The sequence below is a fragment of the Manihot esculenta genome, chromosome 14 (assembly GCF_001659605.2).
Source record: "Manihot esculenta cultivar AM560-2 chromosome 14, M.esculenta_v8, whole genome shotgun sequence".
NCBI classification, from domain to species: Eukaryota; Viridiplantae; Streptophyta; class Magnoliopsida; order Malpighiales; family Euphorbiaceae; genus Manihot; species Manihot esculenta.
In genome coordinates, this window is record NC_035174.2 from 17,889,495 (window position 1) to 17,961,583 (window position 72,089).

General features: G+C 39.2%; 2 protein-coding genes across 2 annotated transcripts; both read left to right on the plus strand.

The window, feature by feature from the left end:
• The first annotated feature begins 17,324 nt into the window (after positions 1–17,324).
• On the plus strand, positions 17,325–17,912 carry LOC110600555 (secreted RxLR effector protein 161-like). Its single transcript, XM_021737421.1, has one exon. The coding sequence runs from the start codon at positions 17,325–17,327 to the stop codon at positions 17,910–17,912; it is 588 nt and encodes a 195-aa protein (XP_021593113.1).
• A 20,354-nt stretch (positions 17,913–38,266) lies between these two features.
• Positions 38,267–39,238, plus strand: LOC110630649. Its single transcript, XM_021778161.2, has one exon. The coding sequence runs from the start codon at positions 38,318–38,320 to the stop codon at positions 39,101–39,103; it is 786 nt and encodes a 261-aa protein (XP_021633853.1). The 5' UTR covers positions 38,267–38,317; the 3' UTR covers positions 39,104–39,238.
• The last annotated feature ends 32,851 nt before the right edge of the window (positions 39,239–72,089 follow it).

The following is a 72,089-nucleotide window of genomic DNA, read 5'->3' on the forward strand; positions in this document are numbered from 1 at the left end:
GACATTGTTGGATTAATGTGATAAGCATAAGAATAATCTCCTTCATTAAATGTCAAGCATATCTGCTTGAGAGAGCTGCATCTTATTCTAAGATATCCCTTTCATTTTTATCCAATATTTCATCTACACTTTTAGTCAGATTTTTTATATAACCAAAGTAATTTTCTCTTTTTTTACCATAAAGTAAATATTTTCTCTTTCACTGCTGGCCACTAACATCGTTAGAGTAGAAACGGAGACCATGTCCAACCAACGACGCTGTTTAAATATGGAAGCCAAAAGAAATCTAGAACAGCACATAAGCGGCAAAAGAAAATTTAAAAATTAACCCTAACGTCGGACAATAAACACAGACAAATAGAAAAATCAGTATACCAATCATATAAAGGAGACCGTTATGACTCACTATTGACCAGCATTAAAGAGGAAAGGCCAATCCATAATATTTTCAGTTTATATATTCATGGAACCACTGAATTTATTATTATTTTGGTATTAAAATTCCATTGACTCCCAATACATTCAGCAAAAATCGACTAACAAAGAATCAAATGCTCTCCTAACATTCTGTATACACAAAAAATAAGAACAAAACCAAATTCCAAATTTCAAACTAAAAAAAATAAAAATACAAAACTACAAATAGAGAGCCGTCGAAATGAAACCCATTGCCGGTCAAGGACGGACTTCCTCGGTCTCCTGGCAGAGAAATAGCAACCCTGCAAAACGAAACTAAAGCCCTATACGAGCGCCCTTTTTCTTAAGTTTTACTAATATACAACATATCAAACTCTGCAAAAATAATAATATTTTAATAATAAAATTTTAAATTATATATTAGAAGTGATTTAAATTTGTATTGAAATCTAAAATATATAATTGTCTCATTTAAATTTTATATTTTTTTAAAACTGAAATTGTATTAAATTTTCATAAATATAGCAGCACAAATTTAAATCCTTTTTATTCAATATTATTTGATAATTTTCAAAGTTAACTAATTATGCATCTACTTAAATTTGAATTTCAAATTGAAATATTTTGGTTTGTTTTAGATTTTTGTGAAAAAAAAAATTACATTATTAGTGAGAAAAACTTGTTATTATGACACTTGTTAGTTTGTTTTATTTAAATTTCCTCTATCAGTATCTTTGAAATGTTTAAGAGCTGTAAATTTTAGAGAATGGTCGAGTTAGAAATAAGAAAAAATATTTATAATTCAACTTAAATTATATTGACTAATAATCTTGTATAATTAAAAAAATACATATTTATACGAGATAAATTCATATAATTGAGATAATTTTTATAATTAGGAGTAAGCAGAAATATCTGAACGAATCAAATTAATTTAAAAATTCGATTTGATTTTTTATACATTTCGATTCGATTTTTAATTTTAAAAATTTTGATTATTTTCATGGATTTGATTTTGATAAAAAAAAATTAAAAAAATCGAACCGAACTGATTAATAATAATAATATATTATTTTCAATACCTGAGATCATATTAAAATAAAATTATTTTAATTAAATTTTAAAATATTAAAAATAAAGGATAAAAAATAAAAAATTTATTAAAAATTTAAATTGATTAAACCGAATCAAACTGAATCAGATTGGTTTGAATCAATTTAATTTCTGATTAAAATCGATTCGGTTCAGTTTTATATAAATATCAAAATTTTGATTTTCAGTTTATTCGATTCGGTTTGATTTTAAACTGAACCAACTGAATGGTCACTCTTATTTATAATTCAAAAAAAATAATAAAAAATTTATAAAATTATATAAAATTATAAAAATTATATGGGATGACTCCGTTGCGAATTAAACTACTCGATATAAATTTACAAAGAGGAAAATAATTTACACGGTAACAAAGCTAAAATCTTATTTCTATCTAATACTCATATTTTATATTTTTTTCAATAAAATAAAAACAAAGACATATTAATTATAAAAATTTGGGACCTATTTTAAAGGATTCTACTCATTCTTAATTAATAGGCATGCTTAACAAATACTTTTTTTCATTTCTTTTAGTGTATGAAGCAAAGGATTAGAAATGTGTGCCCATTCCTCATATCATTACATAAATAATAATGTTGCCTGAATTATTACTTTCTAATGTAATAAACAACACAAAACAAATATCCTAATAAATATTCTTTAAGAAATATTAGAAAATATGAGAAAAAAATGGACTACTATCATGACAACAAAAAAATTGTTTTACAATTATATATTCTATTAAGATTTCAATAATTTTTATTTTTATTTTTATTTTATTAATTTTAATTGTCCAAAGGTTAAAATTGACTTTTTAGCTATAAAAAAATAAAGGTTCCATCCAAATTTGACAATTGATATCCCTTATTTATGTGGATTGATTTAAGACTTAAAAGTGAGATTTTGGGAACAAATTCCTGTAGGTGCTTTTGATGAACCATTCAATTTCTTTTCTTTTTCTTTTTTTTTTTACGTCTTTCCATTAATATAACTCAATAGATTCTTTTTTTTTTTTTTAAGAATGAAGTGGTGAGTATTATGTTAGCAATATACCATACACTTAGTTAGCAATATACTATACGGTCAATTGGTCAGCTGTAATTGGATATTATATTTTATATATTTTAAAATATTTAATATATTTTAATAAAAATATTTATTTATTTTTAATGTAATGATAAATTTTATAAGATTATATTATTATGTAAAATAAATTATAATTGTTAGATTTCTATTACATATATATGTCTAAATGTTTTTAGTCGATATTTTTATAATTATTAGACAACGATTAGAACTATTGAAACGGGTACATCTTATGTTCTTTATTTTTAAAGAAAACAATCGATTTCATAAGTTGAGATATTTAGAACTAATATGTAGATACTTATTTTATAAATAAAAATATTGCTTATTTTATAAATAAGTATACTAAATTGACCCACTTGAAAAATCTATATAAAGAATAATATATGTATGTAGATTACTCAAGTGATAGTTATGTAAGTGGTCCTTTATCTTGAAATCAATAAATTATTTTCAAATCAATAAATTATTTTATATAGGGACTACTGTGTTTTGATTCATCTTACACATTACTTAGTTCATGAGTAATAAATGGTGCTGAATCGGATATAGTAGAAATTGTATGAATGTGTTTATGTAATTAAAATAGAATTCATCACCCTAGATTTCTTAGGTAATATTCCATTTGTTGTTTGCTAGTATTTCTTGAAATTATAGGAAGAAAACTATTTTTATTTTCTTACTATTTCTGTAGTAGGTTACAGAGTTTATATAGCAATAATATGAACAATTAAGCCTTTGATTGTGCTCTTGATTATGTCCTAGAATCATGCTATGCTAAAAATGGTAAGACTTGATCACTGATTTATTTACAATTATGACAAAGGATTCTTTCCAACACTCCCCCTCAAGTTGATTCATGTGGATCTAGCATGCCCAACTTGCCCAAGACATCATGGAATATTCGTCCAGCTACTGTTTTGGTTAGGATGTCTGCCCACTGATCCTTTGATCGAACAAACGGTAAAGACATCAGACCACTCTCCAACTTTTCCTTGATGAAATGTCGGTCTATTTCAACATGTTTTGTTCGATCATGCTGAACCGGATTTTCAGAAATGTTGATTGCCGCCTTGTTGTCACAACGGAGTTCAGCTACGTCCTTTGATGGGAATTCAAGCTCAAACATCAACTTTCTAATCCATAAAATTTCTGCAAGTCCTTTTGCTATTCCCTTGAATTCTGCTTCAGCACTTGACAGTGCCACCACCTTTTGTTTCTTACTTTTTTATGTTACTAAATTTCCTCCGATAAAGGTAAAGTATCTTGAAGTAGATTGTCTGTCGAAAAGATCTCTTGCTTCGGCGGCCGAACCTGGGTTCACCAGAATGGCAGAACCCGATTCTGCCTTATGCATTTCAATCCCAAAACTCTCAAATCCTCACACCCAACTTCCTACAACATGCATACTCACTCCAACATACATAAGGGGTATAAAAACTAGCCTAAACCCCAACAAAGAACAACAAAAATATCACATAAGCATACATTGAACAAAAACCCAACTCAAACCCTATTGCTCTAGATCCAACCATCACATGCATCTCTACCCCTTAATCCTTCATAAAACTTAATTAAAAACATAAGAGAGGCAATGATCTAGGCTTACCTCTTGGAGATCTAGGAGTGACAGCAACCCCAATGTGGAGATGAGTCAAACGGTCTCCAAGGCTTCAAAACTCGAGTTTAAGCTTAGATCTTCAAAGACAAGAGAAAAATCGTGAAAACATTGAAGGATTGGAAAGAAAAATCATAAAATCATCAAAGGGAGGGCAAGAACTCATATTTGCCCGAAAATGGGGAGAAAAACTCGCCCATTTTCGGACAGGGGCCTCTTATAGGTGGCTAGCCAGACTACCTTCGGGGGTTGAAAGAGCTCCCATGGCAGCACCATGTTCGGCCGCCGAACCTCACCATGTTCGGCAGCCGAACATGAGGTTCGGCGGCCGAACCTAGACTTATATATCCCTCAAAATAATTTTCTTCATTTAAAACTTTAATTCAAAAAACCAAACAATAAATTCATGAAAATCATTTTGTAAAAACATATTTTACCCTTCTAGAGGTTCCGGTACCCGAGATTCTGAATTTCAACGGAGATTCCATCGGAAAGTTGGAATTCCGACGCCGGAGTCTAGCCGGGTATTACATGGGTCGAGATCCGATTGTACTCCGGCCAGAAATAGGTAAAGGCATTCCTCTTGGATTTCCTGATTCCGGATAAGAATATTGTTGTCTCCTTCTTTTGATCGGTTGTCTTTCATCGATCTCGGCCCAGATGGCCTGAAGATCGTTGTATAAATCCTCCAGAGTGCTTCCTTGTTGTGTTAATTTGTATGCTTTAGACTGTAACTTGTAAATGATAAGCTTGTTGCTACCTGCATTGAATCTGATCTTGGGAGCATCCCAGAGCCCTTTGCTTGTCTTGTGTTGCAATAAATTTGGATGGAGCTTCTAATCTACCGTTTGGATTAGCCATCCTCGGACAATGCTGTCATTAGTTTGCCACAGGTAAGTTGTGGGGTCTGTTTCTGCCGGAGGGGGAGGGATCTCAGTCAAATGGTTTGATTTCCCTCGCCCTGTGATAAACATCTCCATCATCTTTGCCTAAACAACATAATTGGAGTCGTTCAGTTTTATGTCGGATGGTGGCTGCACTGAATCAAGAGTAAATTGGTTTGCTGATTTCTGATTTCCATTTTGGCTATTCTGAATTAATTGGAAGAGTTTTTGTGACAGGTCAGCTATTGGATCAATGATTGTCTAGGATTGGTCAGCCGGGCTGGGGAGGTTGGCCATTGTTATTTTGGTAAGGAAAGAGTCAGGAAAGGTATTTGTTAAGTTGGTTTGGTGAGGGAAGGTTGGGAAAGGTATCTGGTAAAGGATGATTGCAGGACGACTATATTTTTAGACCGAAACCTGCCCTAATACCATCTTGAAATTATAGGAAGAAGTCTTGAAATTATAGGAAGAAAAATGTTTTTATTTTCTTACTCTTTGTGTAGTAGGTTACAAAGTTTATATAGTACATAATATGAATAATTAAGCCTTTGATTGTGCTCTCAATTATGTCCTAGAATCATGTTATGCTAAAAATGGTAAGACTTATCATTGATTTATTTATAATTATGACAGAGGATTCTTTCCAACAATATTCATCATGAAATTTTTGAGTAAGGTGGAATGAAATTAGCAAATTAAATTTAAAATTTCATTCAATAGACCGCTAATAAATAAGATAGTGGACACACTCTATACCTTAAATGTTAAATTGGGATGTTTATGATGAAGTGATATTAATTACACTAAGGAATCATATACTGAAAGGTTAAATCAACTACTTTTGATATTTCAAATATTTCAACCACTTTTGATATTTCAAATATTTGGATAGTATTGACATATTGCTAGATAATATTTTTGACTTTCAAATTAATTAATTAATTAATTATATTTGTTGTCAACCTATTTAAAATTTATTGGGTCACACATATAAAGAATAACATGAGAAAATAAAATGAGAAATTAAATCAAGCAGGACTTGATTGCATATAAATTTTATGGCATTGGGATAAAATTATAATTTGAAAAGATTATAATTTTGATCTAATTAATTAAGTAGAGCTTTAATTAAAATTGTCTAAGATTTATATGACTTGTTTATTAAAGTCATGGGTATAATTATGATTTATTTATTTAATTAGTTAAATAAATAAATAAATATTATTATACTAAAACGCTAGAGTTTTAGTACAAAAAGATTTCTTATAAGATTCTGCAAAAAGATTTTAGTGAGCCTCTAAAATTTATAGGAAACAGGAGAGAGTTGTCATTCAAAACTTTTTATCTTTCTCAAGCCTTAAAATTGTTTCAAGAATTTTTTATTTTTATTCTGTATGGACATCGTTAAAAACCGTATACTTAGACGATTTGTGGTTTGTAACAATTCAATCGAGACGAGTAATTTCACGTTTTACCGTAAAAAAATAAAATGTGTTTATTTTATCTACCTTTATTACTTTATTTATTTAAACGTGATTCGTGTGGATTTTTCCGCTGCGTTCAATCTAATTAAAAAGCCAACATATTCGAACCTAAATTTACTAAGCCTTCTTTGGCATGCTTGATTTCATAACAAAAAATTCAAATGAATTTCAGTAAAAAATATATGATTAATTTCATTTTCTTTAAAAATGAAAAGTTTATAAGTTAAAAAATACATAAATTCTATCATTCAAAATAAAAAATTTAATAGAAAAGAAATAAATTGAATTTTTGTGAAAATTTTAATTCTAAAAACGAGTAAATGAATGATATACATTTAGCAGCTCAACAAAGCTAAATTAAACATAATCTATTTTATAGTTTACAACTTATTACTTCCTCCACTTGAGGAAAATAAATGTACTTCTATTATGAATTAATAAAATGTACTTAATATAGTTAGAATAATAATTTTTATTGATTTTTTCTAATAAATCCCCATTTGATTCATTAAAAATTTAATACCTTAGACTACTAAATTATTCTCAGTACTAATAAATTTTTACTTTTCAAACATATCAAATAGAGGCATGTTAAAAATCTAGAACATAAAATGTTAGTTTTATAATTTAAAGTGGATGAAAAAGGAAGTAAATTTGGCAGAAGGTTCATATTCTAATTAATACTCCATTGGTTTCCAAATAATTAATAGAGTTAAAATAATATTAATAGAGTTAAAATAATATATTTTAAGGAGATTTATAATTCCATTTTTAGATATTACTATTATTCATAAGTTAGTTCCCGCATTTTTTTAATCCATTAAAACATTCCTATTTTTATTTCTTTTAATCATATATTCCTTCCGTCTATTAATTTTTATTATTAATTCATGGAGAAAAGACTAAATTACCCTTCTCAGCAACTCTTTTAACCTTTTTATTCTCTCCCAATTCTGCTTTAAGGATAAGCATCCTGTTTTTCTCCTTTCCACGTTCTCTTTGTCACTCTTTCAATCACCCTCTTCTTTTTTTCTCTCTTATCCGGCGACCCTCTTTCGCAAGCCATTGCAATTGTTGGCATCCCTTCTACGGTGAGAGCCACATCAATGGCATCTCCTTCAGTCTTCGATTGTTGTTTGAGATTTAGTAAGAGACCAAATCGTCTACCATCGACATTCAATAGGAGCCATGAGAATAACAATAGCGTACCTCTGACCGGAGAATCGAGATTATAGAGAAAGGAAAGACAGAATAGCAAAGATGAAGCTGGAATGAAGGTAATGAGTGGAGAGCAAAATTCGAAATTGGGAGAAAACAAAGAAATGACACTCCCTTTCTCAAGCGAGCGAAATTAAATAGAATCTCGAAATTTACTCCCCACTAATCATGAAATAATTATTAAGGAAGTAAAAGGGTACTTGATGATTAATGGGCCCAGATCGCCAGGCACGCAGCAGCCCATACTAAAGAGGCCCAGACCAACATAACATAGGCCCCATAATGTGTTGCATAGGACGAAACTCGAACCAACTAAGATCTAGTTCTATGGGCCGGATTGGGCTCGAAGGAGCCCAGAGGTAGTCAGACTCGACTGATCAACAACGTCCGTATGAGAGCAAAGCCTGCAATAATATGGATGGTGTCCCGAAAGGGTAAAAAAAAATTAAATAGCCGCTTGACGAAAATCAAAACCTTGTACTCACAAACAGGCTATTCGCGTGGTGGCAAACAAGTAAAGGCGTAGAACGGTGGAGAACCTTGTACTCACAAACAGGCTATTCGCGGGAAGGTGGCAGACAAGTAAAGGCGTAGAACGGTGGAGGTACGCTCGAACAAGAAGAAATAGAAATAAAAGGAAGGGAATAATCAAACTAAAATCAAGTTTACAAAACACACATAATCATAGACTCATATTAGATCTTGAGCCATCAAACGTATCATATATTTTAAAATTTTAAATGGATGCAAATGAATGTTTAATTTGTTTATAAAATTAAACGGATATAAACAATCGTTTATAAAATTAAATAGATACAAATTGATTCGCAAACCAACATTAATCTGTTTGTAAAATTAAATTGAAATAAATAGATTCGCAAATAAACATAATCAGTTTGTAAAAAAAAATATTTTTTCTACATTCATTTATAAAATTGTTACATTTATAAATATATTTATATTATTTATAAATTCTGTTAAATTTTTGGAGTGAAAATTTGTATTTATTAATATAATATATAATGTTTGAATAGTTATAAATATTGACATGAGTTTGTTGGGTAATAAATGACATAGTGGACTCAAAGATGATAAAGTGATAAAGAAATTAGTATGCATTCAATTCAATTAACAATGACAAGCTGGAAAGATTATTTCCAAATGTAATTAGATAATGGCTACATAAAAAATCAAATGGATTCTCAAAATACTTAAAAACTAATGGCCTAATCAACTCTTAGTTAAAGAATTTTTATAATATAATTATTATATATATTATCTTATTTTATGATGAGTCGATAAATAAATTAGACCCTACTTGATGATTAATATAAATTATTGTATATATAACTATTGCATAAAATAATTTTTTCTATAATTTCTTAATTTCTTCCCATTTCATACATGCTTAATCATTCTCTCTAAACTTCAACTACAAGTGAGAGTTTATAGTAAAAAGGAACCCTTGATTGCTCTTTAGTGCTTCAATTGTGTTATTATTATTTCTCTCTTTACTTTTAATTCATTCATTTTACTTTACTATGATAAATAGATTTATCGACAAAAATATAAATAAAGATGCAATCTTCTGTCTTCTTAAACGAGCAAATTCTACACTTTGTTAATTTTTCAATTTGTATTGATTTATTTCTTATTAGCTTCCCTTCACCTCTCAATTTTTTGGTTTATATGTTTTAATTGGTTTTTAAAATAAGAAATAAGTAAATAAATAATTTTTTTAATAAATAAACACAAGATAATATCATTTTAACTTGAATATATAACTTATGTAAATTCTTAATTTTGCTAGAAATTATTATTATTATTATTATTATATTCTGAAGCCGCCTGCGGCCTGTGGGGATGGATTTGAAATTTTAGTTTATAAAACAAAAATTACTTTGAGACGTAAAGATCCCATTATTATTTTTTTTTTCGGAAGCCAGTAATAGTCCAATTTAGAAAAAAATATATATATATATTTTTTTATTACATATATCACTTTTTGTATTTCCTTGGACTTCTTAATTTAGAAAACAAATTCAAACTTCTCCTCTTTATCTTTGCGCTCTTCTTTGTCTCTTTCATCTCAATCAATGGGAGAATACATAGATCTCCACCGCCACCGAGAAGAAGAAGAACCCGAAGAAGAAGAAGAGCCTTCTCTTTGTGACCTTCCACTTGAAGATGACAGTAAAAAGATGATGTCCACCTACAGTCGAAGATCATACTCAGAGCCTCCTGAATTCTTCGGGTTCTTCAACGACCTCAGCTCTGAGATGTGCTCAGCTGAAGACATCATCTTCTGCAGCAAGCTCGTACCCTTAAATAAAGAATTCTCCCCTCCAATCCAAACCCTCATACCTCACTTCGAACAAGACCAATGTCGGAGTTCTTTTTGCCGCCGATCTGAGTCTCTTTCTAGCTTACATAGCTCTGTGTCTCGTTCAAATAGTATCCGTACTTCTAAACTTATGATGAGGAGTAGTCGCTCTCTAGATTATCGTAAACTTGGGAGGTTTCCCACCTTTGGAACTTCACTGGAATGTAATAAGACAATTGACCGGAACTCTTCTGTGAGAAGTATTGGAAAAGTTGACGGAATAGTTAAAAAGACGGCCAAGCCAAGGTGGTATGTGCTTATGTTTGGGGTGATGAAGCCTCCTATAGAGATGGAGCTAAGAGATATAAAAAGTCGGCAGATTCACCAGAATTCTTTGACTACGATGTTCCCGCCACCACTTTCCGATGGCGTAAAAAAGCCTCCGGTTGGCAAGGGCTCTTGTAAGCTTCTCAAAGTATTGAGTTGCAGGGATTACACAAGCGTGGCTGTAACGACGCCGTTTTATATACCCCCCCGGCATGAGTGACCGTTGGTAGTCGTCAAGTTCCATGGACAATCTTGTCCTTGAAAGAGGTTGACAATGGCATGAAATTTCAGGGGTAAATAGGTCAGAAAATAGATATTTTACAGATGGAAGGATAAAAAAGACGTATCATGCCTTTGACGTAGAGAGGACGGTGATAGAATACACCGACATAACATTGCTCATAATGTTACCCTTTAGTAACTGATGGAAATTTTTGAAGTTTTTAAAATTTTTTTTTTTTTAATATTTGTGTGTGGTTGGGTGGCTATAGCAATGAATGATGATCACGAGGATCCCCATATCGACATAAAATTCCATGTTTATTTCATTATTATTAATATTATTTTTTTTAAGAATTATGATTTTTTAATAAAAATATAATATTTATTATAATTCATCAGTGTTTTGTGTCTATTTTTTGAGAGTTATATTAGACTCTATGGAAAACATTATTAGAAAATATATTTTTATACTTTTTCTTTTTAAGATATTTATAAAATTTAGTTAAAAAAATACTTTTTAATTAAAGAAAAAAAATAAGTAATTTTAAAGAAAATACTTTAAAAAAAAATTATTTTCACATATTAAAATTTTTATTAAGACTTTTATATATAAATTTGTTAATAAATTTTATTTTTTAAATTAAAATTAAATACTAAAAATAAATTATTTTATTAAAAAAATTTTCACAATAAATATTTTTTAAATATAAATTATTTTTCATAAACAAACCGTATTTTATTATGTCTTTACCATAAAATTGGTTTTTACTTTTTATAAAAATAATTGTACAATTGTAAATGATATTAAAGATATGTGTTTTGTTTTAGATTTGGATTTTACACTATTTAGGTAGATGATTAGACACAACACCTTGTAAAAATTTTAATAAATGTAATAAAAGGTAAATATTTTATCTTTTTAATTGTTGTAGATAATTTATTTAATATAACCATTAATCATTAATCATAATATACGTGTGATAGTTAGTATTTTAAAATGTTTCGTAGTTATAAAATGAATTTTTTTTTAACATGTAAATAAGATGCATTAAAAGTCTAAGGACAAAAATACAAGTAGGCCAAATAACGTCATAAAAAGTCCAACCTCCTAAATACATACTCCAACCGAAAGAAATCAAGTGAGAAAGCAAACTCTATCACCACCCTATGCCGACAATTTCAAGGCAGTAGTTTTATAGCAAATAGGATGGCATCGACTCTTTGCTAGCATAGAACATCAAAATAAGAAAAGAAAATATAGGATTACTTAAACTGCAAGCACTGGTCTTGATATTTCAGAGGTAGGGTTCATCCACCAAACGCAAAAGAATAGATCTCCCATGCCAAAGCTAAACCAAGAAATCCGCCTCCATCAACAACACAGAAAGCAAAAGACTAAATCCTCAGCTCCAACACCCGAAGCCATGGAAGGGAAGCAACATGGCCATGGTGTTGTAGTATTTAATCTTATTGCTGGTTGTTGGTTTGTTTACTATTATTTATTTTTTTCATATTGCATTAGTTGGCTATTTTTTGTACAGCACATTGTTTAGTATATTATGTGTTGATTAGTTATTGGTTAGTCATGGATTTGCTAGAGTAAATTTTTAGGAACATGGATTATTACATGACATTTTATTCTGTATTTATTTTTCAAGTTTTTTTGAATAAAATTGAGCTAAGAGAAAAACGGTGTTGCTGTTACAACACCAGAAAAATTAATTAGAGTGTCCTGTTTATCGTCTTCTTCACCTGATTTCTTGTGTTTGATTTTACTGAGTTTTGCGTGGGTTATAGATCTGAAATTTGGTATCAGAACTTTGCTCTTGTATGCCTAAGTACATGCCGAGAAGAAGAAGCAATTCGCCATCAAGCTCTGTCAGGTCCAACAGCGACAATTTGATCGACATGACAGCATCGCGGATGACGTCGCTAGAAGGGAGTGTTACTCTCAGTACCCATTGCTCACTAAGAGCAACTATCCGGCATGGGCAATTAAAATGGAGGTGTACATGGAGACCCAGGGCGTATGGAAGGCTATTGCATCTAATGATCCTATAGAACCACACAAAGATAAGATAGTGTTGGCAGCCATCTATCAAGGAATCACTGAGGAAACGCTGCTGCAACTTGGTGCAAAGAAGACCGCGAAGGAAGCGTGGAATTCCTTGAAAACCATGCACCTCAGTGCAGCTCATGTGATGGAGGTGAAAGCACTAACTCTAAGATGGGAGTTTGAGAGTGTTCGCATGGATGATGACGAAGCCGTCGATAATTTCGCCAGCAGGGTGTCTACTGTCGTGAACAAGCTGTGCGGCCTTAGTGAAAAATTAGATGAGGAGTACATAGTGAAGAAGATACTGCATGTGGTGTCACTGAAATTCATCCAAATTGCCTCTACAGTTGAGGAGTTCAGTGATCTGAAGAGCAATACAATGGAGGAAGTGATTGGTTCACTTAAGGCTAATGAAGAACACCTACACAATTGTGACATGAAAGGAGGTGAGCATGTGCTCCTGACACACAGGGAGTGGAAGGTGCATGAAAAGACGGTGAGCTTGAGAGTTGGTTCACTTGAAGAACATGCCAGAGGGCGTGATAATGGCAGTGCTCGTGGATGCGGTTGTGGTGGCTCAAAGTGCGGCCATGGACGAGGATGCAAAAACGATGAGAATTGGCGATCTCAGAAATTTGATATAAAAAAGTTATGGTGTTTCAATTGTAATGAGTGTGGGCACTTTGCATCTAACTGCAATGCAAAAAAGAAGGAAGAGAAAGTTCATCTTGCAGGAAAAAAAGATGATAGTGAACTTGCACTACAAATGGATGAGGCATGTGACTTGGTGCATTCTGATGACCCGACATTGATTGGCATTCTATTGAATAAAGAGAAGATGAAACCTGAGTTTGGGAGTGATGAGTACAAAAGCAGTGTATGGTACCTTGACACTAGAGTTAGCAACCATATGACGGGCTGTAAGAAAAACTTTGCTGATCTTGATGAAGCTGTCCATAGCAAGGTGAGGTTCGGTGATGGATCAGTTGTGACATTTGTGGCTGCGGAACCATGTTGTTTCAATGTAAAAATGGAGAACACATGGCACTCACAAATGTTTATTACATACCAAAATTAAAAAGTAATATTGTAAGTATTGGGCAACTGGATGAATATGGAGAAAAAACAGTGATTGAGGGAGGCTTTCTACGTCTCTTTGACAAGCAGAGAAGATTGGTTGCAAAAGTGAGGAGATCCAAGAACAGATTGTATGTAGTGAACATTATACATGTGCAGCCAGTGAGTTCTAATGATTAGCTATAAGGAGGATGTGTGGCTCGGGCACGCCCATTTCGGTCACTTAATTTTTCAAGCTCTAAAAAATCTCACTAATGCAAAAATGGTGGATGGAATGCCACACTTTGAACAGGTGAACCAGTTGTGCAGCAGGTGTGTACTTGCTAAGCAGCACAGTGTCCCGTTTCCTTAGACAGCTAATTATCAAGCTAGCAGACCACTAGAGCTCGTACATGGCAACTTGTGTGGGCCCATCACACCAATAAAACCGGGAGGTAACAAGTACTTTTTGTTATTGGTTGATTATTTCAGCTGGTACATGTGGATTGACATGCTTAAGAGCAAAGATGAAGTGTTTGGCGCATTCAAGAAGGTAATGGCATTTGTAGAGAGGGACGTAGAGCACAAGCTGAAAGTATTTTATAACAATCGTGGTGGTGAGTTCATGTCAAAAGCTTGCATTGAACACTATGAGAAGCTTAGGATCAAACGACATTTGACGGCATCATACTCTCCTCAACAAAATGGCGTTGCTGAGCGTCGAAATTAAACGATCATTGCGATGACAATGAGTCTCTTGAAGAGAAAAGAGATGCTTGCCATGTTCTGGGCAAAAGCAGCACGAACAACAGTCTACCTTTTGATCAGATCCCCAATGAAGAATGTAGAGGGGATGATGCCGTATCAAGCTTGGTCGAGCCAGAAGCCCAATGTACAGCACCTGCATGTGTTTGGATGCTTGGAATACATGAAAGATATTTCTCCACATCTCAGAAAACTGGAAGACAAAAGTAATAAAATGGTTGATCAAGCCAAATTTAGACCCATTTTTCATGTTGTTATTAATGTTAATTTACACATTTTCTACCTAATTTTGTGGTTTTGATCTTATTTTGCAGAAAATGGTGTAAAAGGGTAATTTCGTAAAAATGGCCTTAAAACTACCCAAAAGAGAACAAATGAGATCAAGCCTGGTTTGCCCAAGACCGTTTGCCCAAACAAAGCTAAAGCAGAGGCGTGGAAAATTCAAATTTCGAACTTTCAAAGAAGTTTTTCCCTCCCCAAACATGTGAAGACAACTCAGCACTCTATCCCACCTATTTAGGAAGCCAAATCTCAAGAAGATTCAATTGCCTTCAAGAAAATCCAACTCTAAATAGGAAAAGAACTCCATCCAAATCAAGAAACTTAGAGTAGCCTATTCAGCTATAAAAAGGGGATCAAATCAGCAACAAACAAGCTTCAATCTGGGGGATACTGCACCTGCAGCCGCGCACCACACGAACCGGCTGATCAGCTCCTTCCTCTCCTTCTTTCTGGTTTTCTTTCTTTTATTTTTATGTTAGTTTCAGTCATGAGTGGCTGAAACCTCTTTTTCTAGTTGAAAATTAGGTGAAACTTCAGTTTGTTTATGGATTGTGAGATTTGAATATATGTTGTTTATCTTTTATTTATCAATATTTATGCAACTTCAAACTTAATTCTATTGTTGCTTTGTAGTTTAGATTAATAGGGCCCGTTGATTCTTGATTGCAAAGTGATAATTTGTTAGTTTGAGTGGTTTAAGTCTGTAATTGCTTGAATTATTTAAACACGAGAACACTTGGTGTAAAAACCAAGGAGATTGCATAATCTAGCAAGATCACCATACGTTTGGGTAGCTAGAATTAGGTCTCTCTATCTCTTAATGCCATTGACAGTTGTTAGATACTAAAAACCCCAAGGACGTTCCTTGGCAACTTATTGGTTAGTAATTAATTAGAGGACGTTCCCTAGTTAATCTATAATTAAGGAGGGATATGGTGGTGAGAAGCGTCTTCCACCCCCATAACTAATTTATTGAGTCAAATAAAAGAACCTAAGTATCAATGATCAATCCTAACAACTGAAGTGGATCCGAAGCTTCAACTAGGCTTTTCTCATTATTGAATTCTCTTTACTTGATTATTTGCTTTACTTTATTGCTTTTAATTCTAGTTTAGCTCAATAATCTCAAACCCCCCCATTTTACTTTATTTTCAGTTTATTTACTTGGTCTTGATAAGAAAAATAGGTGAGTATCAATTCCCTAAAATAGGTGAGTATCAATTCCCTGTGGATTCGATCCTTTTACCACTATCTACAGTTGTAAAATTGTGGATAACCAAAAAGGTTATTTTTGACCGGTTTCGACAACTGTACAGTCAATTGTCTTTATCGATTATGAACCCGGGTCTAAGGTCTATAGAGTTTATAATCCAAAGATAGGAAGGGTGCATGTGAGCAGAGATATCCTATTTGAGGAAGACAACCAATAGTGTTGAGAGTCCACTCCAAGTGAAATTGTATCCAATTTAGGTGAAAAACTGACTATATATAATGAGTTTAGAGAAGGTGCAGGGACTGGAGCTAAACGCATCGCTCATTCTGATAGACGATCTAAAGAAGATGCGAGCTCAGCAAGGAGTGTGCTGCGAACGCCAATGAGCCACGATCCAATGTATGCAGCACAAGCCGCTGAAACAACAACACCTTCCTCGGCAATGTTGTCTTCCTTAAGTGAATTCGATTCCAATTTAGAAGATGCCCGACGATACTGCTCATTGCAAAAAATTTGTGATGAAACAAAGGAGGTAGAAGATGAGGTTGGGCTCTATTTCTTGTCACTGGAAGAACCTACAACATATGAGGAAGCAGCTTGCAATGAAAATTGAAGATAAGCTATGATAGAGGAAGTGTCAGCCATTAAGAAGAATGAGACCTGAGAGCTCACAAAATTGCTGAAGGGACACAACGCCATAGGTCTGAAGTGGATTTTCAAAATTAAGAAAAATCCATTTAGAGACATTGTCAGGCACAAGGCTCGGTTGGTCGTAAAAGGCTACGTACAGAAGCAAGGCATAGACTTCAATGAATTTTTTGCCTCAGTCATGAGATTGGAAATGGTAAAAATATTTTTGGCACTTGCAACGCATAAGGGGTGGCAGGTACATCACATGGATGTCAAGTCGGCATTCTTAAACGATAAAGTATTAAAGCTGAACAAGGCTTTGTATGGTTTGCGTCAAGCTCCCTAACCGTGGAATGTAAAGCTTGATAAGAGCTTACACGAGTTTGGATTTGTGAGATATCCAATTGAATAAGCTGTGTATACAAGCTCTATAGAGAGTGCAATCACTCTGGTGGGAGTCTATGTGGATGATCTCATCATCACAGGTGAAGAATAGATGATATTGTATACTTCAAGCAATAAATAAAGAGTCCATTTGAAATGAGTGATCTCGGGTTGCCGAGCTATTATCTGGGGATCAAAGTGTCATAAGAACGATAAGGTATTACTCTTTGTCAAGCTGGATATGCGGTGAAGATCCTTGAGAAGATGGGTTTAGCCGATTGCAAACCTTGCCAGGTTCTAATGGAAGCTAGACTGAAACTGAGCAAAATTAATAACAGTCCACCTATAGATGCAACTCTGTATAGGAGTATAATAGGCAGCTTGAGATATTTGGTAAACACAAGACCTGACTTGGCATATTCAGTTGGTTTTGTTAGCAACTACATGAAAGCACCAATTACAGCACACATGGCTGCAGTTAAACAGATTCTGAGATATGTGAAGGATACAATCAATTATGGATGCTACTATACACATAAAAAAGATTCAGGTTTGAAGCTGATAGGATATAGTGACAGTGATTTTGCATGTGATATTAATGATAGAAAGAGCATTACAGGAGTGAGCTATTTCCTTAGGGATAATCCAATTACATGGGTGTCACAAAAGCAAAAAGTGGTAGCTTTATCGTCTTGTGAAGCTGAATATATGGCTAGGACTGCTGGTGTGTGTCAAGGAGTATGGCTAGCAAGACTATTGAGTGAGATGCAATGGAAGAAGCAAGACAGCGTGGTGTTAAAAATTGACAACAAGTTTGCCATTGCAATCACCAACAAACCCAATTCATCATGAGAGAAATAAGTACATTGACGCAAAACTTCATTTTATACGTGACTGTGTGCAATGATGAGATATAGAGGTGAAATATGTGAAGACACAGGAACAGTTGGCGAAGATGGAAGAATTATGACTCAAGATCGGAATCAATAACGTCAAGCAACCACAACAAGATTAGGAGGGTGAATGTAGTGTTTAATCTTATAGCCAGTTGTTGGTTTGTTTACTGTTGTTTATTTTTTCATACTGCATTAGTTGGTTATTTTTTGTATAGCACGTAGTTTAGTATGTTATGTGTTGGTTAGTTATTGGTTAGTTATGGATTTGTTGGAGCAAATCTTTAGGAACTTGGAGTATTAAATAACATTTTATTATGTATTTATTCTTCAAGTTTGTTGAATAAAATTGAGCTGAGAGAAAAACAATGTTGCTATTAAAGCATCAGAAAAATTAATCAGAGTGTCATGCTCATCGTTTTCTTCACCTAATTTGTTGTGTTTGATTTTACTGAGTTTTATATGGGCTGTAGATCTGACAAATGTCTCGGTTTCTGGTAGCCATGGGGTTCAACTTACACTCTTTAGAGCTTCCACTACCACATGCTTTGATAACCTCCCACACCCAATACAGACGACAATCACCAATGCACCGTCAGATCTCATTAGATATCCTCACCATGCAATACATCGATATGGATGAAGCGTATAAATTTTTTTGTAGCATAATAGATAACAAAAATAGAATTTAGTCTATAGTTTTGATAACATATAAAGTGTAGACTCCATTTTGATTAAGACACGTATCCGCAGTCTAACTGGCCTTTAACTGGATAGATCCAACAATAAAATGAATTGAGAAAGCCAGACACGACAATGAGCTACCTGACACGCCTGCAAAAGACATTCCTATCCAATCCAATGGGACGTGTTACAAAGACAGTCAGAATGACTAGGGGTATATATATACTTCGACAAACTCAAATTGGGAATGAATTTGCTCATGGACCATACATAAAACGCCACTTTGCATTCCTAAAAATCCCTAACCTCTCAAAACTCAACACAGACTTGATTCCTCATATTCATCACCCTCATTTATTTCTCTTTGGGCTAATCTCAATTTCTTGATTTCTTTCATAAAAAATTCAATTTTAGGTATTTTGATATGATTTTTTGCAGATATCTTTAGAAAAATGTATTCTAATTTTACAAAAATTTAAAATTTTTTTTATGAAGTCTAGATATTTTTTTTATTTTTTAAGTGATTCAACATCGAAAAAAATTCTCAAGCATGGTGGACCCGGTGGGGCCCGTTCCAGGGCCATTGGTGATAGTTCAAGAAAATGATCCAGTGGTTTATCCCAATGTTGGACGTGTCCAGATGTCAAAATCCTGTTATTCTGAATCTCAAAACTATCAAGTTTAATTTTTTTTATTAGTTTGATAATTTATTATTCAAAATATTAAATTATATGTTGGTTTGAGGTAGAGGTAAAGCTCCTCTTATAAAGTCTTGAATAATATTTTTTTTAATGATTATTTTATGCTATCATGTTTAACAAAATATATATATTTTTGGTTTTCAAAATAGTTCAACGCTTGCAATTTAAACATTAATGACATTTTTATTATAATTAGTGAGTGCAAACCTTTTCAAGCAAGTGGGAAACACACACGTATATTCAAAAATACATTTTTTTAATGTTTGCTCCTTGAATTGAAAACCCTAATCAATAAAGTGATGAATAACAAAATTTTTCTTCATATTTGATGAACATTTTTAATGTGACCCCTGAAATAATAATTAATTTTAATTAAGGACTCAAACTATGAGATAATGAAATACTATTTGATTATGTATGAGCAGATCTTTGATAGTATCATTAGAAAAAACCAGAAATATGATCAAACTTCCCCATGCAAACAAAAAGTGTAATAATTTATTTTATAATTTTATTATTTGAACATATTTCTATTTAGAATAAAATTAATTGTATATAATATGAATATGTTAATTTTATTTTAATAAATTAAATATTTGTTTAGCATTGTTAGTTAGAATAACAAAACTGCTTTTCTTGTTTTTAGAGAAAGCATTTTTGAAAAAAACAATTATTATTTTAATGTTTATGTAATTAAAATTTTAAATAATTTTCTATCTTCTATAGTTAATATATAAACTTTAAAAAAATTGTTAATTTATATAATCTTTATTTTATAATTTTCAATGAACCGTTTGTTTTTTTTTTCTAATTTAAGTATTCCTTAAAAATATTTAAATTACTATTTTCATTAATAAACAGAACAAATGAAGCAGTACGTGTAATTTTCAATTCTAAATATTTTTTTATTTATTTAGAAATATTTATTATAAATAAGAGACTAAATAAGCTCAATTTTAATTTTTTACCACAAAAATCCACTTCGTTATATTAAGAGTTAAATAAGTCTAAGTATATTAAAATATTAATTTTTTAATAATAAAATAATATTTATATAATTTTTAAATATTAAAATATTATTTCTATAATTTATAATAAAATATATTATTTTAGAAAAATTTTAATTCTGAAATAATATTTAACATTTAAAAATTATTGATTATTGTTTTATTGTTAAAAAATTAATATTTTAATATATTAGAACTCATTTGACTCTTCATATAAAAGTTGTGGATTTATTTAATTAAAATATTAATTAAATTAAATTAATTTGACCTTGAATAAAAAAAATACAAAGTCAAATTTAAACTCATTTCCTATTAGCTTTGATGATAAGAAAGGAAAAAATTACGTCAACTTATAGAAATTTTCGATTTGTAATTAATTTTTATGTCTTTTTCAAATAAATTAATAAATAAAATTAAACCATATTAATCATGATAGTTTGGGACATTTTCTAGGGTTCTACTCATTTTTATTAGAAATACGTTTTTATTGTTTAGTGTATATGAAGCAAAGGATTAGAAGTGTGTGGTCATTCCTCCTATCATTATACTAAATATAATGTTTCCACAATTATAATACCTGAATTATTACATTGCTTGTGGAGTAAAACACAAAACAATATATATATATATATTCTAATAAATATTCATTAAGAAATATTAGGAAATATAATGAAAAAAAGATTATTTTTCATTATATAAAAATCTTGTAACAATTATGTTATAATAAAATTTTAATATTTTTTAATGTGGTTGAAAATAGAGATAAATTGCTATTAGTCAATTTGTAAAAGAGAAGATGTGAGATTATTGGAGTCTATGAGCAGTCACTCTAATGCTCAAGTCAGTCAACTGATAGAATGGACTAATACAATGAACTGCTTAGAACTCAGAATGAGTGTGTAAGAATGTGTACCTTAATTTTTGTGTATATTAGCTTTTATACTGTAAGAAGGTGGAGTTCATTATCAAATTTCCTAAAAATTCGACTAGTACCAGCTAGTGGATAAAAAATCTCGCGATTATAGGTGTAACGACCCCAAAACGGACTGTCACCGGCGCTAGGATTCAGGTCGGCTTAAGGCCGCCAGAACCCGTATGTAATACCCGGCTAGACTCCGGTATCGGAATTCCTACCATCCGGTGGAATCTCGGATGTCGGAAGTCTCTAGTAGGGTAGAAACATGTTTTCGTAAAATGTTTTAAGGTATTTCATGGTTTTAAGTATGAAAATTAAATGAGTTTTTGCATGAAAAGTCTTTGGAGGAAAACCCAGGTTCGGCCGCCGAAAGTCAAGTTCGGCCGCCGAACATGCATGCGTTTTGGAGGCACGTTAGGCCCCCGAAAGCATGAGTGAGGGAAGTCCAGGTTCGGCCGCCGAAAGTCAAGTTCGGCCGCCGAACGTCAAGTTCGGCCGCCGAACATGGCATGCATGCGGAGGCACTTTTGGCCCTCGAACGTGGCCTGGCCAGCCACCTATAAAAGGGTCCCTTAGGTCCGCACGGGCGAGCTTTTTCTCCCCCGTTGTCGGCCAAGGTGAGTCTCCGCCACCCCTCCCTCGATCTTGAGTGTTTTCCTTAGATCTTCCATGATTTTCACGGGTTTTAACTTCTGTTTTGAAGATCTGTGAGTAAAGAGCAAGTTTTGGGTACTTGGAGGTTCAAAGAGCTCAATCTCTCCATCTCCAAGCTAGGATCGCCTTTCCTCTCGTTTCTTCAAAAGGTAAGCTCGGATCCACCCTTGTTATGTGTTTTTAAATAAGCATTAAGTTGTTTTATGGGTAGAGATGCATGTTTAGGCTTGTTGATGAGTTTATGGGTTTTGATGTTTTGATGAACAATGTATGTTGATTTTTGTGTGTTTGAAGTGTTGTAGTTGGGGTATATGCTAGTTTGAGACCCCTAGGTGTAATGTATGATATGTATGCATGTTTTAGAACAAGTTTATGCATGATTGGTGAGTTTGGAGGCAAAAATGCATAAGGGAGCCAAGTTTCTGCCCTATGGCAGAAACCAGGTTCGGCAGCCGAAGGAGCTTTCGGCCGCCGAACATGGCTGGGGAGGCAGGCCTTTCGGCTGCCGAAGTTGCCCCCGAAAAGAGACTTTCATCTCTGTCTGGGACTTTCGGCCGCCGAAGGTGCCGCCGAACATGCATGAGTTTCGCCTCTGTCTGGGAGTTTCGGCCGCCGAAGGTGCCGCCGAACCTGCCTGACTTTCGGCTCTGGAGGGACTTTCGGCCGCCGAACCTGCCGCCGAAAGTGCCCTGTTCAGCCATTTCTTGCATGTTTTTATGAGATGATTTCTTGATGTTTTAGGGGGTTTTTGGGGAGTATATTAGAGTTATGTTTATGTATGTTTGGTCCCTCATTGGAGTCCACCTGTGTAGGCTCGGACCCGATGAACCGAGGACCCCAGCAGTGAGCCAGCTGCTACAGAGTTTGTCAGAGCTAGCCAGAGGTGAGTGGAATAAACCTTAAGTTTTAAAATGAATGAAATATAAATTTTGAGCATGATCCATGCATCATGAATGCCATGAGATATAGTAGGTTGTTTGCATTAGTATTCACGAATATGTTGCATTGCATTTATGATGTTGATGTGGATTGGTCATTGGATGATCCTTAGTCCTCATATGATATGATGATGTTATGGCATGATATGGTATGGAAGTCCAGGTTGTACCCATTCTACGTCCCTGGCACGATGTAAGAGGAAGTCCAGGTTGTACCCATTCTACGTCCCTGGCACAGTTGGACTGTATGATATGTTATGTTAAGAGAAAGACCGGTTGTACCCATTCTACGTCCCGGCACAGTTGGACTATGTAGAGGACTATAGGTGACAATACCATCCGAGATGTGATTTGTTGTGATGTGCTGCATTTCATGAAAGCATGAAATTTTAATATATGATTTCACTATTCTGCTCACTGGGCTTTGTAGCTCACCCCTCTCCCCTAACCCCAGATGTGCAGGTACAGGGTAGACCATGAGGTTAGCCAGAGTTTTGAAGCATGTCTTATGTTGTAATAGTTAGAAAGTGGACATGATAAATTGTAAAATGATGTATAACTGAATAGTTATGTTATGTGTAATGATATTGAGGCTATAGATGTGCTTGACCCTATGGGTATTGTAATCCCTTGTTGATGCATGATCTTAGATATTTGATGATACAGATGTTAGCCAACTCATCTCATGTTGTATCGCCCGTTGGGGCATAGATGAGATCCCACAGAGGGATCATGATTACGTTTATGACTATGTACATGTATGTTCAGGTTGAGTTGGATGAATGAAAGAAAAGTTTAAATTTTTATGCATGTTGTTGATCATGTATGGGATTGAACAGGTTTACAGGTTATATGTCAGGCTTGCTACGGGTCTCGGCGGCCTTAAGCCGATCTGGATCCTAGCGCCGGTAGCGGTCCGATTTTCGGGTCGTTACAGAATGGTATCAAAGCCCTAGGTTCATAGGATCGGACCTAGAGTGTCGGGCTCATAGATGTTCTAGAAGGTCAAGCACAATAGGAAGATCATGTCCACTAGGATAGGATGTGGAGTCCTGTCTTGTATGATGATGTGAAATGCCATGATTATATACATGTGCATTGATGCTATGATATGAATGTGATGTGTATGTGATGAGGGTTCATGTGTGCCCACATGAACCATATGATGCTAATGCTTGCTTGATGTGTACTGTTTTTCAGAAAACAGGATGAGAGGAACTCGTCGATCTGCACGATTGACTGGAGTGCCACCTGAGGATGAGGGCACGAGCGCCCGTCCTCCTACATTGCCTAGGGCAATGTCTTGTAGAGCCAACAGAGAAAGGGTGTCAAGGGACCCTAGAAGGTCTTTTGATGTTAGCAGAAGGGGGACAGATAGAGGAGGAAGTTCTTCAGGAGTGAGGGAGGTTATGGAAGAGGATCAGAGGAGGGATGGGAACCTGGATGTGAGCATGGAGGAAGAAGGGACAGGGGAGTCTCAGGGAGGCGTTCAGGCCTCGGGGTATGGTTTTCCACCCCATTATCCACCCTTCCCACAGGGTTCAGGGTATCCGATGGGAGGTACATCGGATTACTCCAGCTTTAACCCCTACCCTACCTACATGCCTTATCCACCTTTCTATCCGCCCTACACCCAGTACCCAGCTTATCCACCCTCACCTTTCTATCCTAACCCGGCAAACCCCACCTCGGGGAATGCTGCACCCCCACCTCCACCACCTACAGAACCAGCAGCCCCAGTTACTCAACCTCCTAGACCTAGCTCAGTCGATGGGAGCAAAGTGAAAATGACAGATTACCTCAAGCTGGATGCTCCCAAATACAAGTCAGGGGATGACCCCTTTGAGTATCTGAGAGTGGTGAAGACCATAACTGATGAGCTAGGGGCAAGTGACAGCAAGGCCATTCAGATGGCAGGGTTCACTTTAAAGTGCAAGAAGGCACGAGAGTGGTTCAAGTGTTATGTGGACCCGAGACTAGACGGTATGACATGGGAAGAATTTGCGAATGAGTTCGCTGGATGGGCTTTTCCAGACAGTTCCAGAGAACTGAAGATGATTGAGTTTGAGCAACTGAGGCAGTCAGAGCACATGGGTGTAGAGGAGTTCACGGATAAGTTCTTGGAGCTATTGCCTTTTTCAGGGCAAGCTCTAGATACAGATACGAAGAAAGCCAAGAGGTATGTTATGAAGCTGCATTCCAGGTACTCCTCACTGATTCAGTCAGCTGAGAGAGAAAGTTTCCACACTGTGGTGGATATGGCTCGAAGAATGGAGGCAAGTGCTATAGTTGAGGGGTCAGTGAAGCAGTCAGTGACCCAGTCTTCAGGGGTTAAGACCCCAGGCAGAGGAGGACCAGGTTTCTCTTCTCAGAGCTCAGGTAAGAAGAGGTGGGATAACACCACCAGGAAGCCGAAGAAGAATAAGTTTTGGAACAAGTTGAAATCCGGTCTGGGATTTGGCGGTGGCTCGAGCTCAGGCTCAGATGGTACAGAATGTCAAAGATGTGGAAGACCGCACAAGGGAGTGTGTCGAGCCGGGACCAATACATGTTTCAGATGTGGACAGGAGGGACACATGGCTCGGGATTGTCCTAGAGCGCCTTTCATGGGCCAGCCCCAGCAGACAGCTTCTGGTAGTGTGGCACAGCCAGCAGTTCCAGCCACAACTCAGGGCAGTGGCGGAGGTAGAGGGAGAGGGGCAGCCTCTTCTTCTGGTTCCCGAGGTGAAGGTCCATCAGCTCCAGCCAGGGTCTTCACCATGACGCAGCAGGAGGCTAACACATCCAACACCGTGGTGTCAGGTAATCTCGTCATTGGGTGTTCTGATGTGTATGCGTTAATGGACCCGGGTGCATCTCATTCATTTATTGCTCCGAGAGCCGTTGAGAGGTTGGGTCTGATAGTCTCTGGGTTAGAGTGTCCCCTATGGGTCAGTGGACCCAAGTGTGACCCGTCAGTGGCAGTGTCAGTCTGCCAGTTCAGTCCAGTTTTTGTTGAGGGAAGATGCCTCTTCGCCGACCTTGTGGTTCTAGATTTGACTGACTTTGACGTCATTCTAGGGATGGATTGGCTATCTACCCATGGTGCTACCTTGGACTGCAGGGACAAGGTAGTCAGGTTCAGAGATCAGAACGGGTCAGAGGTCGTCTTCAGAGGAGACAAGAGGGGCACACCTAGAGGTCTGATATCAGCTCTTCAGGCTCGTAGGTTGCTTAGGAAGGGATGTCAGGGGTACTTAGCTCATGTGAGAGAGCTAGACAGTCAGGTCAGGGAGCCGGCCTCGGTGCCAGTTGTCAGAGAGTTTCAGGATGTCTTTCCAGATGAGCTTCCAGGTTTACCACCTGCTAGGGAGATAGAGTTCGAGATAGAGTTGGTGCCTGGAACAAGACCGATCTCTATCCCTCCCTACAGGATGGCCCCAGCAGAGTTAAAGGAGTTGAAAGAGCAGTTGCAAGAGCTGGTAGAAAAGGGTTTCATCCGACAGAGTACCTCACCTTGGGGTGCTCCGGTCTTGTTTGTAAGAAAGAAGGATGGATCCCTTCGACTTTGTATCGACTACAGGCAGTTGAACAAAGTCACTACCAAAAATAGGTACCCTCTGCCCAGGATCGATGATCTATTCGACCAGCTAGCAGGAGCGGGTTGTTTCTCCAAAATAGATCTGAGATCGGGGTACCATCAGCTAAGGATAAGAGATGAAGATGTGCCAAAGACAGCTTTCAGGACCAGATATGGGCATTTTGAGTTCCTTGTAATGCCGTTTGGGTTAACCAACGCCCCTGCAGCATTCATGGATCTCATGAACAGAGTGTTTAGCCAGTACCTGGATCACTTCGTTATTGTCTTCATAGATGATATCTTGGTGTATTCCAGGAATGCAGAGGAGCATGCCCATCATCTGCGGTTGGTCTTGCAGACCTTGAGGGAACATGGCTTGTATGCCAAGTTCTCTAAATGTGAGTTCTGGCTGAGGAGCATTTCGTTCTTGGGGCATGTAGTGTCAGAGAATGGGATAGAGGTAGACCCCAAGAAGACAGAAATTGTGGCTAACTGGCCTAGACCCACTTCAGTGACGGAGATCAGAAGTTTCTTGGGTTTGGCGGGTTACTACAGGAGGTTCGTTCAGGACTTCTCAAAGATTGCAGCCCCTCTGACCAGACTAACCAGGAAGAATCAGAAATTTCTATGGACCGACCAGTGCGAAGAGAGTTTTGAAGAGCTTAAGAAGAGGTTGACTTCAGCACCAGTTTTAGCTCTGCCATCTAGTGATGAGGACTTTACGGTCTTTTGTGATGCGTCCCGTGTGGGACTGGGTTGTGTACTAATGCAGAAGGAGAGGGTGATCGCTTATGCTTCTAGGCAGCTGAAGAAGCACGAGTTGAATTACCCCACACATGACCTGGAGATGGCAGCAGTAATCTTTGCACTCAAGATGTGGAGGCACTACCTCTATGGGGTAAAATGTGAGATCTTTACAGATCATAAGAGCCTGCAGTACATCTTGAGTCAAAGAGATTTGAACTTGAGACAGAGGAGATGGGTGGAGCTGCTGAGTGACTATGATTGCAAGATTCAGTATCATCCGGGTAAGGCGAATGTCGTGGCAGACGCCCTAAGCCGGAAGTCACTAGGCAGTTTATCCCATATATCGGCAGAGAGGAGGCCAGTGGTGAAGGAGTTCTACAAGCTTATTGAGGAAGGTCTACAGATGGAGTTGTCTGGTACAGGTGCCTTGGTGGCCCAGATGAGAGTAGCACCCGTGTTTCTGGAGCAGGTGGCGCAGAAACAGCATGAGGACCCGGAGTTAGTGAAGATTGCCAGGACTGTTCAGTCAGGCAATGGTAGTGAGTTCAGATTCGACAGCAAGGGGATCCTCCGCTATGGGAGCAGACTATGTGTACCAGATGACATAGGGCTGAAAGGAGACATTATGAGGGAGGCTCATAATGCAAGATACAGCATTCACCCCGGAGCCACCAAGATGTATCAAGATTTGAAGAAGGTTTATTGGTGGCCAGCTATGAAGAAAGAAGTGGCACAGTTCGTGTCAGCCTGCGAAGTGTGTCAAAGGGTGAAGCTGGAACATCAGAAGCCGGCTGGAATGCTTAACCCGCTACCTATTCCAGAGTGGAAATGGGAAAATATAGCTATGGACTTCGTAGTGGGGTTACCGGCGGCGTCCAATAGAGTGGACTCCATATGGGTGATTGTGGACAGACTCACCAAATCTGCTCACTTCATTCCTGTCAGGAGTGGCTACTCTGTAGACAAGTTGGCGCAGGTATATGTGGATGAGATCGTCAGGCTGCATGGGGTTCCTGTTTCGATAGTGTCAGATAGAGGGCCCCAGTTCACCTCCAGGTTTTGGCGGAGTCTGCAGAATGCCATGGGTACTAGGTTGGATTTCAGTACTGCCTTCCACCCCCAGACTGACGGACAGTCAGAGAGGACCATCCAGACCATAGAGGATATGCTTAGAATGTGTGTGCTGGACTTTGGCGGTTCTTGGAGGCAGCATCTACCTTTGGTGGAGTTTGCCTACAATAACAGCCATCATGCTAGCATCAGGATGGCTCCATATGAAGCTTTATACGGAAGGAAGTGCAGATCACCTGTTTGCTGGGAGGAAGTTGGAGAAAAGGCCTTGGCAGGGCCTGAGCTAGTAGAGATCACCAGCAGGGTCGTACCCATAATCAGAGAGAGAATCAAGACTGCTGCAAGCAGACAGAAGAGCTATGCAGACGTCCGTAGGAGACAGTTAGAGTTTCAGGAGGGGGATCTGGTATTGCTCAAGGTGTCTCCAATGAAGGGAGTGGTTCGTTTCGGGAAGAAAGGTAAACTAGCCCCACGATACATCGGACCCTTTGAGATCTTGCAAAAGATTGGGAATGTGTCGTACAAGCTGGATTTACCTGCTTCAATGCAAAGAATCCATCCGGTTTTCCATGTTTCAATGTTGAGGAAGTTTGTGTCAGATCCGAGCAAGGTTCTTAGTGAGCCTGATGTGGAGGTCCAAGAGGATCTCACCTATGTTGAACAGCCAGTACGGATCCTAGACACCCAGATCAGAAAGTTAAGGAACAAGGAAATCCCGATGGTGAAAGTCCTATGGAACCACCACAATTTGGAGGAATGCACTTGGGAGACACGGGAGTCTATGCTCCAGCAGTACCCTCATCTCTTTTAAGGTTAGATCTCTATGTGTTTATGTGCTATGTATGTATGTTATGTTTTATGCCATGCTATGTGTGCTAGTTGAGGTACATTCGGGGACGAATGTTCTTAAGGGGGGAGAATGTAATACCTGGCTAGACTCCGGTATCGGAATTCCTACCGTCCGGTGGAATCTCGAATGTCGGAAGCCTCTAGTAGGGTAGAAACATGTTTTCGTAAAATGTTTTAAGGTATTTCATGGTTTTAAGTATGAAAAATAAATGAGTTTTTGCATGAAAAGTCTTTGGAGGAAAACCCAGGTTCGGCCGCCGAAAGTCAAGTTCGGCCGCCGAACATGCATGCGTTTTGGAGGCACGTTAGGCCCCCGAAAGCATGAGTGAGGGAAGTCCAGGTTCGGCCGCCGAAAGTCAAGTTCGGCCGCTGAACATGGCATGCATGCGGAGGCACTTTCGGCCCCCGAACGTGGCCTGGCCAGCCACCTATAAAAGGGTCCCTTAGGTCCGCACGGGCGAGCTTTTTCTCCCCCGTTGTCGGCCAAGGTGAGTCTCCACCACCCCTCCCTCGATCTTGAGTGTTTTCCTTAGATCTTCCATGATTTTCACGGGTTTTAACTTCTGTTTTGAAGATCTGTGAGTAAAGAGCAAGTTTTGGGTACTTGGAGGTTCAAAGAGCTCAATCTCTCCATCTCCAAGCTAGGATCGCCTTTCCTCTCGTTTCTTCAAGAGGTAAGCTCGGATCCACCCTTGTTATGTGTTTTTAAATAAGCATTAAGTTGTTTTATGGGTAGAGATGCATGTTTAGGCTTGTTGATGAGTTTATGGATTTTGATGTTTTGATGAACAATGTATGTTGATTTTTGTGTGTTTGAAGTGTTGTAGTTGGGGTATATGCTAGTTTGAGACCCCTAGGTGTAATGTATGATATGTATGCATGTTTTAGAACAAGTTTATGCATGATTGGTGAGTTTGGAGGCAAAAATGCATAAGGGAGCCAAGTTTCTGCCCTTTGGCAGAAACCAGGTTCGGCAGTTGAAGGAGCTTTCGGCCGCCGAACATGGCTGGGGAGGTAGGCCTTTCGGCTGCCGAAGTTGCCCCGAAAAGAGACTTTCGTCTCTGTCTGGGACTTTCGGCCGCCGAAGGTGCCGCCGAACATGCATGAGTTTCGCCTCTGTCTGGGAGTTTCGGCCGCCGAAGGTGCCGCCGAACCTGCCTGACTTTCGGCTCTGGAGGGACTTTCGGCCGCCGAACCTGCCGCCGAAAGTGCCCTGTTCAGCCATTTCTTGCATGTTTTTATGAGATGATTTCTTGATGTTTTAGGGGGTTTTTGGGGAGTATATTAGAGTTATGTTTATGTATGTTTGGTCCCTCATTGGAGTCCACCTGTGTAGGTTCGGATCCGAGGAACCGAGGACCCCAGCAGTGAGCCAGCTGCTACAGAGTTTGTCAGAGCTAGCCAGAGGTGAGTGGAATAAACCTTAAGTTTTAAAATGAATGAAATATAAATTTTGAGCATGATCCATGCATCATGAATGCCATGAGATATAGTAGGTTGTTTGCATTAGTATTCACGAATATGTTGCATTGCATTTATGATGTTGATGTGGATTGGTCATTGGATGATCCTTAGTCCTCATATGATATGATGATGTTATGGCATGATATGGTATGGAAGTCCAGGTTGTACCCATTCTACGTCCCTGGCACGATGTAAGAGGAAGTCCAGGTTGTACCCATTCTACGTCCCTGGCACAGTTGGACTGTATGATATGTTATGTTAAGAGAAAGACCGGTTGTACCCATTCTACGTCCCGGCACAGTTGGACTATGTAGAGGACTATAGGTGACAATACCATCCGAGATGTGATTTGTTGTGATGTGCTGCATTTCATGAAAGTATGAAATTTTAATATATGATTTCACTATTCTGCTCACTGGGCTTTGTAGCTCACCCCTCTCCCCTAACCCCAGATGTGCAGGTACAGGGTAGACCAGGAGGTTAGCCAGAGTTTTGAAGCATGTCTTATGTTGTAATAGTTAGAAAGTGGACATGATAAATTGTAAAATGATGTATAACTGAATAGTTATGTTATGTGTAATGATATTGAGGTTATAGATGTGCTTGACCCTATGAGTATTGTAATCCCTTGTTGATGCATGATCTTAGATATTTGATGATACAGATGTTAGCCAACTCATCTCATGTTGTATCGCCCGTTGGGGCATAGATGAGATCCCACAGAGGGATCATGATTACGTTTATGACTATGTACATGTATGTTCAGGTTGAGTTGGATGAATGAAAGAAAAGTTTAAATTTTTATGCATGTTGTTGATCATCTATGGGATTGAATAGGTTTACAGGTTATATGTCAGGCTTGCTACGGGTCTCGGCGGCCTTAAGCCGATCTGGATCCTAGCGCCGGTAGCGGTCCGATTTTTGGGTCGTTACACCGTAGCAAGCCTGCTATACTCTCTGTATACCTGTAAATCTCATACATGATCATACATTTTCTGTGAAAATAAAAACTCTTTTTCTATACCAAGGCTTAACCTGTGCATGCACTATCTCTGTACTCTGTACTCTGTACTCTGTACCCCTGACTAGAGCTTGCTCTAGATGGGTTAATTCATACCTGTGAAGCCTGGTTTTTCACATACTCTGTAAAACATATATACATATATAGATCATGGACATAACAAAAGATTTACAACACAACATAACTAAGTCAAGCACAATTCTAACTTTATACACAACTATGACATCTCTTTAATATTACATGTCCACTCTAAGCTATTACAAATCTCTTTACTCTTTCTGTACTCTGCTGATCTCCTCTGTACACTGTACACTGACCTGCAAGACTGGGGTTAAGGGAGTGGGATGAGCTCTATAGCCCAGTGAGTAGAATAGTAAAACATATTATTAAAATATGATCTTATGTAATGCATCATATCACAGACAATCCACATCAAGGGTAAACCTGTCACCACATAGTCCCGGTAACTCTGCCGTGCCAGGGCGTAGAATCGAGCACCTGGTCTTCCTGTCATATATGTATATGTGTATATAACACCTCTGTACTTACCATTGCCAGGGCGTAGTCAAAGGCTCCTGGACTTTACTATACCTGCCAGGGCGTAGTCAAAGGCTCCTGGACTTCTCTATACCTGCCAGGGCATAGTCAAAGGCCCCTGGACTTCTCTCAGAGACTATTGGATCATTCAGCATTCACCCACATCAACAAATAACTATGCAATGCAACATATTCGTGAATTTTAATGCAATCAACCTACTGTATACTCATGATGCATGAATTATGCTAAAAGCATTTTATTTCTCAATTAAAAGCATTAAGTTTAGTTCCACTCACCTCTGGCTATCTGGACTGACTCTGCAGGCTCAGAAAACTCTGGAGCAGTACTCACTGCTGCTCTCTCTGGTTCCTCTGGTCTGTGTAAGCACAGATAAACTCAAATGAGGGACCAAACTAACTCAAGAACAACTTTATTAAACTCCCCAAGAATCCTTTTAAACTCACTCTAACATCCATGCAAAGCATGCAAAGAAAAGCTGGACAGGACACTTTCGGCAGCAGGTTCGGCGGCCGAAAGTCCTCTCCAGAGACGAAACTCATGCACCTTCGGCGGCCGAAGCTCTACTTTCGGCAGCCGAACCCTTTCGGGGGCAAGTTTCGGAGGCTGAAAGGCACTCCAGAGACGAAAGTCTCTAACCTTCGGCGGCACCTTCGGCGGCCGAACTCCCCTCCAGAGCCGAAAGTCCAAAAGCTCGGGGGCATGTTTGGGCAGCCGAAGCCACCTCCTTATGGGTTCGGCGGCCGAATGTACCTTCGGCGGCCGAACCTGAGTTCATCCGCAAGGCAGAAACTTGCTCTGCCTCTCACCAAAAGCACAAAACTCTCTCAAACTTAAACACCTCAATTCCTCAACTTGCATACACCCAAGTATATGCTCAAAGGGGTCAAAAACTACCTACACACCCCAACAACACAATCACATAATACAGAAACAAGCTTTTCTCACAAAAATATCAAAAAACTCTCCTTTAACCCTATTCATGCAACTCTCACCCAAAACCTCAAAAATCTTTCAAAAATCATGAAAACAAGCTCAAGATCTTCACTTACCTCTTGAAACCAAGAAGATGAACGATCCTAACGTGGAGTTTTGGAGCAACTCTCCTTCAAACTCTCCAAACTTCAAAATTCAAGTTTCTACCTCAAAACCTTCAAATAAACATAAAAATCAATCAAATCTTTGCATGATTTAAGGAAAACATGAAGAAAACTCAAAAAAGGACAGGGTCTCACCTCAGCAAGTCAAAGAAACGGTGATCTTATCGTTTCAACCGACTGAGGGCCTTTTATAGGTGGCTGGCCAGACCACCTTCGGCGGCTACACGTGAAACCGAAAGCCATGCATGTTCGGAGGCCGAACCTCAACTTCGGCGGCCGAACCTGGCTTTTCTGCCTTGGTTCATTTCACTCAAAAACTCATTTCCTTATGCTTTAAAACTATGCAACATACCAAAACATTTTAGAAAAATATAAATATAATCCTTCTAGAGACTTCCGGCATCCGAAACTCCATCGGAAAGTAGAATTCCGATGCCGGACTCTAGCCGGGTATTACAATAGGTATAATGAAAATTTGCTGGATTGTATCTGCTAACGATAAATTTTTATGAAGTCTCATCCTATTGAAGAAAGTGCGAGTTTTGGTGAAGAATAGAGTGCTATAGTATTCGAGTCTTTCTTTCTATAGGTGGGACCGCATATCAACATATCAGACCCTTATCACCTGGTTCTGTCTTATAGTGGCAGCTCACGGCTTACTTTGGGCTATTATTATGTCACATCAAAGGTTCTTATTAGGATTCTTTAGATTTGAAGATTATAGTTGTCTTCACGATCTTGGGCATGTGGCATGAATGGATTAGCTCTTCATGCTCGTGGCTTCGCCTGTTTCTGGTCATAAATGATGATTATCTTGTTTCTCGAGTCACATTTAAAACTTTCCACCGAAATCATAATATAAAAATCTTTCTTCTCCTTTGATTTCTACTTTTGCTCACAACTGATCTCAATACTTTAAAAAAGATTTGACCACTTAGCTTCTCATTCCCACATTTCTTTACTCAAGGTATTTTCTGACCGTGCTTTCTTTCATAAAATTGAAAAGAAACTCTTCTTCTTCTTTCATAAAAATGAATAGGAACGCTCCTGCTCCCATCGTCCTATTAAGGGCAATCCACGATAACGAAAGCGTCTTAGTAAATGACATTCCTTTTGTGCTGACCGAGAAGGATGTAGACTGCCTTTACGATCACTATCAAATCTCTCGAGAGATCTTCTGGGTATATTTTCCATCTCCAAACGTTCGTGTGGACGATCAGATCCCTACAAAGGATACCATTATGGTCTATGAAGAACAGCTGAAAGCGGGTTTTCAATTTTCGATGCACCCATTTTTTACTGAAGTTTTACTATTTCACAAGCTATCCGTTACCCAATTGCACCCCAACAGTTGGAGGATTTTGGTGGCGTTTTGGTTTGTCTAATTTAAGAATAATATTGAGCCGAGTGTGGCACTCTTCTCTCAACTGCACCAGCTGGATACACGAAAGAATAAAGAGTTCTGATTCTTTAGTGGGAAGAAATGCCAGACATTCTTCGATCGGATACCCTCATCTTTAAAGTGCTGGAAGAATAAATTTTTCATTCTCCGCCATAGAGTATCTGAGGGTTTTTGGTCATCTCCATACAAGTTGAAATATATATGTGGAGTTGAGGAAGGATGGGATCCAGCTGCCAGAGAATGAGGAAAAGACTTTGGACTTCCTCCAGTAGATGGCCTCGACCCAGAGGATAGATATCAAAATGGCAGTGAGGAGCACCACTTTATCCTGGTAGAGTCATTTCCAAGTGGATCAAGCTCAGGCTCCTCACCTGTCCAGTTTTTAAAACCTTCGGGAAAGCATTTCCCATGCTAATGAGCAAAGTATTTATCTTTCTAACTTTTCCTATTTTTAGAGCTGCCTCACTGTAACAGCCCGGACGTGAACCCCGGCACTGTCACCGTTCATGGCCCAGGGCTATCCCTCGCCTGGCCTGTGCCACCTCGGGCTTTCCACTGGCGTCGTGAACAACTTTTAACATCCATTCACCCTCACGGGTTCCTGGCAGGATTTGTCCCCTTGGGTTCTCGCATCGCATCCTTCCCCAAGTGGATTTGGCCCAAATTTCCCTTTGGAAATTAGGTCGCCTCCCCCACTACTCGAACCCTTGACCTTCCACTTTAAGGGAATAGTCTGGTGAGAGTGAGTACCAATTGTTTCAATATATTTTTTTAAATTTGAGAGAGTAACTAATAAATTTTCTCTTAATACACACTAAATAATAATTTTTCTCAAAATAATAATTTTAAATATTTATATTGTTTATTATTCTTATAATTAATGAATTTTATATTTTAGATACATATTCAATCGTAGCATATTAATAAACTCATAAATAAATTATTATTCCATATAAAAAATAAATGATCATCTCAAAAAGAAAAATAGTTTATAATTTACGTTGGAGGAAGTGTAAAAAAATATTATTTTTATGAGAGAAATAAAGTAAAATTATCTAAGGGAAAAAATGACTTGCTAAAAAATATATTTTTTAAAAAATAATTTTACTTAGAAAATTAGTCAATCTTAGTTAAAGAAAAGATAAAAGTTATTTTTAAAAATACAAATTATTTTTTTTTCAATAAATCGAGACTTAAATTGAATTTAGTATTATTAATAATATATAATTCTTGAACTTGTTATAAAATATTGACATGGGTTTGTTGGTAATAATAGCATAGTATACTTAAAAAGAGGATAAAGTGATAAAGAAATTAATATGCCTTCATGCTCTCTAAACTTCAACTACAAGAGAGAGTTTATAGTGAAAAAGAACCCTTCATTTCTCTTTAATGCTTCAATTGTTGTTATTATTTTAGCATATATAATTTATTTCTTGTATCATAACTTTAATTTCAAGTCATTTCTTTTACTTTATTATTATACATAAAATAAAAAACACTTTAATTAAAAAAAACACAAAAAATAATCAAGTTAAATTGACACATCATGATTTATAGTTTGATAGAGAATTATGAACCCTAAGGAAACGCATAATAATCTTTTCTTTCTTTTTTTTTTAATAAATAAATATATAGATAAACCTATGGGATACCATTTTGACTTGCATAGCTTACGCAAATTATCTTATTTTACTAGAAATTTATTATCATTATTATTATTATTATTATTAAGTCAATTTGGAAAATTATGGTCCTAATTTTATTTTATTAAACAAAAATTACTTAGCACATTATCCCTTTATTTAACATAAATAATTTTGTGAGAAAAACATTTTCATATATGATGAAAATGCTTTAAATTAAAAAAATTAATTTTTTATTTTAAATAAAAAATTATAAAAAAATTAATTAAATTAAATTTTTATAAAATTTTGGGAAAATTACTTTGTAGTCCCTGAGGTTTAACGTAATTAACACTTATGTCCCTCTATTTTGGCGACCCAACACTTAAGTCCCTCACTTTCTTTTCTGTCCAAATTCGTAGTCCTTCCGTCCAAAATACTCCTCCTCCTCTTCTTCTTCTTCTTCTTCTTCTTCTTCTTCTTACCCAGCAACTTTTTCTTCTTTTTCTTCTTCTTCTTCTTCTTACCCAGCAACTTTTTCTTCTTTTTCTTCTTCTTCTTACCCAGCAACTTTTTCTTCTTTTTCTTCTTCTTCTCTTCTTCTTCTTCTTCTTCTTTCTTCTTTCTTCTTCTTCTTCTTCTTCTTTCTTCTTCTTCTTCTTCTTCTTCTTCTTCCTACCCAACAACTTTTTCTTCTTCTTCTTCTTCTTCTTTCTTCTTTCTTCTTCTTCTTCTTCTTCTTCTTCTTCTTCTGGAATTTCACATTGAAAGAAGGGTATTTTTGGAAAAAATCATCACATCTCACTTTTGACTCTTTGACCAAACGGTTTAAATGGACGGAAGGACTACGAATTTGGACGGAAGAGAAAGTGAGGGACTTAAGTGTTGGGTCGCCAAAATAGAGGGACAGAAGTGTTAATTACGTTAAACCTCAGGGACTAAAAAGTAATTTTCCCTAAAATTTTTAATTTCAAACTGAGGTTTTAAAAATCGATAAAATCGATAATGATGATCGATGTACCTCTAGTGTTCGGGTTGAAATCGAGTCATGTAGAAAAGAGGCAGACCCAAAACTCATTGGAATTCATTAAGCAGACCGATCCATCACACGTCATTCTACCCGTGGCTAAAGCAGACCGGACTGACCGAAGGTCTAAACCCGCCAAAAGAGAGCCTAACTTGTCGAATTTGATAGGGAGTAGGAGAGCAGGTCTATCTACACCATGACCCTATCAGCATACGTGTCGGAAGAGAATTAAATGACCACATGACGAAGATGGATAGGCAGGTACGCCTATACGTATGAATCTGCATGACAGAGATAGGTAAAATTTAAGCAGAATGACGGTTATACGTCATTAAAAAAAAAAATAAAAGAGGAATACGTGACCCTAGATATTAAATTTATACACACTTTTTGAAATCCTATTTTTTCTGAATCTCAAAACATCATATAATAATTTAATTTAAAAAATTTTAGTTTTTAAAAAAGGAAATTTTAATATATATATACATATATATAATTTTTTTATATTTCTCCCATTCTTTCTCCATATAAATACAAGTAATTATACAATATAAATATAACAATTGTATATATAGACAATTTTACATGTTATAATAAAATAATAAAAATTTGATAAATAAATATATATACTTTTTTTTGAAATTCAAATAAATATAAGTAATTATACAATATAAATATAACAATTGTATATATAGACAATTTTACATGTTATAATAAAATAATAAAAATTTGATAAATAAATATATATACTTTTTTTTGAAATTCAAATAAATATATATACTTTAAAAAGTAGATAAATGAATTTTTAAATATAATAACTAATTAGTATTTTTTAAAAAAAAATTAATTACTTTTTACATATATATTTTTATCTTATTAACTTATTACAGCACTATAAATATCCTACATCGTGGGACCCTTCTATTTTATAATTTTCCATATAAATACACATATTTCCCTTAGACCTTCCACTTAATTTTGAAAACAAATATAAACTGATCCTCTTGATCTTTGCTCCCTCTCTTTTTTTGTCTATTTCATGAATGGGAGAATACACAGATCTCCACCACCACCATCAAGAAGAAGAAGAAGAAGAGACAGAAGTAGAAGTAGAAGAAGAAGCACTTTCTCTTTGTGACCTTCCACTTGAAGATGACACTAAGAAGATGATGTCCACCAACTGTCGAAGATCAAACTCAGAGCCACATGAATTCTTTGAGTTCTTTAGTGACCTTACTTCCAGTATGTGCTCAGCTGAAGACATCATCTTTTGCGGCAAGCTCGTACCCTTAAATAAAGAAGTCTCCTCTCCAATCCAAACCCTTATACCTCACTCCGAACAAGACAAACGGAGAAGTTCTTTTTGCCGCCGATCTGAGTCTGTTCCTGGATTACGTAGCTCTGTGTCTCGTTCAAATAGTATCAGTACAACTAAACTCATGATGAGAAGTAGTCGCTCTCTAAATTATCGTAAACTTGAGAGGTTTTCCACCGCTAGAACTTCGCCAGAATTCGATAAAACAATTGACCGGAGCTCCTCCGTGAGAAGTATTGGAAAAGTTGAGGGAATGGTTAAAAAGACGGCCAAGCCAAGGTGGTACGTGCTCATATTTGGGGTGGTGAAGCCCCCTACAGAGATGGAGCTAAGAGATATAAAAAGCCGACAAGTTCGCCGGAATTCTTCGACTATGATGTTCCCACCTCCATTTTCCAATAGCGTGAAAAAGCCTTCGATTGGCAAGGGCTCTTGTAAGCTTCTGAAAATATTGAGTTGCAGGGATTACACTAGTGTGGCTGTAACGACGTCGTTTTACATACCTCCCCCATGAGAAGTTGGTAGTTGTCACGTTCTATGGATAGTCTTGTCCCTGGAGGAGTTTGACAGTGGCACGAGGTCGCAGGGGTAAAAAAGACACGCCACGATTTGATGTACAAGGGAGGATGATAGGATACACCGGTGGAACATGGCTTGACGAAAATTTGAAGGTTTTAAAAAAAAAAAAAATTTTTTGTTTATTTTATTTTTGTATATGTGTGGCTGGGTGGCTATAACAATGAATGAGGATCCCGAGGATCCTCTTATTGACATAAATTCCATGTTTATTTCCTTATTATTAACGTTATCTTTTTTAGAATTATGATTATTTTTTGTAATAAAAAATATAGTATGTATTATAATTCATTTAGTGTTTTGTCTCTTTATTTTTAGGAGTTAGTGGAGCAAATGTCACTCCGGCCATATTTGTGATAAATAAACCTTACCATACAATTGTTTTATACTTAAACTTTGTTTTTTTTATTCTTTAAAAATGTATTCTTGGAATATTAATATTCTTCATAAATGGATGATCCTTTTAATATTATCATCTAGATAATTAGAATTTTATTTGAATTTGTTTATGATACGTTCGTCTAATTTAATATTTTAATAAAAATAATAAATATTATATTGGATATCATTTTGTTATTAAAAATAATTCTACTTTGTTTATGAATATGATTTTTCGATGATCGAAATTATGGTAGAAATTACATATCTCTTCAAAAGTTAAAAGTTTTCTTTTGAGAGTTTTAAGAGGAGTGTTGTCCACTAAAGATAACTTGAAAAAGAAAAATATTGATGTGAATGGTAATTGTTGTAATTGTAATGGGATTGAGACTATATTTCATGTATTTCTTAAGTGCTTCTTTGCTAGGGATTGTTGGGATATTCTAAGATTGGATTTACTTTCTATGTCCAATTTCACTACCTTTTTTAGTATTTTGCTCATTTTCTAAATTTTATGGATTCTGCATTTATGGAAAAAATTTCTATTGTAATATGGAGCATGTGGAACAAAATGAATGAAAACGTGTGAATAAGTCATCTCTTCTGCAGTGCACTTAGGGTTAAATATGTTGATAGAATGGTATCATGCTCAAGTTAAGACTACTCCTATTATTGTATCTAGATAATAGTTTTGGGTGAAGCCTGTTATTGGTAAGGAAAAAGGGTAATATGGATGTCGGGATCCATGAGCGAAAAGGTATAGTTCTATTTGTAGTTTTAATCATACAGTAAAGTTTTATTGTGGATTGACTGGTTTTTAGAAGGGATCATTTCCCTTCAACTGGCTGAGCTTTTAGCACTAAAAGAGATATTGAGATGGTTAAAAGAGAGATCAAACAGTAATGTGGATATCAAAATAGATGTTAAGAATATTGTAGATTCTATTGAATCTTTTAAAGATGATTGGTCTGAATTTGATCAAATTATCAATGATTGTAACATTATTCTTTCACAAGATCGTGGATTCCGATATAAACTAATGTGGCTCTTGATCTTATGTCGGTGGCTATATATCATATTTGTCTTGAGGTTTTATCTGTCTATTTAGATTTTTCTTATCCTTCTCTTCCGTTTGACAATACTTATGATTTTCTAAGTTAGTTTTATGTTTTCATATATTGAATTTTAAAAAGAAAAAAATATTGTTGGAGGAAAAGAGGTGTGACAAAATTTAACATAAATTTGATTTTTATTTTTATACCACTGTAAATGATATTTCACGTATGTATTTTATTTTGGATGAAGAAAAATAGTATTAAATTGGAGAATTGGAGTATATTAATAAATTTATAAATAATTTATTATTTTAAAAAGAAAATAATTAATAATTGAGATCGAATGAAAACAAAACTATCTTTATGAGATAAAAAGAATAAAAAACATCTTACATAATTTATAAAAAGACCTTAAATTAAATTTTGTTTTTTATAAAAGATAATAAATTGAAGAACTCAAATCAGCAAATACAAAGGATAAAAGCTCAGCTAGATATTCTTTCATTCATACACAATGCTCATGAAAAAACTTGGCTAAAGAATCTAATTAATAAATAGGCAGCAGCATTTTCATCCTTACGAACATGGGATCGAGTACAGAAATCCAACGCATCACTAATGCGTAACACTCTCCCATCAGTACTCCTAAAGCTGACGCAATCGTTTCTGTTCCGGATGGAAAAACTTATTTTCACTCGTTTGATTATAAACTCAAAAAAATAAATAATTACATCTTTTCATGAAAATATAAATGAAATTACTAATTTATTCGTAATAGATCGAATTAAATAAAAAATTCCTCACTTAGATAACACCTTAACACATGCAAGTCGTTTTGTTTTGCAATAATTCGATGAAAATGTAAAACTTTGATGAAAATGTAGATAGGTCTTGGCTAAGGGTGTAAATGAATTAAACTATTCGTGAGTTATTCGATACTTGACTCGATAAAAGTTCAATCGGGTTCAACTCGTTTAGAGCTCACTTTTTAGGCTCGTTTAGAATTCACTTTTTAGACTCATTTAATAAACGAGTCGAGTTTGAGATTAACAGTATTCGACTCGTTTAAACTCGCGAGCTCGGCTCGTTTTCAAGTTTGTGAATAAGCTCGCGAGTTGACTCATAAACAGCTCGTGAGCAGGCTCGCGAACAAACTCGTGAATATGCTCGTTCGCCAACACCAATCCCACATTGAAAGTTGAAGAGATATGAAGAATCGTAGCTTCTCTATAAAAAGACAACTTTCTACATTCTTTTTCATTAGTTTTGGATTTGAAAGACTCCAATTAAATAAAAAAATTTAATTTAAAAGTCTATTAACGACCTTATAATTTAAATTTTATTTTTAGTTTAAATTTATTTATAATTTAAATGAATTTGAATTATATCGAGCATGTTTATATCATAATCGAGATTAAATCCGAGTCTAAATGAGCTCAAATTCGAGTTTTTTGAGTAGAGTTTGAGTTGATTCGTTAATGTGATAAACGAGTTTATTACGAAAAGTTTAATATTTATTTTATAAATCAAGCTCGATCTTATAAATGAAGCTCGAGTCGAGCTCGATCTCGAATTCAAACTTTTAAATTTATTTTCTAATCAAGTATGAATATATCAAAATTTGGCTCGATTCAATTCGATTACAGCCTATCATTGGCTACTCTCGATCCCAACCATGCAGATCTTTGTATCTATTAATTATTAAATTTATTATTGATCCCTAGAATAATAAATATATTAAATTTTAATAAAACTAAAAATAAAGGCGATTATATTACATTTTAATTAAAATATTTATATAAATACAATGAATTACCTAATTATATATTTTAAAAATAATATACGTATTGAAGGATAAATTAAAAAAAAATAATGAAGTATTTGAATAATAAAATCTCACTTATTTAGAAATAAAAGAAAACACACTTAAACAACTGATAAGAAGAAAACAGGAGTATAATTCTTGAACTTAAATAATTTAATAAATACTGACATGGGTTTGGTGGGTAATAATAGCATAATAGAATTAAAGAGGATAAAGTGATAAAGAAAGTATGCATATTCAATTCAGTTAATAATCAGAAGCTAGGAAGATTATTTTCAAAGTTAATTAATGGCTGCTTTAAAAATCAAATGGATAGCCAAATTAAATACGTACACTAATGGCATGATTGGCTCTTAATTAGGACTCTTGTAGTTTCTTAATTAATTTCTTTCAATTTCATACATGCTTAATCATGCTCTCTAAACTTCAACTACAAGAGAGTCTTTAGTTATATATTAGAAAAGAAAAAAAAGAACATGATTGTCTTTAGCATGTATATAAAGCATTTGTTGATGCCTTTTATCATAACTTTACTTTGAAGTTATTTATTTTACTTTGTTATGATAATAATTAAAATAAGATGCAATCAAGTTAAATTGACTCTATCATGGTGTATAGTTTGATAGAGAATTATGAACCATAAGGAAACACATGATAATTTCTTCTTTCTTTTTTTTAATAAATAAATAAACAAACACATTATAAATATATCACTTTCGCTTGTATAACTTATGTAAATTATTTTATTTCGCTAGAAATTATTATTGTATTGTTGTTATGAGTGTTTTTTTAAACCATTCAGAAAGTTAAAAAAAAAATTTTAAATCATGTAATTCGAAACCGGTTTCAAAATGTCAAACGTACTTGTTTGACAGTACTATGGGTGTCGAACAACTAACTCCTGTGCCACATCACTATACAGGAGCTTAACGAAGCAGCATAATAAGATGCCGAACATGCCATGCAAATAATTATCCAGCATTGGAAGAGTCGAACATATCCAATGGATATATGTCTAGCACTAGAAGTGCCAGACATGTCCAACGGCTAGATCAACACTCACAGTGCTTGTAATACCCGGCTAGAATCCGGCATCGGAATTCCTGCCTTCCGGCGGAATCTAGGGTGTTGGATCTCTCTAGAAGGGTAAAATGTGTTTTCTAAAATGTTTTCACATGATTTCATGGTCTTAAAAGGAAAGAGAATTGAGTTTTGAAAGGAAAAAGACCAAGGAGGCATTCACCAGGTTCGGCCGCCGAAAGTGAAGTTCGGCCGCCGAACATGGGAAGGCTTCGGGAGCGCCTTTGGCCTCCGAAAGTCTTGTTTAAACGAGCTAAGGTTCGGCCGCCGAAAGTCAGGTTCGGCCGCCGAACATGCATGAGTTTAGGGGGCACGTTAGGCTGCCGAAGGTCTTCGACCAGGCCACCTATAAAAGGCCCTCAGATCGGAAATGGGTGAGTTTTCTCCCCATTCTCGAGCTCAGGTGAGTTTATGCCTTCCTTTGGTCGTTTTCGTGTTTTCTCTACCCATCTCTCAAGTTTTTCATGATTTCTACCCTTGTGTTTGAAGATTTAAAGCTTAAAAGGAGTTTTGGGAGCTTGGAGCTTTTGGAGCTTGGATTCTCCATACCTCCGAGTTAGAGATCACGCAACCCTCGATCTTCAAGAGGTAAGTGTAGATCTATGCTTCCTTTTATGTTTTAATGAGTTTTAAGTAAGTTTATTGGAGTTTCGAATGGGTAGAATGGCATGTTTAGGTTTATGTGGGTTTTATACCCAATGTATGTTATGTGATGTTTGTGTTGAGGAGTTTATGTTAGTTTATGCTCCTTTATGCTTGTGGGAGTGAGTATGCATGATTGGGAGAGAATGTGAGAGGATTTGGGTATATTTGAGTTTGATTTTTGGCTTGGCAGAATCGGACCTGTCGTCCAGAGGGGACCAGGTTCGGCCGCCGAAAGGAGTTTCGGCCGCCGAACCTGCATGGGAGGCAGTCTTTAGGCTGCCGAATGTGCCCCCGAAGGAGGGACTTTCGTTTCTGTCCAAGGGTTTCGGCCGCCGAACCTGCCGCCGAACCTACCCGAGTTTCGTCTCTGGAGGGGACTTTCGGCCGCCGAAGGTGCCGCCGAAAGTGCCCTGTCCAGCCTTTTCTTGGGTGTTTTCTATGCATGTTTAAGTGATGTTTAGAGGGGTTTTTGGGGGTATGTTTATGAGTTGTTAGAATGTGTTTGGCACCTCATTCGAGTCCACCTGTGTAGGATCGGACCCGAGAGACCGAGGAGGCCATCAGTGTTAGCAGGTGCAGAGTCAGTCGGCGTCTGCCAGGATGTGAGTAGAACTAAACTTAATCTTTTATGCACAAAATCTAATGCCTAAAGCATGAGCATGCATCATGATTATGTATAGTAGGTTGATTGCACTAGTTCACGAATATGTTGCATTGCATTATTTCATGTTGATGCTGAGGAAGGGTGGACCGAGGCGACTTCAATAGCCCATATCTGTCACGAGTCGCGTCTTAGTCCTTTGAGAGCCGGACAAGTACATGTAGGAAAGTCCATGTGAGCTCTCTGTGGACCAGACACCATGTCATGTATGTTACAGGCCTTTGTGAGCTCCTATGGGGGAGCCGGGCACCGACAGAGGGATTTTTGATGTCATGTCCATCCTCTGAGAGGAAAGATGCATGCAAAAAGTCAGACTCTCAGAAACCAGGGTCCGTGGGGAATAAATCTTGCATAAGCCCCGAGACGGACAAGATTATGTGATTTCTCTGTGTTGTGAGGCATTTCATGAAAGCATGAACAAGAAGAAGTTAAATGAATAATAATATACCTAAAAATGGAGGAATTAAAGCAAATGTTTTTAGTAAAATAAAATCATAATTAATGAACTGTTTTCTCTGTTTCTACTCACTGGGCTTTTTAGCTCACCCCTTTCCCCTAACCCCAGTGTTGCAGGTTTAAGTCAGAGCTCAGAAGTCAGCAGGGTAAAGATTAAGAGACGTGTGTTTTATGTAATAGTTTATGCTTATGTTTCAGTTTAGTAGTTTTAGACGTGGACATGTAATATAAGTTGATGTAATGTATGTAACTGATAGTAGAGTTTATGTTTATGGATTAGAGTGTGTTTGGCCCTATAGACTGGTTAGTCCCTGTTAATGCATGGTTATGTTTATGTTATATGTTGAGTTGAGAACCAAACTTGAGGCATGTAATGTTACCCCATTGGAGTATATGATGAGGACTCCAGTGGAGGTTTTATGATTCTATGATTTTATGATGTACGTTTCATGTCATGATACATGCGCAGGTCAGGTTTGGGTTCAACAGATGTTCAGTTTTCATGTTTTTATGGTTAAGTTTTAATCATGTATGGGATTTGACCAGGTAATAGTATGTATGTTGGCTTGCTACGGGTCCCGGCGGCCTTAAGCCGATCTGGATCCTAGCGCCGGTGATGGTTCGGGCCGTTACAGAGGGGTATCGGTTTCCGGGTCGTTACAGAATGGTATCAGAGCTTTGGGCCTCAAGAGTACGGTGTTTTGAGCAAGGATGCTCAGGGATGAAGGTATCCCACATCGGAAAGAGGTTAGCCTTAAGGTCATAGAAGGGCAAGCACAATAAGAAAGATCAAGAGTAGAATCATGTCCACTAGGATAGGATGTTGTGTCCTGTCTTGCTATGATGATGTGATATGCCATGATTTCATGCATGTGCATAAATGCTATGATGTATGACATGTTATGTATGCTATGTATGTATGATGTAGGTTCATGTGTGTCCACATGGACCGTATGATGCTGATGTTGTTTGCATGCTTGTGTGTATGCTTCAGAGGAGTCAGGATGTGGGGTACTCGTCGATCTGTGGAATCGACAGGAGTTCCGTCAGAGAGGGAAGGTATGGACACCTTTCCCCCTACCCTGCCGAGAGCGCAGTCGTGGGGAGTCAGTAGATGGAGGACATCAAGGGACCCTGGAAGGTCTTTTGATGCAAGCAGAGAAGGTATGGATCTAAGAAGGATGTCAGCTAGTATGAGAGAGCCTGAGATGGATGTTCAGAGGAGAGATATGAGTTTGGATGTGGCTATGTTTGGAGAAGGTATGGGAGATTCTCAGGAGGATGCTCAGACTCAGGATTCTAGGATTTCAGGTTCAGGAGGGATTGATCCCTCCATTCTGAGTACAGCCACCACTAGAAGAGTGAAGTGGGGCAGAACCCTTAGGGGTAAGAAGAAGAAGTTTTGGCAGAATTTGAAGGCTAGTTTGGGCTTTGGTGGCTCAAGCTCTGGCTCAGGTAGTTCAAGGTGCTTGAGGTGCGGAAGGCCGCACAAAGGAGCCTGTCGGGTTGGGACGACAGCTTGTTTTAGGTGTGGACAGGAAGGACACATAGCACGTGAGTGTCCTACTGTGCCCCGGTTAGCACAGTCTCAACCAGCAGCTTCAGCCATGTTTCAGGTTGGTAGTCGAGGCAGAGGAAGAGGGTCAGCCTTTTCTTCTGAGGGTTCCCGTGGAGAAAGTCCGTCAGCTCCAGCTCGGATCCTCACCCAAGCTCAGCAAGAGGCAGACACATCAAACATGGTGGTGCCAGGTATGCTCACTTTTGAATGTTCTGATGTGTATGTTTTGTGAACCCTAGTGAGTTTCTCTTTCTTTAGTTGCTCTAGGAGCCGTCGAGAGGTTGAGTGATAGCTTCTAGGCTAGAGTGTTCTCTTTGGGTCGGTGGACTCAAGTGTGATCCATCTGTGGCAGAGTCAGTCTGCCGGTCCAGTTCTGTGTCAGTTGGGAGTAGATGCCTTCCACTCGACTTTGAGGTCCTAGACTTGATTGTCTGGACGTCAATCGAGGGATGGATTTGGTTTCTACTCGTGGTGCTATCTTGGTCTGCAGAGACAAGGTAGTCAGGTTCAGAGGACAGGATGGGTCAAAGATTTTCTTCTGAGGGGACACAGTAGGGATGCCTAGAGGTTTGATGTCAGCCTGTAAGGTTCGTAGGGTGCGTAGGAGGGGTTGTCAGAGGGTTCTAGTTCTTGCTGGAGAGTTAGTAGTTGGGTCGGGAACCAGCCTCAGTGACAGTAGTAGTTAGAGAGTTCTTAGATGTCTGCCTAGACGAGCTGTCAGGTTTACCATCTGTTAGGGAGTTAGAGCTTGGAATAGGAGTGGTGTCTGGACCCAGAACCATTTCTATCCTTCCCTACAGGTTGGCACCTGCAGAGTTTCGAGTTGGAGGAGCAACTGCAGGAGTTAGTAGATGAGAGTTTCATCCGACCTAGTCACTCTCCTTGGGGTGTTCTAGTGCCGTTTTTTGTGGAAAAGAAGGATGGATCCTTGCGGATCAGAAGAGAAGATCAGAGTAGCGCAGTGGAAGCAGGAGGAGTTTCAGGAGGAGGTTGAGGTATTGCTTGAGGTGTCTCCTTTGCGAAGGGTGATTCATGAGGGAGAGAATCCATTCGGATTTCCACGTTCCACTTTATGAAAGTTCATGTCAGATCCAAGTAGGGTTCTTGAGGAACTAGAGGTGGAGGTCCCAAGGGATCTCACCTGAGTTGAGCAGCTATTGTGGATCATGGACACATCAGTTAGTTAGTTTTGGAACAAGGAGATTCAGATGGAGAGGTCCTGTAGAATCACCACAGAGTTGAGGAGTGTTCTTAGGAGAACCGGGAGTGTTGACTCCGGCAGTGCCGTGTCTCTCTTAGGAGGGAGTGTAGAGGTCTTGCTTGCTTGGTTGCTTGCTTGATATGCATGTTTCTATGTATGTATGATGTTATGTTTTTATGCATGAGTAGTTGAGGAACATTCGGGGACGAATGTTCTGTAAGGGGGGAAGAATGTAATACCCGGCTAGAATCCGGCATCGGAATTCCTGCCTTCCGGCGGAATCTAGGGTGTTGGATCTCTCTAGAAGGGTAAAATGTGTTTTCTAAAATGTTTTCACATGATTTCATGGTCTTAAAAGGAAAGAGAATTGAGTTTTGAAAGGAAAAAGACCAAGGAGGCATTCACCAGGTTCGGCCGCCGAAAGTGAAGTTCGGCCGCCGAACATGGGAAGGCTTCGGGAGCGCCTTTGGCCTCCGAAAGTCTTGTTTAAACGAGCTAAGGTTCGGCCGCCGAAAGTCAGGTTCGGCCGCCGAACATGCATGAGTTTAGGGGGCACGTTAGGCTGCCGAAGGTCTTCGACCAGGCCACCTATAAAAGGCCCTCAGATCGGAAATGGGTGAGTTTTCTCCCCATTCTCGAGCTCAGGTGAGTTTATGCCTTCCTTTGGTCGTTTTCGTGTTTTCTCTACCCATCTCTCAAGTTTTTCATGATTTCTACCCTTGTGTTTGAAGATTTAAAGCTTAAAAGGAGTTTTGGGAGCTTGGAGCTTTTGGAGCTTGGATTCTCCATACCTCCGAGTTAGAGATCACGCAACCCTCGATCTTCAAGAGGTAAGTGTAGATCTATGCTTCCTTTTATGTTTTAATGAGTTTTAAGTAAGTTTATTGGAGTTTTGAATGGGTAGAATGGCATGTTTAGGTTTATGTGGGTTTTATACCCAATGTATGTTATGTGATGTTTGTGTTGAGGAGTTTATGTTAGTTTATGCTCCTTTATGCTTGTGGGAGTGAGTATGCATGATTGGGAGAGAATGTGAGAGGATTTGGGTATATTTGAGTTTGATTTTTGGCTTGGCAGAATCGGACCTGTCGTCCAGAGGGGACCAGGTTCGGCCGCCGAAAGGAGTTTCGGCCGCCGAACCTGCATGGGAGGCAGTCTTTAGGCTGCCGAATGTGCCCCCGAAGGAGGGACTTTCGTTTCTGTCCAAGGGTTTCGGCCGCCGAACCTGCCGCCGAACCTACCCGAGTTTCGTCTCTGGAGGGGACTTTCGGCCGCCGAAGGTGCCGCCGAAAGTGCCCTGTCCAGCCTTTTCTTGGGTGTTTTCTATGCATGTTTAAGTGATGTTTAGAGGGGTTTTTGGGGGTATGTTTATGAGTTGTTAGAATGTGTTTGGCACCTCATTCGAGTCCACCTGTGTAGGATCGGACCCGAGAGACCGAGGAGGCCATCAGTGTTAGCAGGTGCAGAGTCAGTCGGCGTCTGCCAGGATGTGAGTAGAACTAAACTTAATCTTTTATGCACAAAATCTAATGCCTAAAGCATGAGCATGCATCATGATTATGTATAGTAGGTTGATTGCACTAGTTCACGAATATGTTGCATTGCATTATTTCATGTTGATGCTGAGGAAGGGTGGACCGAGGCGACTTCAATAGCCCATATCTGTCACGAGTCGCGTCTTAGTCCTTTGAGAGCCGGACAAGTACATGTAGGAAAGTCCATGTGAGCTCTCTGTGGACCAGACACCATGTCATGTATGTTACAGGCCTTTGTGAGCTCCTATGGGGGAGCCGGGCACCGACAGAGGGATTTTTGATGTCATGTCCATCCTCTGAGAGGAAAGATGCATGCAAAAAGTCAGACTCTCAGAAACCAGGGTCCGTGGGGAATAAATCTTGCATAAGCCCCGAGACGGACAAGATTATGTGATTTCTCTGTGTTGTGAGGCATTTCATGAAAGCATGAACAAGAAGAAGTTAAATGAATAATAATATACCTAAAAATGGAGGAATTAAAGCAAATGTTTTTAGTAAAATAAAATCATAATTAATGAACTGTTTTCTCTGTTTCTACTCACTGGGCTTTTTAGCTCACCCCTTTCCCCTAACCCCAGTGTTGCAGGTTTAAGTCAGAGCTCAGAAGTCAGCAGGGTAAAGATTAAGAGACGTGTGTTTTATGTAATAGTTTATGCTTATGTTTCAGTTTAGTAGTTTTAGACGTGGACATGTAATATAAGTTGATGTAATGTATGTAACTGATAGTAGAGTTTATGTTTATGGATTAGAGTGTGCTTGGCCCTATAGACTGGTTAGTCCCTGTTAATGCATGGTTATGTTTATGTTATATGTTGAGTTGAGAACCAAACTTGAGGCATGTAATGTTACCCCATTGGAGTATATGATGAGGACTCCAGTGGAGGTTTTATGATTCTATGATTTTATGATGTACGTTTCATGTCATGATACATGCGCAGGTCAGGTTTGGGTTCAACAGATGTTCAGTTTTCATGTTTTTATGGTTAAGTTTTAATCATGTATGGGATTTGACCAGGTAATAGTATGTATGTTGGCTTGCTACGGGTCCCGGCGGCCTTAAGCCGATCTGGATCCTAGCGCCGGTGATGGTTCGGGCCGTTACAGAGGGGTATCGATTTCCGGGTCGTTACAGTGCTGAACTAGTTCCAACCGTTCAATTCCAACGTTATAAAAACCAAGACTCCCTCCTCAATAAATTGCAATACAGAAAAGAATTGCTTCTAACAATTAAAAATTTTGTGTGCTTTTAGAGCGGGAGATATTTTTATAAGAGCAAAACAAATTTTACAAAAGATTTTAGGAGAAAATTACTTGAATCTAATTGTTTCGACTCGACTGCAATTAAAAAAGAACGCCAATAAATTTCATATATATTTTTTAAAATATAATTTAAATTAATTTTATATTTTTTTACTGAGTTTAGTTAATAAAAATAAATATTTAATATTAATTTTTTTATTCGTAGAAATTGAAATATTTCATTTCATTGATCGACCCTTTGAAAAAGTTATATAATGATTCATTATTTAAAAGGTAAGCACATAAAAAATTATAAATTTTTATTTAAATATATGTATCTTATTTATTGTGGCTAATTTTAATGACTTTAATTTTAAAAAGGTAAAAAGATTTAATTAACAATTAGATATATATATATATATATATATATATATATGAATTTACATGTTTATTTTATTTATTATCAAAAAAAGGTAATTCCTGCGTATGCTAATATTCACCGGAAAGGAGATTTTATAAGTAGTTTACATGGATACAATTATAATGGAGGTTTTTTAAAGGTTGTTCCAATAGGTAAAATGAAGTTTTATCAACTAGTGAGAAAATTTGTTTGTGCAATTGAATTAGCTGACAATAATAAAAATATAGAGGTAATTAATTTTAGAAAACCTTAATTTTGGATGAATCATTAAAATTTAAGTGCATGGAGATATGGAGTGAAGATAACATATTTAATATGTTTAATTACATATGTCAAATTGGTGATATAAATGGTATAAAAATTTATATTAAGATAATTCATAGTGTTAATGTGACGAATGAGGATGCTGATATTGGTCCCTCTGGAACGGCTCTTAAATCAAATGTTGAACAATGTGAAGAACAGAATGTAGTGAATTATTATAATTTATCTGATAGTCTTGGAGGGCGGTCAAATAATTTATCGGATAGAGTAGAGAATGAGTATTATGATGATGACGATAATTCATGGATGTCTCACTGAGGATGATAATGATGATGATGGCCATGAGGATAATTTGAGTATGCGTTAATACTATAACACTCACTTTCCTAATCTTATTGTGCTTGTTGTTCATCCTCCCCCACACTCAAAAATAGATTTCAATTTATTAAGGGTGGATCCCTATGATAAGTTAGAAGGTCATTCCTTTTAGAATCTATCTAAAGAATTTTCAATTGGGATGATATTTTCTTCAAGAGATGCAATGGTTGCGACTGCAAAAGAATATCACTTTGGACGCCATTATCAATTTTGCTACCATGAAACTAGAGGGGGGATATATTCTATAAAGTGTAAAGACAAAGACAGTGGTTATGCATGAGGTTTCAAGCATCCAAAAAAGAAGTAGATGATATATAGAAAATTATGAGACATAATGAACCGCACACATGTACAAATCCTCAATTGTCGAAAAATCATAGCCGATTGGATGAAAACTTCATATGTTCATTCATCTTTGCATTGATTGAACAACAATCTGATATAAAAATTACAGACCTACAAGTAAAAGTGAGAAATAAATTTAGATATGAGTCGCTTTATCAAAAAATATAGAGAACAAAGTAGAAGGCAATTGCAAAGTCTTATAAAGGTTGGTATGAATCATATAGTCGGTTGCATAGATTCATGATGACAGCTCTTCATAATTTCAATTTTGAAACAGTGTACATGATTGAGGACAATCCATATAGGATAAATAAAAAATTAAATCCGATATGTCGTGTATTTAACCGAATGTTTTAGACTTTTAAGCAATCAATTGAGAAATTTAAACATTGTCGACCTATAATCTCAATCGATAAGACATTCCTATATGAAAAATACACCGAGTGTATACTGTGTACAACCACACTCGATAGAAATAATAAACTATTTCCCCTAGTTTTTGCTATTGTTAAGGAGGACGATAACAATTGGTCATGATTTATGGATTGCATAAGGATATTTGTGACCAATAGAGAAGACTTGTGTGTAATTTTAGACCGTCATGCTGGAGTTATTAAGGCAATGCAGAAAAATTAGAAGCAACCTCCAACTGATCATCATTGTTACTGCATAAGACATGTATTGAGTAGTTACAATAAAACATTAAAAAATGCTATAATAAAATAATCTTTGCGTAGGGCAGGTAGGTGTCATGTCTTTAACTACAATTTTCTTTATCTATTTAGTGTCACATTTTACTGATAATAATTTTAATTTAATAAACTTATCATTTATATCAGTAAATCAAAACCAGAAGAGAAAATTTTGCGAGGTCATGAATGATATTCAGGAGGTATATCCTGAATCATATGATTAAGCAGTTAAAATAAATTTAGTGTAACGACCCGAAAACCGAACCGCTACTTGCGCTAGGATCCAGATCGACTTAAGGTCGCCGAGACCCGTAGCAAGCCTACTATACATCCTGCACACCTGATAAAAATCCCATACATGATCATGCATTTTCATAAAAACTCTAAACGTTCCATTTACCAAGCTTGACCTGTGCATGCACCATAACATTATACATACAAACCCCATACTAGAGCCCTCATCAAATGCTCTAGCTGGGTCAACATTACTTACATCAAGTTTGGTTCAACATATGCTATCATTAAGATTGCCAGGGGCGTAGTGCAGGCCACACCTGGACTTCCATATCATAACATAGCATATCATATCGAGGGCTAGTGGGTCATCCAACATCCATCTACATCAACAGTAAATTATGCAATTCATCATATTCGTGAATTCTAATGCAACAACCTATAAACATGGCAATCGTGATGCATGAACATGTTAAAAGTTTAATTACTTTTAAAAATAAAAGTAGTTATGTTTTACTCACCTCTGGCTGACTTTGAAACAGCTAACACTGCTGTCCTCCTCGGTTTCTCGGGTCTGAACCTACACAGGTGGACTCAAATGAGGGACCAAATAAACTCTAACATGACTCTAAACATCTCCCCAAAAACCCCCTAAAACATCCTAAAACATACATAGAAAACATGCAAAGAAAGGCTGGGCAAGGGACTTTCGGCGGCAGGTTCGGCTGCCGAAAGTCCCTACAGAGCCGAAAGTCAGGCACTTTCGGGGGCAGGGTTCGGCGGCCGAAAGTCCTTCTAGAGCTGACAGTCTCCATCCTTCGGGGGCAGGTTCGGCGGCCGAAACTCCCCTCCAGAGCCGAAAGTCTAGACTTTGAGGGCGAGTTTAGGCGGCCAAACTGCCTCCACAGGCAGGTTCGGCGGCCGAAACTGGCTTTGGCAGCCGAACCTGGGCTCTCCCAAAGGGCAAAACCCGATTCTACCTCTCACATCCAGCCACCCAAAACTTCACAACATGCATTCAACTATTCTAAAACATGCATAAACACTTATTCAAGCATATAGGGGCATAAAACTAGCCTAAACCCCAATAAACATCAACAAATCATCATTTTAAGCATAAAGGGTACATAAACCCTAACATTTCACATCTTCTCTAAACATGCATTAAAACCCCTTAACCCTTCATAAAACTTACTTAAAACATCAAAGAAGGCGAGGATCTACACTTACCTCTTGAAAACCGAGAGGAGAGGCGATCCAAACTTGGAGGTTGGGAGAAATTGAACTCTGGGGTCTTCAAGCTTCAAAGCTTTACTCTTAGCTCAAAAATTTTCAAAACAAAGTAAAAACTCATCAAAACTTGAAGGGATTTGAAGGAAAACACAAAATCAACCAAAGGAGGGCGAAATCTCAACTATGCCCGAAAATAGAGAGAGAAAACTCGCCCATTTTCGGACAAGGGGCCTTTTATAGGTGGCTGGCCAGACGACCTTCGGGAGCCAAAAGAGCTCCCGCAAGTCCACCATGTTCGGCGGCCGAAAATGAGGTTCGACGGCCGAACCTGGACTTTTCCTCCTTGGTCTTTTCTTTCAAAACTCAATTTCTTTCTTCATTAAAACCATAAAAACATATAAAAACATTTTAGAAAATCTTTATTTTACTCTTCTAGAAGGCTCCGACATTCGAGAAATTTCGGATTCCAACGGAGAGTCCACCGGAAGGTAGAAATTCTGGTGCCGGGGTCTAGCCGGGTATTACATTCTCCCCCCCTTAAGAACATTCGTCCCCGAATGTTCAACACACAAGCATAGCAACAAGAAAGCACACATAAAACATAAAACACTAACCTTAGAAGAGATAAGGGTATTGCTGGAGCATGGACTCCCGTGTCTCCCAGGTACATTCTTCTATATTGTGGTGATTCCAAAGGACTTTTACCATCGGAATTTCCTTGTTCCTCAGCTTTCTGATCTGCGTGTCTAGGATCTGCACTGGCTGCTCAACATAGGTGAGATCTCCTAAGCTCTCTACATCAGGCTTATTAAGGACCTTGCCCGGATCTGATACGAACTTCCGTAACATGGAAACATGGAAAACCGGATGGATTCTCTCCATTGAAGCAGGTAGGTCCAGCTTGTACGATACATTCCCAATCTTCTGCAAGATTTCGAGGGGTCCGATGTACCGTGGAGCTAGCTTACCTTTCTTCCCAAAACGAATCACCCCTTTTATTGGAGACACCTTGAGCAACACCATATCTCCCTCCTGAAACTCTACAAGCTTCCTGTAGACATCTGCATAGCTTTTCTGCCGACTCACAGCAGTCTTGATTCTTTCTCTGACAATGGGCACTACCCTGCTAGTGATCTCTACTAGCTCAGGCCCTGCTAAAGCCTTTTCTCCAACTTCTTCCCAGCTGTAATACCCGGCTAGACTCCGGTATCGGAATCCCTACCGTCCGGTGGGACCTCGGATGTCGGAAACCTCTAGAAGGGTAAAACCATGATTTTATGAAATGTTTTCATGTATTTCATGTTTTTAAGTAAGAATTAAATGAGTTTTTGCATGAAAAATCTTTGGAGGAAACCCAGGTTCGGCCGCCGAACTCCCAAGATCGGCCGCCGAACATGCTTGCTTTCGGAGGGACTTTAGGCGCCCGAAAGTTTTGAGTGAGGGAAATGCAGGTTCGGCCGCCGAACTCCAAGTTCGGCCGCCGAACCTTGCATGCATGCGGAGGCACCTTCGGCCCCCGAACGTGGCCTGGCCAGCCACTATAAAAGGGACCCTTAGCCGAAATGGGCGAGGTTTTCTCCCATTTTCGGCCACAACAAGCTTCCGATCTCCCTCTCCTCAAATCTTGTGTTCTTTCACTAGATCTCCTCCATCTTCCTTGAGTTTTAAACCCACATTGCAAGTTTTAAGCTTTAAAGGCAAGTTTTGGAGCTTTGGAAACTCAGGAGCTCTCGTGCTTGGATCTCCGAGTTGAGTCGTCTCTTCCTTGATCTTCAAGAGGTAAGAGCCGATCTTAAGCTCAATGTATGTTTTAAATGAGTTTCATGAAGTTTTAAGGGGTAGAGAAGCATGTTAGAGTTAGTTGAGCATATGTTAGGTTTATGTGATTTTTGAACAATGTGGCTTGCTTGATGTGTGTTTGAAGTGTTGTAGTTGGGGCATATGTTTGTATGAGGCCCCTAGGATCTGGTATGATGTGTATGCATGAGTAGAATCAAGTTTATGCAGGTTTTGAGGCGTTTTGGAGGCTGTGGACACAAGGGAGCCAAGTTTCTGCCCTTCGGCAGAAACTCAGGTTCGGCCGCCGAAGTGACTTTCGGCCGCCGAACCCCCTTGTGGAGGCAGTTTCGGCTGCCGAAGCCTGCCCCCGAAACTCAAGGTTCGTCTCTGTCTGGGAGGTTCGGCCGCCGAAAGTGCCGCCGAACCTGCATGACTTTCGGCTGCAGAGGGACTTTCGGCCGCCGAACCTGCCGCCGAAAGTGCCCTGTTCAGCCAATTCTTGCATGTTTTCATGTGATGTTTTCAGGATGTTTTAGGGGGTTTTTGGGGAGCTTTTCAGAGTCACGTTCATGTATGTTTGGTGCCTCATTTGAGTCCACCTGTGTAGGTTCGGACCCGAGGAACCGAGACCCCCGGTTGTGAGATAGTTGTTCAGAGTTCGTTGTCAAAGCTTCAGTTACCAGGTGAGTGGAACAACCCCTTAAGTTTTAAAGTAATTGAATAAATGAATGAATCATAAAGCATTGCCCATACATCATTATGCCATGCAATATTAGGTTGCTTGCATTAGAATGCACGAATATGTTGCATTGCATAATTTGTTGTTGATGTGGATGAATGTTGAATGATCCATTAGCCCTCGTATGACATGATAGCCTATGTGAGTCCAGGTGTGCCTGCTACGGCTCTACGCCCCTGGCACTATGATTGATGATGGAAGTCCGGGTGTGCCTGCTACGGCTCTACGCCCCCGGCATGTATAAGTAAGAAGGATAGGGGCTAAATGGTGACAAGTTCATCCTTGTTGTGAAATGTTTGTGTTGTGACGCATACATGAAAGCATGAATAAGAAAAAGAATGAAAATAAAAGTTATTTGATAATAATAAAATGAATAATAATATACCTAAAAAGGGAGGAATTAAAACAAATGTTTATCTTAGTTTCTGCTCACTGGGCTTTTAGCTCACCCCACTCCCATTATCCCCAGAGTTGCAGGTACAGGAGAGATCAAGAAGTCGGCTAGAGTGAAGTCAAGTCATATGTATGTAATAGCTAGAGTATGTGGACATGACATATGATAAGAATGTAATGTAAAGTTTGAACAGTTATGTTTATGTAACTATGTTATTGAGGATAGATTTGTGCTTGACCATAGTATATGTTAATCCCTTGGTATGTACATGATCTTATTTTATGGTGTATATGTGAACCAACTCAACACAGATTACGTATTGCCATTGAGGCTTTGATGAAATCCCACAGAGGGATTAATGTTTATGTATATGATGAATACAGTGCATGCACAGGTTGAGTTTGGTGTATGAAGAAAAAGAAAAGTTTTAAATTCTTAAGTATGTTTGTTGCTCATGTATGGGATTAAACAGGTATACAGGATGTATGTAGGCTTGCTACGGGTCCCGGCGGCCTTAAGCCGATCTGGATCCTAGCGCCGGTAACGGGTCGGTTTTCCGGGTCGTTACAGAGTGGTATCAGAGCCCTAGGTTCATATGATCGGACCTAGAGTGTCGGGCTCATAGATGTTCTAGAAGGTCAAGCACACTAGGAAAATCATGTCCACTAGGATAGGATGTAGAGTCCTGTCAATATGATGATATGATATATGATATGCATGTGCATAAATGCTATGATGTGATGCTATGTATGTGATGAGGGTTCATGTGTTTCCACATGAACCATATGATGCTAATGATTGTTTATGCTATGTGCTGTTTTTCAGAAAATAGAATGAGAGGAACTCGTCGATCTGCACGATTGACTGGAGTGCCACCTCAGGACGAGGGCACTGATGCCCGTCCTCCAGCATTGCCTAGGGCAATGTCCAGTAGGTCCAACAGAGACAGAGTAGCTAGAGACCCTAGAAGGTCTTTAGATCTGGGAAGAAGCAGATCAGTAAGGGGAACAGTGCAGGGAGGAATGTCTGAGGATATGGAAGTAGACCAGAGGAGGGATGGCAGTCTCGGTGTGAGCATGCCGGAAGAGGGCATGGGTGAATCAGAAGGAGGCACTCAGGCCTCGAGTTATGTCCAGCCACATCACTACCCACCCTATTCACACCATCCAGGGTATTCGATGGGAGGTACATCGGATTACCCCAGTTTTAGCCCTTATCCTCCACATATGCCATACCCACCTTACTACCCACCATACTCTCAGTACCCCATGTACCCACCTCCACCTCCCTATACCAGTACAGCAAACCCTACCCCAGGGGATGTTGTACCTCCACCACCACCGGTATCTACTGTCCCGGAAACACAAGTACCCAAACCTACCTCATCTGGAGGGAGCAAGGTCAAGATGACCGATTATATGAAGCTGGGTGCTCCCCAGTTTGAAACCGGTGATGATCCGTTCGTGTACTTGGAGCGGGTCAAGGCAATTACAGATGAGATAGGGGCTGATGACAGTAGAGCCATTCAGATGGCCGGGTTCACGCTTAAGTGCAAGAAAGCACGGGAGTGGTTCAAGAATTATGTGAACCCGAGAGTGGACAGCATGAATTGGGAGGAGTTTGCAAACGAGTTTGCAGGATGGGCTTTCCCTGATAGTTCAAGGGAATTGAAGATGATAGAATTCGAGCAGTTGAGGCAAACTGATGACATGAGTGTAGACGAGTACACAGACAGGTTCCTGGAGTTGTTGCCATATGCTGGGCTGAATTTGGACACAGATCAAAAGAAGTCAAGGAGATATATTATGAGGCTGCACTCCAGGTATTCCTCTTTGGTACAGTCAGCAGAGAGGGAGAGTTTCCATGCCATAGTGGATATGGCTAGGAGAATGGAGGCTAGTGCTATCGTTGAGGGGAAGGTAAAACAGTCAGTGGCACAGTCTTCTGGTTCCAAGACCCCAGGTGGGGAAAGGGTAGACTCTTCTTCTCTAAGTGCAGCAGTTGCAGGCAGTAAGAAGTGGGACAGAGGCCACAGAAAATCTAAGAAGAATAAGTTCTGGAACAAGATCAAGTCAGGTCTGGGTTTAGGCAGTGGCTCAAGCTCTGGCGCAGAGGTTACAGCATGTATGAGATGTGGGAGACCACACAAGGGAGTATGTCTGGCAGGGACAAACACATGTTTCAGATGCGGACAGGCGGGTCATTTGGCTCGAGACTGTCCTAGAGGAGCCTTTACAGCACCGTCTCAGCAGACAACCTCCGGCAGTGTGGTGCAGCCAGTAGCTCCAGCCGCAACACAGGCCAGTGGCAGAGGCAGAGGGAGAGGGTCAGCCTCTTCATCAGCAGGATACAGAGGTGAAGGTTCATCAGCTCCGGCACGGATCTTCACTATGACTCAGCAGGAGGCCAGCACATCCAACACCGTGGTGGCAGGTACTCTCATCATTGGTTGTTCTGATGTGTATGCCTTAATGGACCCGGGTGCATCTCATTCTTTTATTGCTCCGAGAGTCGTGGAGAGGGTAGGATTGATGGTCTCTGGATTAGAGTGTCCCCTGTGGGTCAGTGGACCCAAATGTGACCCGTCAGTGGCAGAGGCAGTCTGCCAATGTAGTCCAGTTTTCATAGAGGGAAGATGCCTTTCCGCCGACCTTGTGGTTCTAGATTTGACAGATTTTGACGTCATTCTAGGGATGGATTGGTTATCGACCCATGGTGCTACCTTGGACTATAGAGACAAGGTAGTCAGATTCAGAGATCAGGATGGGTCAGAGGTCGTCTTCAGAGGAGACAAGAGGGGTACACCTAGAGGTCTGATCTCAGCTCTTCAGGCTCGTAGGTTGCTTAGGAGGGGATGTCAGGGGTTTCTAGCTCATGTGAGGGAGTTAGATAGTCATGTCGGAGAGCCCGTCTCAGTGCCTGTGGTGAGTGAATTCTTAGATGTTTTCCTAGACGAGCTTCCAGGACTACCACCTGCAAGGGAGATAGAGTTTGAAATAGAGCTGATGCCTGGAACTAGGCCTATCTCTATCCCTCCCTACAGGATGGCGCCAGCAGAGTTGAAAGAGCTAAAGGAACAGTTGCAAGAACTGGTGGACAAGGGTTTCATCCGACCGAGTACCTCACCTTGGGGTGCTCCAGTGCTCTTTGTAAAGAAGAAGGATGGATCCCTTAGGCTTTGTATCGACTACAGACAGTTAAACAAAGCCACCATCAAGAACAAGTACCCTTTGCCGAGGATCGACGATCTATTCGACCAGCTAGCAGGAGCAGGTTGTTTCTCCAAAATAGATCTGAGATCAGGGTACCATCAGTTGAGGATAAGGAATGATGATGTACCGAAGACAGCTTTCAGGACTAGGTATGGGCACTATGAGTTCCTTGTGATGCCGTTTGGGTTGACTAACGCCCCTGCAGCATTCATGGACCTCATGAACAGAGTATTCAGTCAGTATCTGGATTACTTCGTTATTGTCTTCATAGATGACATCTTAGTGTATTCCAGAAATGCAGAGGAGCATGCCCATCACCTGAGGATAGTTTTGCAGACCTTGAGAGAGCATGGCTTGTATGCCAAGTTCTCCAAGTGTGAGTTTTGGCTTAGGAGCATTTCATTCTTGGGGCACATTGTGTCAGAACAGGGTATTGAAGTAGACCCCAAGAAGGTAGAGGCTGTAGCTAACTGGCCTAGACCCACCACAGTGACCGAGATCAAAAGTTTTTTGGGTTTAGCAGGTTACTACAGGAGGTTCGTTCAGGACTTCTCAAAGATTGCTGCTCCTATGACCAAATTGACTAAGAAGAATCAGAAGTTTATATGGACCGATCAGTGTGAGGAAAGCTTTGAGGAGCTTAAGAGGAGGTTGACTTCAGCACCGGTGTTAGCTCTGCCAAAAGGTGATGATGACTTCTCAGTATATTGTGATGCGTCCCGTGTGGGACTGGGTTGTGTGCTAATGCAAAATGAGAGGGTGATCGCTTATGCTTCTAGGCAGCTGAAGAAGCATGAGCTGAATTACCCCACACATGACCTAGAGATGGCAGCAGTGATCTTTGCACTCAAGATGTGGAGGCATTACCTTTATGGGGTAAAGTGTGAGATCTTCACAGATCATAAGAGCCTGCAGTACATCTTGAGTCAGAGAGAACTGAACATGAGGCAGAGGAGATGGGTAGAGCTGTTGAGTGACTATGATTGCAAGATTCAGTACCATCCGGGTAAGGCGAATGTTGTGGCAGACGCCCTAAGCCGGAAATCACTCGGCAGTCTATCCCACATTTCAGCAGAGAGGAGGCCGGTGGTGAAGGAGTTCCACAGACTTATGAGTGAGGGATTACAGTTGGAGTTGTCTGGCACAGGTGCTTTGATTGCACAGATGAAGGTAACACCAGTGTTTCTGGAGCAGGTGGCTCAGAAACAGCATGAGGACCCAGAGTTAGTGAAGATTGCCAGGACGGTTCAGTCAGGCAAAGATAGTGAGTTCAGATTTGATGATAAGGGGATCCTCCGCTACGGGAACAGATTATGTGTGCCAGATGACATTGGTCTGAAGGGAGATATTATGGGGGAAGCCCATAATACCAGGTATAGTGTTCACCCTGGAGCCACCAAGATGTATCAGGATCTGAAGAGAGTGTATTGGTGGCCAGCTATGAAGAAGGACGTGGCACTGTTCGTGTCAGCCTGCGATGTGTGTCAGAGGGTGAAACTAGAGCATCAGAAGCCGGCTGGAATGCTTAACCCGCTACCTATTCCAGAATGGAAATGGGAGAACATAGCTATGGACTTCGTAGTGGGGTTACCGGCAACATCCAACAGACTAGACTCCATATGGGTGATTGTGGACAGACTCACCAAATCTGCTCACTTCATTCCAGTTAGGAGCAACTACTCTGTGGATAAGTTAGCGCAGGTTTATGTGGATGAAGTCGTCAGACTACATGGGGTCCCGGTATCTATAGTGTCAGATAGAGGGCCCCAGTTCACCTCCAGGTTTTGGCGGAGTCTGCAGGGTGCTATGGGTACCAGGTTAGATTTCAGTACTGCCTTCCACCCCCAGACTGATGGACAGTCAGAGAGGACCATCCAGACCGTAGAAGATATGCTCAGAATGTGCGTGCTAGATTTTGGCGGTCCTTGGAAGCAACATCTACCTTTGGTGGAGTTTGCCTACAATAACAGCTATCATGCTAGCATAGGGATGGCTCCATATGAAGCTTTATATGGGAGGAAGTGCAGGTCACCCGTTTGCTGGGAAGAGGTAGGAGAGAGGTCCTTAGCAGGGCCTGAGCTTGTAGAGATTACCAGCAGGGTGGTGCCCATGATCAGAGAAAGGATAAAGACTGCCACCAGCAGGCAGAAAAGTTATGCAGACATCCGCAGGAAACAGGTAGAGTTTCAGGAGGGGGACCTAGTATTACTCAAGGTGTCTCCGATGAAAGGAGTGGTTCGGTTCGGGAAGAAGGGTAAGTTAGCTCCACGGTACATCGGTCCTTTCGAGGTGCTTCAGAGGGTCGGTAAGGTGTCGTACAAGCTAGACTTGCCTGCTTCGATGGAGAGAATCCATCCGGTTTTCCATGTTTCCATGTTGAGGAAGTTCGTGTCAGATCCGGGCAAGGTTCTTAGTGAGCCTGATATGGAGATCCATGAGGATCTCACCTATGTAGAACAGCCAGTGCGGATCCTAGACACTCAGATCAGAAAGTTGAGGAACAAGGAAATCCCGATGGTAAAGGTCCTTTGGAACCACCACAACTTAGAGGAATGCACATGGGAGACACGGGAGTCCATGCTCCAGCAGTACCCCCATCTGTTTTGAGGTGAGTGTTAGTTGTTCTATGTGTTGCATGTATGATATGTTGTATGTTATGATTGATGCCATGCTTTATATGTTAGTTGAGGAACATTCGGGGACGAATGTTCTTAAGGGGGGGAGAATGTAATACCCGGCTAGACTCCGGTATCGGAATCCCTACCGTCCGGTGGGACCTCGGATGTCGGAAACCTCTAGAAGGGTAAAACCATGATTTTATGAAATGTTTTCATGTATTTCATGTTTTTAAGTAAGAATTAAATGAGTTTTTGCATGAAAAATCTTTGGAGGAAACCCAGGTTCGGCCGCCGAACTCCCAAGATCGGCCGCCGAACATGCTTGCTTTCGGAGGGACTTTAGGCGCCCGAAAGTTTTGAGTGAGGGAAATGCAGGTTCGGCCGCCGAACTCCAAGTTCGGCCGCCGAACCTTGCATGCATGCGGAGGCACCTTCGGCCCCCGAACGTGGCCTGGCCAGCCACTATAAAAGGGACCCTTAGCCGAAATGGGCGAGGTTTTCTCCCATTTTCGGCCACAACAAGCTTCCGATCTCCCTCTCCTCAAATCTTGTGTTCTTTCACTAGATCTCCTCCATCTTCCTTGAGTTTTAAACCCACATTGCAAGTTTTAAGCTTTAAAGGCAAGTTTTGGAGCTTTGGAAACTCAGGAGCTCTCGTGCTTGGATCTCCGAGTTGAGTCGTCTCTTCCTTGATCTTCAAGAGGTAAGAGCCGATCTTAAGCTCAATGTATGTTTTAAATGAGTTTCATGAAGTTTTAAGGGGTAGAGAAGCATGTTAGAGTTAGTTGAGCATATGTTAGGTTTATGTGATTTTTGAACAATGTGGCTTGCTTGATGTGTGTTTGAAGTGTTGTAGTTGGGGCATATGTTTGTATGAGGCCCCTAGGATCTGGTATGATGTGTATGCATGAGTAGAATCAAGTTTATGCAGGTTTTGAGGCGTTTTGGAGGCTGTGGACACAAGGGAGCCAAGTTTCTGCCCTTCGGCAGAAACTCAGGTTCGGCCGCCGAAGTGACTTTCGGCCGCCGAACCCCCTTGTGGAGGCAGTTTCGGCTGCCGAAGCCTGCCCCCGAAACTCAAGGTTCGTCTCTGTCTGGGAGGTTCGGCCGCCGAAAGTGCCGCCGAACCTGCATGACTTTCGGCTGCAGAGGGACTTTCGGCCGCCGAACCTGCCGCCGAAAGTGCCCTGTTCAGCCAATTCTTGCATGTTTTCATGTGATGTTTTCAGGATGTTTTAGGGGGTTTTTGGGGAGCTTTTCAGAGTCACGTTCATGTATGTTTGGTGCCTCATTTGAGTCCACCTGTGTAGGTTCGGACCCGAGGAACCGAGACCCCCGGTTGTGAGATAGTTGTTCAGAGTTCGTTGTCAAAGCTTCAGTTACCAGGTGAGTGGAACAACCCCTTAAGTTTTAAAGTAATTGAATAAATGAATGAATCATAAAGCATTGCCCATACATCATTATGCCATGCAATATTAGGTTGCTTGCATTAGAATGCACGAATATGTTGCATTGCATAATTTGTTGTTGATGTGGATGAATGTTGAATGATCCATTAGCCCTCGTATGACATGATAGCCTATGTGAGTCCAGGTGTGCCTGCTACGGCTCTACGCCCCTGGCACTATGATTGATGATGGAAGTCCGGGTGTGCCTGCTACGGCTCTACGCCCCCGGCATGTATAAGTAAGAAGGATAGGGGCTAAATGGTGACAAGTTCATCCTTGTTGTGAAATGTTTGTGTTGTGACGCATACATGAAAGCATGAATAAGAAAAAGAATGAAAATAAAAGTTATTTGATAATAATAAAATGAATAATAATATACCTAAAAAGGGAGGAATTAAAACAAATGTTTATCTTAGTTTCTGCTCACTGGGCTTTTAGCTCACCCCACTCCCATTATCCCCAGAGTTGCAGGTACAGGAGAGATCAAGAAGTCGGCTAGAGTGAAGTCAAGTCATATGTATGTAATAGCTAGAGTATGTGGACATGACATATGATAAGAATGTAATGTAAAGTTTGAACAGTTATGTTTATGTAACTATGTTATTGAGGATAGATTTGTGCTTGACCATAGTATATGTTAATCCCTTGGTATGTACATGATCTTATTTTATGGTGTATATGTGAACCAACTCAACACAGATTACGTATTGCCATTGAGGCTTTGATGAAATCCCACAGAGGGATTAATGTTTATGTATATGATGAATACAGTGCATGCACAGGTTGAGTTTGGTGTATGAAGAAAAAGAAAAGTTTTAAATTCTTAAGTATGTTTGTTGCTCATGTATGGGATTAAACAGGTATACAGGATGTATGTAGGCTTGCTACGGGTCCCGGCGGCCTTAAGCCGATCTGGATCCTAGCGCCGGTAACGGGTCGGTTTTCCGGGTCGTTACACCAGCAAACAGGCGATCTGCACTTCCTTCCATACAAAGCTTCATATGGAGCCATACCTATGCTAGCATGATAACTGTTATTGTAGGCAAACTCCACCAAAGGTAGGTGTTGCCTCCAAGAACCGCCAAAATCTAGCACACACATTCTGAGCATATCTTCAATGGTCTGGATGGTCCTCTCTGACTGTCCATCAATCTATGGATGGAAAGCAGTGCTAAAATCTAGCCTAGTACCCATAGCATTCTGCAGACTCCGCCAAAACCTAGAGGTCAATTGGGGTCCCCTGTAACGACCCGAAAAACAGACCGCTACCGGCGCTAGGATCCAGGTCGACTTAAGGTAGCCAGGACCCGTAGCAAGCCTACTATACTCTTTGTGTACCTGTCAAATCCTATACATGATCATACATTTTCTGTAAAAACATAAAACTGATTTTCTGAACCGAGGCTCAACTTGTGCATGCACTATCTCTGTACTATAAAAACCCCTTACTAGAGCTTGCTCTAGATGGGTTCAACTCATACTCTGTTAAGCCTGGTTTTTCACATACTGAGAAAAACATTCACAACACATAAATAGACCATGTATACAAAAAGGATTTACAACATGGGTCAAGCACAATACTTTACACTATACAATACTAAACCATTTCGTTACAATATTACATGTCCACACTATGCTATTACAAAACTTCTTTACTCTTCCTGTACCCTGCGAACTCTGACTCTGATCCTGCAAGACTGGGGTTAAAGGAGAGGGATGAGCTATACTAGCCCAGTGAGTAGAACAGATAAAACATGTTAATAAAACATGCTCACATGGAATGCATCACATCACAAGTAAATCACCCATCTCAGACGGACAGATTCAAAAATCCCTCTGCTCTGTGCCCGGCCCGCGAAGGAGCTCCTCAGGACTTTATTCCGCACCCTATGGTGCTCTATGCCCGGCCCTCTCAGGGCTCCTCAGGACTTTACTCGGAGGGCTAATGAATCCAAACTATGTCCGATCCGTACAAGCATAGAATAATGCAATGCGTCACATTCGTGTATTCTAGTGCACTCAACCTATTACATATCATGATGCATTGAACATGCTAAAAGCATTTAATTCTCAATTTAAAACATTACGTTTAGTTTCACTCACCTCTGGCTGACTCTGAGCTGACTCTGAAGCAGTGCTCACTACTGACCTCTTTGGTTCCTCTGGTCCGTTCCTACACAGATGGACTCCAATGAGGGACCAAACGAACTCAAGAACAACTCTAGAATACTCCCCAAAACTCCCCCTAAAACATCCTAAAAGAATCAAGAAAAACATGCAAAAGAAGGCTGGACAGGGCACTTTCGGCGGCAGGTTCGGCGGCCGAAAGTCTCTTCCAGAGCCGAACCTCAAGCACTTTCGGCGGCACTTCGGCTGCCGAAAGTCCTCTCCAGAGACGAAAGTCCCTAACCTTCGGCGGCACCTTCGGCAGCCAAAACCCTCCTCCAGAGCCGAAAGTCCAAACTTTCGGGGGCAAGCTTGGGCAAGCTTAGGCAGCCGAAACCACCTCCTTAGCATGTTCGGCGGCCGAAACTGGATTCTCCAGTAAGGCAGAAACTTGTTCTGCTTCATGCAAATGTACCCAATCTCCACTCAAACATGCAAACCACAATTCCACAACCTACATATACTCAAGTATAGGCACAAAGGGGTTCAAAACTAACTTAAAACCCCAACAAACAACACAACTAAACATATAAGCATGCTTTGACCACAAATCAACCAAAACCTCAACTTCCCCTAAACATGCATCTCTACCCAAACACATCATAAAACCTTCATAAAAACATGAAAAGAAATTCAGGATCTTCACTTACCTCTTACAAACAAGAAGATAAACGATCCCAACATGGAGATATGGAGAAACTCTCCCTCAAAGTCTCCAACTTCAAAACTTTTGGTTGATTTGCTCAAAAGCTTCAAAACAACATAAAACCCATCAAAACTTTGCAAGATTTGAAGAAAACATGAAAATCACCCAAGGAAGATCATGGTCTCACCTCTGTCTGTGAATGGAAAGAAAATCTTATCCATTCACCGACCTAGGGCCTTTTATAGGTGGCTGGCCAGACCACCTTCGGCAGCCTAACGTGAAACCAAAACTCATGCATGTTCGGCGGCCGAACTTTCACCTTCGGCGGCCGAACCTTGCATTTGTTCCTTGGCTCTTTTCTTTCACAAACTCATTTCCTTTTACACTTAAAACATTAAAACATACTCAAATACTTTACAAACACATAAATCTTACCCTTTTAGAGGATTCTGACATCCTGGATTCCACCGGAAAGTAGAATTTCGATGCCGGCCTCTAGCCGGGTATTACATTCTCCCCCCCTAAGAACATTCGTCCCCGAATGTTCCACAAACAAGGAAACACATAAAAAGGAGGACACTAACCTTAAAACAGATATGGATATTGCTGGAGCATAGACTCCTGTGTCTCCCAGGTGCACTCTTCTAGATTGTGGTGGTTCCAAAGGACTTTCACCATTGGAATTTCCTTGTTCCTTAGCTTTCTAATCTGAGTGTCTAGGATCCGTACTGGCTGCTCTATATAAGTGAGATCTCCAAGGATCTCTACATCAGGCTCACTCAAAACCTTACTCGGATCTGACACGAACTTTCGGAGCATAAAAACATGGAAAACCGGGTGAATTCTCTCCATAGAAGCAGGTAAATCTAGCTTGTACGACACATTCCCGATCTTCTGTACGATCTCAAAGGGTCCAATGTATCGTGGGGCTAGCTTACCCTTTTTCCCAAACCGAACCGTTCCTTTCATTGGAGACACCTTCAGCAATACCATATCACCCTCCTGAAACTCTAACTGCTTTCTACGGATATCTGCATAGCTTTTCTGTCTGCTCTGAGCAGTCCTGATTCTCTCTCTAATCATGGGCACCACTCTGCTGGTGATCTCAACTAACTCCGGCCCTGCAAGAGCCGCCTCTCCTACTTCTTCCCAGCAAACAGGTGATCTGCACTTCCTCCCATACAAAGCCTCATAAGGGGCCATCCCTATGCTAGCATGATGGCTGTTGTTGTAGGCAAACTCCACCAAAGGTAGATATTGCCTCCAAGAACCGCCAAAGTCTAACACACACATTCGAAGCATATCCTCAATGGTCTGGATGGTCCTCTCTGACTGACCATCAGTCTGTGGATGGAAAGCAGTGCTGAAATCCAACCTTGTACCCATAGCACTTTGCAAACTCTGCCAAAATCTGGAGGTGAACTGAGGTCCTCTGTCTGACACTATATAGACACTGGGACTCCATGTAACCTTACTATCTCCTCCAAATAAACATGTGCTAACTTGTCCACAGAATAAGTACTCCTCACTGGGATGAAATGAGCAGATTTCGTCAGTCTGTCCACAATCACCCATATGGAGTCTAACCTGTTGGACACTGCCGGTAAGCCCACTACAAAATCCATAGCTATGTTCTCCCATTTTCACTCTGGAATCGGCAGTGGGTTAAGCATTCCAGCCGGCTTCTGATGTTCCAGTTTCACCCTCTGGCAAACTTCACAGGCGGACACAAACTGTGCCACTTCTTTCTTCATAGCTGGCCACCAATACACTCTTTTCAAATCCTGATACATCTTGGTGGCTCCAGGGTGAACACTGTACCTTGCATTATGAGCTTCCCTCATAATGTCTCCTTTCAGACTGATGTCATCTGGTACACATAGTCAATGCCCATAGCGGAGGATCCCTTTGCTGTCAAATTTGAACTCGGCACTGTTGCCTGACTGAGCAGTCCTGGCAATTTTAACTAACTCAGGGTCCTCATGCTGTTTCTAAGCCACCTGCTCCAGAAACACTGGGGTCACTCGCATCTGTGCTATCAATGCACCTGTACCAGACAACTCAAGCTGTAGCCCTTCGTCGATGAGCTTATAAAACTCCATCACCACTGGTCTTCTCTCTGCTGCTATATGGGACAAACTGCCAAGTGATTTCCGGCTTAGGGCGTCTGCCACAATATTCGCCTTACCCGGATGATACTGGATGTTGCAATCATAGTCACTGAGCAGTTCTACCCATCTTCTCTGCCTCAAATTCAGCTCTTTCTACTCAAGATGTACTGTAAACTCTTGTGATCTGTGAAGATCTCGCATTTAACCCCATAAAGGTAATGCCTCCACATCTTGAGTGCAAGGATAACTGCTGCCATTTCTAGGTCATGGGTGGGATAATTCAACTCGTGCTTCTTCAGCTGTCTAGAAGCATAAGCAATCACTCTGTTATTCTGCATCAGAACACAACCCAGTCCCACTCTGGACGCATCACAGAACACTGTGAAGTCCTCATTACTGACAGGCAGAGCTAACATCGGTGCTGATGTTAATCTTCTCTTTAGCTCCTCAAAGCTCTCTTCACACTGGTCCGACCACTCGAACCGTTAATTCTTCTTAGTCAGTTTGGTCATAGGAGCAGCTATCTTTGAGAAGTCCTGAACGAACCTCCTGTAGTAACCTGCCAAACCCAGAAAGCTTTTAATCTCAGTCACTGTGGTGGGTCTAGGCCAGTTAGCTACAGCTTCTATCTTCTTGGGGTCTACCTCAATACCTTCAGCTGATACAACATGCCCCAAGAATGAAATGCTCCTCAACCAAAACTCACTCTTAGAGAACTTGGCATATAAACCATGCTTTCTCAGAGTCTGCAGAACTGTTCTTAGATGCTGGGCATGCTCCTCTGCGTCTCTGGAGTACACTAAGATATCATCAATGAAGACAATAACAAAGTGATCCAGATACTCACTGAAAACTCTGTTCATGAGATCCATGAATGCTGCAGGGGCATTAGTCAACCCGAATGGCATTACTAAGAACTCATAATGCCCATATCTGGTCCTGAAAGCTGTCTTTTGCACATCTGCTTCTCTGACTCTTAACTGATGATACCCGGACCTCAGATCTATTTTCGAGAAATAACCTGCTCCAGCTAGCTGGTCAAATAGATCATCGATCCTAGGTAGGGGGTACTTATTTTTGGTAGTGACCTTGTTTAACTGCCTGTAGTCGATACAAAGTCTGAGGGATCCATCCTTCTTTCTGACAAACAACACTGGAGCACCCCAAGGTGAGGTACTAGGGCGGATGAAACCCTTATCTACCAACTCTTGCAACTGCTCTTTCAGCTCTTTTAACTCTGCTGGCGCCATCCTGTAGGGAGGAATAGAGATAGGTCTGGTACCAGGCAGTAATTCTATTGCAAACTCTATCTCCCTATCAGGTGGTAGTCCTGGAAGCTCATCTGGGAAGACGTCTGGAAACTCTCGGACTACTGGTACTGAGGCTGGTTCCCTAACCTATCTATCTAGCTCTCTCACATGAGCTAGAAATATAACGACCCAAAAATCGGACCGCTACCGGCGCTAGGATCCAAATCGGCATAAGGCCGCTGGGACCCGTAGCAAGCCTGACATACATCCTGTAAACCTGTTTAATCCCATAAATGATCAACAGCATACATAAAAATTTGAACTTTTCTTTTCTTTTACCAAGCTCAACCTGTGCATGCACATAAGCATATACATAAACATAAACATAAATCTCACACTGGAGCTCTAACCAAATGCTCCAATGGGGTAACTCATCATACACAAGCTTGGTGGAACATAAACTTCATAAAACATAGATCATGTTTACAAAAGGGATTACTATACAAACTCGGTCAAGCACATTTTCTAAACCTCAATCTCAAAATTAACATTTACATGACATAACTATTCATAACTTTACATCATAATACAATTTATCATGTCCACATTTTAACTATTACATACACATAACTTCATTCATCTTGACTTCTCTATCTAGCCCGTACCTGCAACCCTGGGGGATTAGGGAAAGGGGTGAGCTACTAGAGCCCAGTGAGCAAAATAATAAAACATTTAAAATCTCATGCTCTCATGTAATGCAACACATCACAACAAGTCACATCAAGGATGGTATTGTCACCAATAGTCCTCTACATTCCAAAGTTCCGGGACGTAGAATGGGTCAACCGGTCTTTCTCTTAAACATAACATATCAGAACATTCCAAGGTGCCGGGACGTAGAATGGGTCAACCGGTCTTTCTCTTACATAGTGCCGAGACGTAGAATGGGTCAACCGGACTTCCATACCATATCATGCCGTATCATCATCATATCATATCATATGAGGACTAAAGGATCATCCAATAACCAATCCGCATCAACATCATAAAATGCAATGCAACATATTCGTGAATTCTAATGCAAACAACCTAAATCATCACATGGCATTCATGATGCATGAACATGCTCAAAACTTTATAATTTATTCGCTTTAAAATGTAAAGGTTTATTCTACTCACCTCAGCTAGCTCTGACAATGACTGAAGCAGCTGACTCACTGCTGGGGTCCTCGGTTCCTCGGGTCCGAACCTACATAGGTGGACTCAAATGAGGGACCAAACAACTAGAACATGACTCTAAAAACATCCCCCAAAAACCCCCTAAAACACCTCAAAACAATCATGCAAAACATGCAAAGAAA

Bases quoted from the DNA above. Each gene is read 5' to 3' on its own strand.
- LOC110600555 (XM_021737421.1), top strand. From the start codon at position 17,325: ATGGGTTTAGCCGATTGCAAACCTTGCCAGGTTCTAATGGAAGCTAGA.
- LOC110630649 (XM_021778161.2), top strand. From the start codon at position 38,318: ATGGGAGAATACACAGATCTCCACCACCACCATCAAGAAGAAGAAGAA.